This window comes from Miscanthus floridulus, chromosome 1 (genome assembly GCF_019320115.1).
Source record: "Miscanthus floridulus cultivar M001 chromosome 1, ASM1932011v1, whole genome shotgun sequence".
In the NCBI taxonomy this organism is placed as follows: domain Eukaryota; kingdom Viridiplantae; phylum Streptophyta; class Magnoliopsida; order Poales; family Poaceae; genus Miscanthus; species Miscanthus floridulus.
The window spans coordinates 3930767-4002855 of record NC_089580.1 but is presented as its reverse complement, the minus strand read 5'-3'; the positions used below and the strand labels follow the sequence as shown (position 1 = coordinate 4002855).

At 46.1% G+C, this 72089-nt stretch overlaps 1 protein-coding gene and 1 long non-coding RNA gene across 5 annotated transcripts; both read right to left on the bottom strand.

The window, feature by feature from the left end:
- Positions 1–28701: 28701 nt before the first annotated feature.
- Positions 28702–46126, bottom strand: LOC136500268 (exocyst complex component SEC3A-like). 4 transcript variants are annotated; one of them, XM_066495945.1, is made up of 25 exons: positions 45821–46125; positions 44585–44661; positions 44124–44204; positions 43954–44021; positions 43737–43839; positions 42495–42652; positions 41901–42018; positions 41625–41729; positions 40650–40751; positions 40435–40572; positions 39948–40076; positions 39782–39862; positions 39610–39684; positions 33030–33203; positions 32796–32943; positions 32646–32710; positions 32267–32437; positions 32084–32163; positions 31118–31199; positions 30526–30623; positions 30272–30380; positions 30120–30188; positions 29557–29622; positions 29228–29317; positions 28702–29118 (listed from the first exon to the last, which is right to left on the bottom strand). In XM_066495945.1, exons 1-25 carry the CDS (start codon positions 45990–45992, stop codon positions 29008–29010), a joined length of 2670 nt encoding a protein of 889 aa, XP_066352042.1. In that variant the 5' UTR covers positions 45993–46125; the 3' UTR covers positions 28702–29007. The 4 variants fall into 4 exon arrangements, 2 of the variants coding, with proteins under 2 accessions (XP_066352042.1, XP_066353037.1); XR_010770401.1 differs by having other exon boundaries at positions 29060–29118; positions 29228–29378; positions 45821–46126; XR_010770172.1 differs by having other exon boundaries at positions 29081–29118; positions 29463–29622; positions 45821–46126.
- A 12708-nt stretch (positions 46127–58834) lies between these two features.
- On the bottom strand, positions 58835–70540 carry LOC136471339 (uncharacterized). Its single transcript, XR_010761995.1, has 3 exons — positions 70404–70540; positions 60127–60267; positions 58835–59054 (listed from the first exon to the last, which is right to left on the bottom strand). It is a non-coding gene; the product is annotated as an uncharacterized lncRNA (long non-coding RNA).
- Positions 70541–72089: the final 1549 nt, after the last annotated feature.

The following is a 72089-nucleotide window of genomic DNA, read 5'->3' as shown; positions in this document are numbered from 1 at the left end:
TGGTTAGGGCACTCGGGCCACTCCTCCTCGGCGGCTGCTTCGTCGGTTGCCTGAACCTCGGGCTCCTCCTCCTGGCTTGCTTCCTCGAACTCTAGAAGCGTCACTCCCTCCGGCACACCTATTGCATGTATGCGCAAGATAAATATCATGGATGCACATGAACGAGGTTAGGGATGCTCGGGGAATGCACATGCTTACTGCAGTCCGCGTATTCTAACTTAAGCTCTATTCAAATCACTTTAACTTACCAAGTTTATACAACCTAATGTACAATTGCTCATCTTCAGTTAAGGACCTAGCACCTGCACCTAAGCATGTTCTCAAGTTAGGCTAGCACCTAAACAATCACAAGAACATTGCAACAAAGCATACACACAAACATTCGTATTTCAGCAAAATAGGGACTATGTAGCGGTACAGTAAACTAATCATAACTGGAGATCTACAAATCGAAATGACAGGCAACAAGACAATTTGGAAATCTTATGAAATTTCCTACAATTCATTTTCAGACCTCAAGGTATGATTCCAACCTTTACTAGATCGAATTTATAGAACCACATAATCAGGTCCAAACAAGACAGAGAGCAAGCAAAACTGTGATCCAACTTTGAATGACTGTAACTCCTAAACTACAAGGTCAAATGTCACCAAATTTTAACAGGAGCTAGAAACATAAGTTCCCTACAACTTTTGTATTCACCACTTTCCCAGAAAACCAAATTATCATGGTGAACTTTGCAAAGTTCTCAGAACTATTCAGAAAGACATAATGCAAGAAAATAATTATTAACTTATGTTGCAAACATATAAATGGATAAAACCAACTTTACTAACTCATCACAAATATCAGAATAACACCAGAAAGTAAAGTGTTCACCACAAATTCATTTCTTTTAATGTCTTTCTTAATTTATTTAATTATTTATGGGGAATAATAAACTTATATGAAAACTACACCATTTAATCTACAAAAATTACATTAGGTACTACATGCTTCAAGTAGGCTACTGTAAAAATTTCACATCATTTGAACTAGTATAATATCCTACACAAAAATGACAAGGCGTAAAGGCTTAAAATAACATAAATAGGAAACCCTAGTAAAAAGTGTCAAGAAACAGATTTTATATTTTTCTTAGCATCCTTAAGGTACTAGGACAACCTCCAATAAATTTCATGGTCATTGGATTCATAGATTAATTATCAAAATTCCCACAAGGATCATCTAATGATAAAAGGAAAATCTATAACTCAAAAACTATTCATGCACTGACTCTCAAATTTTTAGCAAAGCTTATACTCATCAAGAAAATCTCACCATAAAATTTCATAATTTTTGGAGCACAGGAACTCTAGATATAAATTAAACAAATTTGCATTCATTTAAAAACACATTTCAAGTTTCAATTTAATTCTTCTTGAAACTCTACTACAAGTGTCCATGTTATATTTTTCCTAAATACTACACTTCACCAAAATCCTACCAAAATTGGAACCACCAAATTTGGATCTACTCAACTGGAGATACAAATTTTACAAAATAGCATTCAAATCTGAAATATTTGAACTATCTTTCTAACTCTAAGTCACTGACAACCGGGGCCCATCGGTCAGTCGGGCCTGCGCGTCATAGACACAAAACAGAGGAGCCGACGCGAACCGACGTGGGATTGACGGAGCTCGCCGGCGGTGACCTTTCCGACAATGGCACCGGTGCAACAAGCTTCCTCACGACATTGTGCACCTACATAGCTAACTAATTGGACCTATGGCCAGAGCTAGCGACTATGGCGGTGGCCATGGCAGTGCAGCGGTGTGGGACGATGGTGAGACACGGGCGCTGGCCATGATAGCTCAACCCACTGCTACGATGAGCTACTACATGCTACAGCAGAGCTAACGCACACCCAAGCAAGGCACACGGTGGTCAGAGACAGGGTGGCCACGGTGATAGACCGCGGCGATGAAAACGTCGGTGAGGACTGCGCTCTGCACACAATGGCTTACCATGCGCGCAAGCAAACTAGGCGGGTATGGTGTGATGGTGGGGTCACAAAGGAACTATGGCGGTGGAGGAGGACCGTCATGAGTGCGAAGCGGAGCAAGGCAGCCGACAATGGCATCGGTGGAGCTGCTATGGCTGCTACGGAGATGCTGTGCTAAGGCGAAGGAGAAGGCCGGGCGATGAAATGCAAATGCTGAGAGGTCATAGGCGAGCACGAGCGAGTGAAGGCCTGTAGCGGCCCGACATGGCCTGGCCGGTCAGGCCGGCGGTGATGCGTGGAGCCACGCGGCGTTCCGTTCTGAAACGGGTCGGCCACTGTAGCTTCGATCAAAAACTGCGATGGGAGCCTAACAGCGTACTTTCACAGCATTCAAACTCTAAAACCGTGATGATCTAGCTCATGGTGTAGTTGACAAAATTGTAGTACCAAGTGAGGTCTTCAACTTTTCCAATTGGAGCTCAAGCTGGTTTGGCCTAGTTATAGAGATACAAGGCTCCAAACATGGACACATGAAACTGAAAAGCAGTTCCCACACTTAGAAAAATTCTAAGTCTCCAACTAGCCCCCAAAACAGACTTGTGGGCCCTTTTTGAGCATGTTCTGTACATTTTCATGAGATGGTCATAAAATAACTTTTGTTCCTTATATAATTTGCTACAACTTTGCTTTAGTTTGCTCAGCCATTCAAAGCTTCTAAGTAACACTTTTTAAATGATCAAACAAAAGAGCTCTAGGGGTCAACACTAGTCAAACCATTACTAGGAAATATAATTAGGCAATATGGTCAACATGAACATTGTTTCTAATGACATTCTAAGTGTAGCTAAGTTGTTTAAGAGGATAATTAGCCACACCACACATTGATCACACAAAAATCAAGCATCACATGTACTGAAACAAGGAAAAACAAGTGAATTGCTACTTTTGTTTCAAAGCCATGTTTCATGAGTTTGTTGCATAGTACTAACTAACCATGTTACTAAAGTATGTGACATGTTTCAAGAGTGAGTTGCACATGTCGCACTTGAGTGTTGCACACTATTCATTTCATAAAACAAGCACACATGGAATATAAACATATGTTGCAATGTTTCAAAAGCATGTTTCAACAATCCAAGCTCATGAATGGATGAATGATGCTCATGTTTATGAAATGCCAGTGCAAATGTGGAAGCCAAACACATGGGGTGTTACAAATCACATCTAGTGACAGTCGTGACGTCCTTCCCCTCAGCGAGATCGTCCAAAACTAGGATGCCACGGGAAGAATCGTGAAGTGGGCACTCGAGTTGATGGTTAGGGTATTGCGTATGCCTCCCAGATGGCCATCAAATACTAGGTATTGGCTAATTTCATGGCAGAGTGGACCGAGGTCCAAATGCCTCAAGCGGTCGTCGACCAAGAGTACTGGACGATGTACTTCAACGGATCACTGATGAATAAGGGCACCAGCACGGGGCTAATCTTCATGTCACCCCTCGAGGTACACATGAGGTACATGGTTTGCCTCCACTTTCCCTCCTCCAACAATGTGGCTGAATATGAAGTGCTCATCAATGGTCTGCGCATCACCATCGAGTTGAGCATCCAAAGCCTTGACGTTCGAGGTGACTCCCAGCTGGTCGTCAACCAAGTCATGAAGGAATCAAGTTGCCACAACACCAAGATGGTTGCATACTACCGAGAAGTCCACCAGCTAGAGGACAAGTTCAACGTCCTCGAGCTCAACCACATGCCGAGGCACCTCAACGAGGCGGCCGACACACTAGCAAAGGCGGCATCCGGTTGGGAGCTAGTGCCAATGGGTGTCTTTGCCAGCGACCAACACAAGCCCTTGGTCTGCTAAGAGGGGTCGAAACAAGCCAGTGACGGTCCACCTGTTCTAGGCTCAGGGGCTAACCAACCGTCGGCTCCATCTGGCCCCGAAGTCATAGAGCTTGAAGAGGACCTAGCGTGTAACACCCCAGGTGTTTGGCTTCCACATTTGCACTTGCATTTCATGAACATGAGCATCATTCATCCATTCATGAGCTTATATTGCCTGACACATGTTTTTGAAACATTGCAACATATTGTTATATTTCATGTGTGTTTGTTTTATGAAACAAATAGTGTGCAACACTCAAGTGCAACATGTGCAACTCGCTTTAGGGAAACATGGTTAGTTAGTACTATGCAACAAAATCATGAAACATGTGAAACATGACTTTGAAACAAAGGTAACATTTCACTTATTTTTCCTTGTTTCAATGCATGTGATGCTTGATTTTGGTGTGACCAATGTGTGGTGTAGCTAATAATCCTCTTAAGCAACTTAGTTATACTTAGAATGTCATTAGGAACAATGTTCATGTTGATCATTTTACCTAATTAGGTTTCCAAGTCATGGTTTGACCATTATGGACCCCTAGAGCTCCTGAGTTTGACTATTTAAAAAGTGTAGCTTACAATGTTTGCATGTCTGAGCAACCTAAAGTAAAGTTGTAGCAAATTTTATAAGGAACAAACTTTGTTTAGAAGCCAAGTCATGAAAATGTGCACAACATGCTCAAAAAGGTCCCACAAGTTAGTTTTGGGGTTGTATTCAACACTTAAAATTTTTCTAAGTGTGATGACTGGATTTCAGTTTCATGTACCCGACTTGTTCACATTGTAGCTTCCTAACCAAGCCAAACTAGCTCGAGCTCCAATTGGCAAAGTTGAAGATCTCACTTAGTACTACAACTTTGTCAACTACGCCATGAGCTGAATCATCACGGTTTTGGTGATATGGAGCAATGAACTTGCTCTGTTAGTCGTCACCGTGGGCACTGAATTGGGAATTTCAGACCGGCACAGTGGCCGATCGGCCATAGGCCTTTGCCGCCGCGAGGCCGCCATGCGCTGTGCGCTGGCTAGCATGAAGAGGAGGATGCCTGTTGCCTCTCCGCACGCTCTTAGTCACTTCCTCCCTCTCGCGCGCGTCCGTAGCACAGAGAAGAACAAGCCACCACCGTCGCCATTGCCCTGCCGAGCTCATGCACGCTCGTCGTCACGTCTTACCTTGCTCCAGCTAGCCCAAAGCTCCGCTGCATCCTCCTCTACCTCCTCCACCTCTTAGCTGAGCCTATCGAGTCGAGGTGAGGGCACATTTGCCACTTCCGCCGCCACCGCCATGAGCACGACCTCGCCGGAGTTCGAGGCCGCCATGGTCGAGATAGCTAGGATCCCTCTCATCCTCCTTTTTCTTCTTCGCTAGCTCCGTTGTGATCTCATGAAGTTCGTACCAAGCTCGGAAGAGACAATGGAGGCTCGTCGTCGCTAGCTCGGTCACCGGAGCTCCACCAAGCCATCGTGCGCCATGGCCGCCCTACCTAGAGCCCGCTAGAGCTTAGGATGAGTAGGTCAATCGATGCGGGAGATCGAGGCGGTCACGGAGGTACCCTCGGTGTCACCGAAGAAGCCGCCGTCGGCGAGCTTCACCGCTGCCGCGCCGTCGCAAGCTGCCTCCCTTGTTTCCTTTCGTTGACCGGTGGGGTCATCTGACCCATGGGTCCCACGCGTCAATGACCGTTGAGCAGTAGGATAGTTCAAATATTCTAGTTTTAGTGCTGTTTTGTAAAATGTATATCTCCAAATTGGTAGATCCAAATGGGGTGATTCTAATTTTGCTAGGATCATGGTGAAGTCTAGTATTTAGGGAAAATAGCACATGAACACTTGAAGTGGAAATTTTGGATGAATTAAATAGGAACTTGAAATGTGTTTTTAAATGCATGTTGTTTAAATTATATCTTGAGTTTCTGTGCTCCAAAAATTATGAAATTTTGTGGGTAAGCTAGTATTCCTTAGTAGAAGCTCTGGTAAAATTTTGAGAGTCATTGCACATATAGTTTTTGAGTTATAGATTTTCCTTTTATCATTGAATGATCTTTGTGTGAATTTTTGTAAATTATCTCGGAATCCAATGACCATGAAATTTTGTGGGGAGTATCCTAGTACCTAAAGAATGCTAGGAAAAATATAAAATCTGTTGCTTGACACTTTTCACTAAGGTTTCCTAATTATGTCATTTTAAGCCATTATGTCTTATCATTTTTGTGTAGGCTGTTATACTTGCTCAAATGGTATGAAATTTTTATAGTAGCCTACTTAGAGCATGTAGTACCTACTGTAATATTTGTAGATTAAATGGTGTAGTTGGCATATATATTTATTATTCCTCTTAAATAATTAAATAAATTAAGAAAGGCATTAAAAGAAATGAATTGGTGGTGAACACTTTACTTTCTGGTGTTCTTGTGACATGTGTGATAAGTGACTAGAGTTGGTTTTGTCCAATTATTTGTTTGCAACATAAGTTAATAAATATTTCCAGGCATTATGTCCTTCTGGACAGTTCTGGGGACTTTGCAAAGTTTCCCATGATAATTTGGTTTGCTGGAAATGTAGTGAATACAGAAGTTGTCGATAACTTATGTATCTAGCTCCTGTCAAAATTTGGTGGCATTTGTCCTAGTAGTTTAGGAGTTACAGTCGTTTAAAGTTGGATCACAGTTTTGCTTGTTCTCTGTCTTGTGAAGACAGATTTTTGTTGATTAAATAATTTGACCTGGTAAAGGTTAGAATCATGCCTTGAGGTCTGAAAATGAATTATAAAAAACTTCATAAGCTTTCCAAATTGTCTTGTTTCATGTCATTTAGATTTCTAAATCTCCAGTTATGGCTAGTTTACTATACCGCTATATAGTCTCTATTTCGCTGAAATATGAACGTTTGTGTGCATGCCTTATTGCAATGTTCTTGTTGATTGTTTAGGTGCTAGCCTAACTTGAGAACATACTTAGGTGCAGGTGCTAGGTCCTTAACTGAAGATGAGCAATTATACATTAGGTTGTATAAACTTGGTAAGTTAAAGTGATTTGAATAGAGCCTAAGTCGAAAAATGCGGACTGCGGTAAGCATGTGCATTCCCCGAGCATTTCTAACTTCATTCATGTGCATCCATGATATTTATCTTGCGCATTCATGCAATAGGTGTGCCAGAGGGAGTGACGCTGCTGGAGTTCGAGGGAGCCAACTAGGAGGAGGAGCCCGAGGTGCAGGAAATCGACGAAGCAGCCGCCGAGGAGGAGTTGCCCGAGTGCCCTGACCACCATCCTTCCTCTTTCCTGAAAGGCAAGCCCCGGAGCATATTAAGTCTCCCATGTTTTTACAAATACCTTGAGTACCTTTTATTTGTTGATGATGCATTAAGTATAGGAATTGGTTGGAACCAATTGTTGCATTATATATCCATCCTTGTTCAGATATCGCACTGGATTCCTATTTAAGTTTAGGAATGGGTTAAATGCTTAGCCATGCTTAGTGCGGTAGAAGTCAGGTGATTTCCTGTCACCTGCGAGCTTTAGGATGAGGTGGATCACGGTTGGCTATATTTGCTATCGTGGAAAAGAACCATGTTAATAATGAATTAAGACCGGGTGGAGTCTTGTGTAGGTTGGACATAGTGACTCCATCTGTGTCGTTTAAGGACCGATACGCTGTACGTCCTTATGTCGTGTTGAACATAGCCTAACACTTAGCTGGCCAGATAAGTTGTTCCGATCGCGAAGCCCAGTAGCTCGACTCAAGCCGGGGACACGAGCAGTGGCATGCATTCTGGAGGTAGTAAGGATGTGCGGAGAGCCATTGGCATAAGTCCAAGGCGGGTTAGAGTCTCGAGCAACCTTGGCAGAGTGGTTCTTTGAGAATGTCGATCTGTTCGGACTCACGATTCCTGAATCGTACCAAAGGCGGGTTAGAGTCCTGAGCAAACTTGACTAAGCAGCGGCAACGTAGATTCAATTAATTTAACGATATGGTTAAATGGATGATGATGATAATGTTGCCACGATTTATACCTGATATGGTTATTAATGTTTGCATCTTAATCAAATGATTGCTTAGTATAGGTGCTAATATAGATGACAGGTTAATGGCTAAAAGTCGCTGCTAGTTCAGGTTAAGAGTTGATCATTATTACTTATGCTTTTTCGCAAAAAGAAAGTGTTAGCCAGATCCACTAAATTAAGCTATGCATAATCCTTGGTGTCATTATTTTGGTTTCTGACGGGTAAGTCTAGCTGAGTACATTCTCGTACTCAGGGTTTATTCCCTCTTGTTGCAGATGACCTTCTATATCAGGGATTATGTAAGTATTGTCTCCACCCGGTGGGTGACGAAGACAAGATCATGGGCATGATCTCTGTTTCTCTTATCTAAATGCTTTTGCAGGTTGTGATCAGCAAACCAGTATTTGTATTTGAACTCGGGTGTGTAAGTTAAACTATTTGCTTCTGCATACTTTGCAAGACCTATTTTGTAATAACGATGACTCTGAGGTGTTGTAACCTATTCGCAAACCATCTGTGAAATGTTGTAACGTACGATATGTTATGTTGAATTACTGTGATCTTGGTTGTATGCAAGTTGGTTTGAAATCCTTTGAGATTTCAGTTGACTACCGGGTTTATATGGGCTCAAGTGCGAGAATTTGATCGTTTCAGCGATTGTTTTTATTCTTGTGCTCTTATAAATTGGTCGGTTCTATGACAGCTGGCATCAGAGCTAGATTCAACACTAAACATGTCATACAGGTATTTAAAACAAAAGCTTTTGTTGTGAAAACGGTTTTTCAACTTATAGTTATATATAAGTGTTCAAAAATCAAATTTTTTATGGTGTACTGGTGATCATATCCCTTGTAGCCCACTTAAGGACTTCTAGGTGGCTTATATATAATTACTAACTTAGGGGAAATTGATTGTTTCTATTTCGTCATCCATGCGGCGTGATATTGCATGGGTGCCATTCGCTTGAATGGTAATGTATGGATCAATTGCCTCTACGCTAAGGTAAGTGTGAGTTGTGAGAGCATGACCGTCCAACCATCGGTCTAGGGGAGAGTTAGTTGTGGTTACTGGAGTATTTACATGTTGCATACATGTATATATGAAGGTACTTAATTATGGGTACATCTGTCGGGTAGTTTGGATACCAAAGTATATATATCTGGGGATGTATATATGGAGAGTATCTTAGTTACTACTTTTGTTATTAGCATTATATCTTGTTGGGTTGGGCTGCAATGAAGTTTTCTGCAGGTACGCTAACAATGCATCGTGTAGAACGACTAGTTACCGCTAATTGAGAGAACATATGTATGCCACCGTATATTCTGCTAAAACTTAACTTTTCTTAGGTTCGTGAGAACGTACGGAATGAGCATGCATCATATTCACTCATGTCATTCATATTGCATTACCCCCTCCCTTATAATTGCTTATCCCAAGTATTAAGTTCAATCTCTCAGCAAAATAATCCTCTCACGTGAGTTGCATCCCTTTTTGATATAGATGGCCACGCCCGTGTTTCCTACTGGTAGCAGCACCTTTTTGGACTAGTTCGGTACTCCCACCTTGCTCTAGAGGGTGCTCAGTTCAGTTGGGTACCCAGAGGCACCCCGCTACACATGGAGGCAGGCGGTGCCATTGGGAGATGTACCATGGTATGTCGTGACCTTTATAGTGCCGCAAAACCCCATGAGACCTTTGTGGCATGGGTGGAGCATTGAGACTGATGGGCAAAGCCCATGGGAAGTCGCTCAAGTTGCTGCCCTTGATGTGCTGATGGATATAGCACAGAGCTTCGGGGATGAGCTAGTGGGTGGACCAGCTTCATCCATTCCTTGAGTGGCTCCTACTGAGGCTGAGTGGACTCAAGAGGTTGGCCAGGCCTTGGTTCGAGGCCATGGTGAATGGGTTCAGAGCGATAATGCTGGAATGAGTGCTATGATGGTAGTCTTGAAGCCTTGTCGAGTAAGGCAAGACACCCTTTCTAGTGTGCTAGAAGAAGCTGGCAAGGCAATGGTAGCCCAGCACAAGTTCAGGCTATGGTCCATAAATATCACCTTAGGGCGGATGCATGTGGGCGAGCTCAGTAAGAAGTAGATGAGATTCAAGGTATTGCAAATTATCGCCTGCAGCAGTGGGGTCAAGTAGCACGTGAGAGAGACGAGCTTCATAACCAGCTAATGAACCTCACTATAGAGAGAGATGAGGCAGCACAAGAGTTGGATCGTGTGACCCATCATAGAGATGCACCTTTAGAGTTAGCAGAAGAAAGGTGTCAGGGTTGGATCATGGCTAACCACAATGCTTTTCAAAGGGAGCAAGAACTCCAAGAACAGCTTGAAGAGCTTCAGGTTGAGCACCATCAACTGAACAACCATCTGTTTCCTATTCCTCACCCCATACCAAGGTATCCTAATGTGGGTGAACCTCAAGTGATTGAGGCCGATGAAGAAGAAGAGGACGTGCAGATGGATGAAAATGCAGCTAAACCTACAGATGAAGAAGAAGAGGAAGATCCAGAAGAAGCCCAAGGTGTCTCCGATGTGGACAGTGATCACTTTGATGAATAGTTAGTTAGCAAGTCTCACTAGTTTAAGCTTTTGCAGTCATTGATGTAATGGACTTAAGTACGATGACTGATGTTGGATGTACCTTTTTAATTCGAACTTGGCATGTAATGTACTTTAATTCGCTCCCTTCAGGATGCGTACCTTGATGGTTAAGTTTAAAACTTGTCATGTTGGAATGCACTGCGTATGGCACTAGTAAGCTGATTGATGATGTGGTGATTGGAGAATGAATTATTGCCTCTGTTTATTGTATGAAGTTTTCATTCTCTCTAGTAAATTCAGTTTGGTGTAATTACATTATTTCTCTCTAATGTGCTAACATCACCAATAATTACTGGTTGCGCAAGGTTGCAGATGCCTCACACTCATTCCACTAGTGCGGCTGGTGATGATGATGACCTTCCACCGCCACCACCACCCACACCAACGGAATTAATGGCAATTCTTGCGGAAGGACAGTGCACTATGGCTGAGGCTCTCCACACGACTATAAATCATGATGGTCATGGTGCACGCCAAGGACTAGAACCAAATCAGTATAGCGACTTCAAAGATTTCCTTGACACGAAACCCCCGATCTTCAAGGAGGCTGAAGAGCCCCTCCAAGCTAATGAGTGGTTGAACACTCTCAAGCAGAAATTTCGTCTGCTTCGCCTGACTGAGATGCTGAAGACTGAGTATGCATCTCACCAACTGCATGGGCCAGCTGGTATTTGGTGGAGTCATCATCGGTCCACTATGCCCGCTAATGCCCAAATCACTTGGGATCAGTTCAAGTCTGCTTTGAGGGGAAATTATATTCCTTCTGGTCTCATGGCAATCAAGCATACGGAGTTCATGAAGCTGACCTAGGGGAACAAGAGCTTGAATGAATACCTACAGGCTTTCAATAACCTTGCAAGGTATGCTACTGAGTTTGTTGACACTGATGCCAAAAAGATCACTAGTTTCAAGCGGGGACTTAGCCCCAAATTGATGAAGACCATGGGAATTGCAAGTGTGCTCATCTTAATGAGTTTGTGAGTGATGCTTTATCGCAAGAGAACAACAATGCTGTATATGCTGCTTCAAAAAGTCGTAAGAGGGCCTATGAGGTGGGTGCCTCGCAATCTAAGGCTCTAGTCACCCAAAGGGCTCCATTCCGCCCTCCAGCATCAGCTGCTAAATTCCGCCCACCGTAGAAGAAGAATCTAGGCAGGACTGGATTTCACAAGGCCTTTATAGTTGCTCTTCCCAAGGACACTACCAGCCAAGGTAGTTCCAAGGCTCCTCCAAGCAACATGCCATACTGGAACTGCAACAAGACAGGCCACTGGGCAAGGGAGTGTCCTTACCCCAAGAAGAACAACTACCAAGGTGGCCGTCAGGGATAGGTGAACCACACTAATATTGCTGATATTCCATCAGGAGAGGTGGTAACAGCTGTTAAGTTTCTGGTGGATCAATACCCCGCAGTTGTACTATTTGATTCGGATGCTTCGCATTCTTTTATTAGTCCCGCATTTGCATCCAAGTTTATGCAGAAAACATACACTATTGAGGGTGAGGGTTATTGTATTAAGGCTGCTAGTGGTACTATCCCAACCAAGCTTATAGTTGGGGATGTACAATTTGAGATAGAGGGGTGAAGTTATCAGGTTGATCTGGTAGTTTTACCGGGGCTAGGTATCGATGTGATATTGGGAATGAACTAGATGAGCAGTCATGGAGTGCTTATTGATACATCGACTAGAGTAGTCATGCTCAGAGATCCTGGTAATCAGGAGGGTTTTCTAGTACAGCTACCCAGGGACATCAATATTTCTTGTACGACTAATGCGATGCAAGTAAAGGCTATGGCAGATATCCCTATCGTGTGTGATTTTTCGGATGTTTTTCCTGATGATTTGCCCGGATTGCCTCCGGATCGAGACATGGAGTTCAAGATAGAGTTGCTACCCGGTACAGTGCCCATCTCTAGAAGGCCGTATAGGATGCCTCCCAATAAACTAGCTGAACTTAAGACCAAGTTGAATGAACTTCTAAAGAAAGGCCTTATTCGTCCTAGTTCATCTCTGTGGGGGTGCCTAGCTATCTTTGTAAAGAAGAAGGATCAATCACTACGCATGTGTGTAGATTATAGGCCTTTGAATGTAGTTACAATCAAGAATAAGTACCCTCTGTCACGCATAGATATCTTATTTGATCAGTTGTCGAGTCAAAGCTGTGCACATGAAAGCTAGATTACTTCAGCCACTCTCTATTCTAGGTTGGAAATGGGAGGAGATAAGTATGGATTTTATAGTTGGACTCCCTACTACTCAGAGGAATTTTAACTCCATTTGGGTGATTGTAGACTGTCTGACCAAGTCTGCACACTTCATTCCTGTCCGCATAGATTTCCGTCCAACTGACTATGTGGAGTTGTATTTTAATCAGATAGTCCGACTTCATGGGATACCTCATACTATTGTCTCTGATAGAGGACCATAGTTCACTGCTCACTTTTGAGAGCACTTACATGGATTATTAGGAACTAAGTTAGTAAGAAGTTTTGCCTATCATCCTCAAACCAATGGACAAACTGAACGAGTGAATCAAATCTTAGAAGATATGTTGAGAGCTTGTGTCATCTCAGCCAAGGGTTCATGGGAAAAGTGGTTGCCCCTAGCTAAATTCTCATACAATAATAGTTATCAAGAGAGTATCAAGATGGCACCGTTTGAAGCTTTGTATGGCCGAAAGTGTAGAACCCCGTTAAATTGGGTAGAAGCCGGTGAAAGGAGATATTATGGAATTTATTTTGTTCAAGAAGCCAAAGAACAAGTCCATACTATCCAAACCCATATGGCCGCAGCTCAAGCTAGGTAGAAAAGTTAAGCTGATCGACGTAGAAAACCTATTGAGTTCAAAGTTGGAGACTTTGTTTATCTGAAAGTCTCACCCATGAAGAGTGTCCAACGCTTTGGTGTGAAGCGAAAGCTTGCGCCGAGATATGTTGGTCCATTTGAAATCATTGGACAAAGTGGTAAGGTAGCGTACAAGATCCAATTACCTCCTGAGATGAGTGCTATCTTCAATGTCTTTCATGTATCCCAACTGAAGAAATGTCTTCGCGTCCCTGAAGAGAGAGTTCCACTGGGGGATATCGAGTTAAAATCTGATTGGACCTTTGAAGAAAAGCCGGTCCGAGTAATTGACACTCGTGAGTGAGTGACTTGGAGTCGGGTGGTCAAGTTTTACAAAGTCATGTGGAGTAATCAGGGTAGTGAACGTGATGCAACGTGGGAAAGAGAAGATTATTTGAGGGACGGTTATAAGGAATTCTATCAACAATGGTACGCTTGTCAAATCTTGGGACGAGATTTTTATAAGGGGAGAGGGCTATAACACCCCAGGTGTTTGGCTTCCACATTTGCACTTGCATTTCATGAACATGAGCATCATTCATCCATTCATGAGCTTATATTGCCTGACACATGTTTTCGAAACATTGCAACATATTGTTATATTTCATGTGTGTTTGTTTTATGAAATAAATAGTGTGCAACACTCAAGTGCAACATGTGCAGCTCACTTTAGGGAAACATGGTTAGTTAGTACTATGCAACAAAATCATGAAACATGTGAAACATGACTTTGAAACAAAGGTAATATTTCACTTGTTTTTCCTTGTTTCAATGCATGTGATGCTTGATTTTGGTGTGACCAATGTGTGGTGTGGCTAATAATCCTCTTAAACAACTTAGTTATACTTAGAATGTCATTAGGAACAATGTTCATGTTGATCATTTTGCCTAATTAGGTTTCCAAGTCATGGTTTGACCATTATGGACCCCTAGAGCTCTTGAGTTTGACTATTTAAAAAGTGTAGCTTAGAATATTTGCGTGTCTAAGCAACCTAAAGCAAAGTTGTAGAAAATTTTATAAGGAACAAACTTTGTTTAGAAGCCAAGTCATGAAAATGTGCACAACATGCTCAAAAAGGTCCCACAAGTTAGTTTTGGGGTTGTATTCAACACTTAAAAATTTTCTAAGTGTGATGACTAGATTTCAGTTTCATGTACCCGACTTGTTCATGTTGTAGCTCCCTAACCAAGCTGAACCAGCTCGAGCTCCAATTGGCAAAGTTGAAGATCTCACTTAGTACTACAACTTTGTCAACTACACCATGAGCTGAATCATCACGGTTTAGGTGATATGGAGCGATGAACTTGCTCTGCCAGTCGTCACCGTGGGCACTGAATCGGGAATTTCAGACCGGCACAGTGGCCGACCGGCCACAGGCCGTCGCCGCCGCATGGCCACCATGCGCTCGGCTAGCCCTGACCGTGCTACGTGCTGGCCAGCGTGAAGAGGAGGACGCCTGCTGCCTCTCCACTCGCTCTCAGTCACTTCCTCCCTCTCGCGCGTGTCCGTAGCACAGAGAAGAACAAGTCGCCGCCGTCGCCATTGCCCAACCGAGCTCGTGCACGCTCGCCATCACGTCTTACCTCGCTCCAGCTAGCCCAAAGCTCAGCCGCGTCCTCCTCTACCTCCTCCACCTCTTAGCTGAGCCTATCAAGTCGAGGTGAGGGCACATTTGCCACTTCCGCCGCCACTACCATGAGTGTGACCTCGCCGGAGTTCGAGGCCGCCATGGTCGGGATAGCTAGGATCCCTCTCATCCTCCTTTTTCTTCTTCGCTAGCTCCGTTGTGATCTCATGAAGCTCGTACCAAGCTCGGAAGAGACAATGGAGGCTCACCGTCGCTAGCTCGGTCACCGGAGCTCCACCGAGCCGTCGTGCGCCATGGCTGCCCTACCTAGAGCTCGCTAGAGCTTAGGATGAGTAGGTCAATCGATGCGCGAGATCGAGGCAGTCACGGAGGTACCCTCGGTGTTGCCGAAGAAGCCGCCGTCGGCGAGCTTCACCACTGCCGCGCCGTCGCAAGCTGCCTCCCTTGTTTCCTTTCGTTCACCGGTGGGGTCATCTGACCCGTGGGTCCCACGCATCAATGACCGTTGAGCAGTAGGATAGTTCAAATATTCTAGTTTTAGTGCTGTTTTGTAAAATGTATATCTCCAAATTGGTAGATCCAAATGGGGTGATTCTAATTTTCTTAGGATCATGGTGAAGTCTAGTATTTAGGGAAAATAGCACATGAACACTTGAAGTGGAAATTTTGGATGAATTAAATAGGAACTTGAAATGTGTTTTTAAATGCATGCAAACTTGTTTAAATTATATCTTAAGTTTCTGTGCTCCAAAAATTATGAAATTTTGTGGATAAGCTAGTATTGCTTAGTAGAAGCTCTGGTAAAAATTTGAGAGTCATTGCACATATAGTTTTTGAGTTATAGATTTTCCTTTTATCATTGAATGATCTTTGTGTGAATTTTTGTAAATTATCTCGGAATCCAATGACCATGAAATTTTGTGGGGAGTATCCTAGTACCTAAAGAATGCTAGGAAAAATATAAAATCTGTTGCTTGACACTTTTCACTAAGGTTTCCTAATTATATCATTTTAAGCCATTATATCTTATCATTTTTGTGTAGGCTGTTATACTTGCTCAAATGGTGTGAAATTTTTATAGTAGCCTACTTAGAGCATGTAGTACCTACTGTAATATTTGTAGATTAAATGGTGCAGTTGGCATATATATTTATTATTCCTCTTAAATAATTAAATAAATTAAGAAAGGCATTAAAAGAAATGAATTGGTGGTGAACACTTTACTTTCTGGTGTTCTTGTGACATGTGTGATAAGTGAGTAGAGTTGGTTTTGTCCAATTATTTGTTTGCAACATAAGTTAATAAATATTTCCTGGCATTATGTCCTTCTAGACAGTTCTGGGGACTTCGCAAAGTTTCCCATGATAATTTGGTTTGCTGGGAATGCGGTGAATACAAAAGTTGTCGATAACTTATGTATCTAGCTCCTGTCAAAATTTGGTGGCATTTGACCTAGTAGTTTAGGAGTTACAGTCGTTTAAAGTTGGATCACAGTTTTGCTTGTTCTCTGTCTTGTGAAGACAGATTTTTGTTGATTAAATAATTTGACCTGGTAAAGGTTAGAATCATACCTTGAGGTCTGAAAATGAATTATAGAAAACTTCATAAGCTTTCCAAATTGTCTTGTTGCATGTCATTTGGATTTCAAAATCTCCAATTTTGGCCAGTTTACTATACCGCTATATAGTCTCTGTTTCGCTGAAATATGAACGTTTGTGTGCATGCCTTGTTGCAATGTTCTTGTTGATTGTTTAGGTGCTAGCCTAACTTGAGAACATACTTAGGTGCAGGTGCTAGGTCCTTAACTGAAGATGAGCAATTATACATTAGGTTGTATATACTTGGTAAGTTAAAGTGATTTGAATAGAGCCTAAGTCGAAAAATGCGGACTGCAGTAAGCATGTGCATTCCCCGAACATTTCTAACTTCATTCATGTGCATCCATGATATTTATCTTGCGCATTCATGCAATAGGTGTGCCAGAGGGAGTGACGCTGCTGGAGTTCGAGGGAGCCAACCAGAAGGAGGAGCCCGAGGTGCAGGAAATCAACGAAGCAGCCACCGAGGAGGAGTTGCCCGAGTGCCCTGACCACCATCCTTCCTCTTTCCTGAAAGGCAAGCCCCGGAGCATATTAAGTCTCCCATGTTTTTACAAATACCTTGAGTACCTTTTATTCGTTGATGATGCATTAAGTATAGGAATTGGTTGGAACCAATTGTTGCATTATATATCCATCCTTGTCCAGATATCGCACTGGAATCCTATTTTAGTTTAGGAACGGGTTAAATGCTTAGCCATGCTTAGTGCGGTAGAAGTCAGGTGATTTCCTGTCACCTGCGAGCTTTAGGATGAGGTGGATCACGGTTGGCTATATTTGCTATCGTGGAAAAGAACCATGTTAATAATGAATTAAGACCGGGCAAAGTCTTGTGTAGGTTGGACATAGTGACTCCGTCTGTGTCGTTTAAGGACCGATACGCTGTACGTCCTTATGTCATGTTGAACATAGCCTAACACTTAGCTGGCTGGATAAGTTGTTCTGACCACGAAGCCCAGTAGCTCGACTCAGGCCGGGGATGCGAGCAGTGGTGTGCATTCTAGAGGTAGTAAGGATGTGCGGAGAGCCATTGGCATAAGTCCAAGGCGGGTTAGAGTCCCAAGCAACCTTGGCAGAGTGGTTCTCTAAGAATGTCGATCTGTTCGGACTCACAATTCCTGAATCATACCAAAGGCAGGTTAGAGTCCCGAGCAAACTTGACTAAGCAGTGGCAACATAGATTCAATTGATTTAACGATATGGTTAAATGGATGATGATGATAATGTTGCCACGATTTATACCTGATATGGTTATTAATGTTTGCATCTTAATCAAATGATTGCTTAGTACAGGTGCTAATATAGATGACAGGTTAATGGCTAAAAGTCGCTGCTAGTTCAGGTTAAGAGTTGATCATTATTACTTATGCTTTTTCGCAAAAAGAAAGTATCAGCCAGATCCACTAAATTAAGCTATGCATAATCCTTGGTGTCATTATTTTAGTTTCCGATGGGTAAGTCTAGCTAAGTACATTCTCGTACTCAAGGTTTATTTCCTCTTGTTGCAGATGACCTTCTATATCAGGGATTATGTAAGTATTATCTCCACCTGGCGGGTGACAAAGACTAGATCATGGGCATGATCTCTGTTTCTCTTATCTGAATGCTTTTGCGGGTTGTGATCAGCAAACCGGTATTTGTATTTGAACTCAGGTGTGTAAGTTAAACTATTTGCTTTCGCATACTTTACAAGGTCTGTTTTGTAATAACGATGACTCTGAGGTGTTGTAACCTATTCGCAAACCGTCTGTGAAATGTTGTAACGTACTATATGTTATGTTGAATTACTGTGATATTGGTTGTATGCAAGTTGGTTTGAAATCCTTTGAGATTTCAGTTGACTACCGGGTTTATATGGGCTCAAGTGCGAGAATTTGATCGTTTTGGCGATTGTTTTTGTACTTGTGCTCTTATAAATTGGTCAGTTCTGTGACACAGCGACAGAGCCTGACCCTCTAGTTGACTGGAGGACACCCTACTTCGACTACCTCCTCCGTGATACGCTTCCAACGGACAAGACAGAGGACCGATGGCTCGCACGTCGTGCCAAGTCCTTTGTTCTTGTGGAGAGCGAACTCTACAAGCGAAGTCACACCGAAATCCTACAGTGCTGCATCCCTATCAAATGGGGGAAGCAATTGTTGAGCGATATCCATGGTGGGGTCTGCAGTCACCATGCCACACCCAAAACCTTGGTCAGAAACATGTTCCGACAGAGCTTCTACTAGCCTACCATGGTGGCCGACGCCGAGTAGATCGTATGCACCTGCGAAGGGTGCTAGTACTACGCCCAGCAGACTAACCTGCTAGCCCAAGTGCTCCAGACGATCCCCATCACCTAGCCATTCGCGGTCTAGGGGCTTGATCTGGTTGGACCTCTCAAAAAAGCACCCGGGGGCTACACCCATTTACTTGTCACCATAGACAAGTTTACAAAGTGGACAGAAGCCTGGCCGATCTACGCAATCAAATCCGAGCAGGCCATGATGTTCTTCCTTGACATCGTCCATCACTTCGGAGTCTCAAACTCCATCATCACGGACAACAGCACGCAGTTCACCAGGAAGAAGTTCCTCCGATTTTACGATGAATATCACATCCACATCGATTGGGCCTCTATAGCGCACCCCCAACGAATGGGCAGGTCAAACGCACAAACGACATGGTCCTATAGGGCCTCAAGCCTAGGATCTTCAATTGGTTGAATAAGTTTGGCCCCTGGTGGGTCGCTGAGCTTCACGCAATGCTCTGGAGTCTGAGGATGACCCTAGTTGGGCAACCAGCTACACGCCATTCTTCATGGTCTATGGTTCTGAAACCGTCCTCCCAACCGACCTTGACTACGGAGCACCAAGGGTCAGGGCGTGCGATGAACAAGGAGCCAAGGCATCCCTCGAGGGTGCCATGGACCAGCTGGACAAAGCACGCGACGTTGTCCTCCTCTGCTTAGCCAAGTACCAGCAGGCGCCTACAAGCTGAAGACCATCGATGGCAAGGTCTTCCCCAATGCCTGGAACATCGAGCAGCTACGTCGCTTTTACCTTTAACAAACATACACTTTCTCTTATCAATTTCATTATCGAACGCCCTAATCTTTTAGGACATCCAACCCCAGCAACGGTAAAGGGTCAGGCCTCACTCGGGGGCAGATATGAGCACTTTTATCTAGCAAGCATTCTTTGTGCCTGCCCCATTTTTATGTTAAGACCTAAAAGCTAGGTTTACGAAAACAAGCTCTGAGTATAACTGGTCAGACTATGGGAGACCTACGCCCCAGTGGCTACGGTGTCTTTGCTCACTAGTGTGATCAGAATTGGCTCACCCGCACTCCAAGCTTTTACGACCTTAAACGACAGAAAGGGTCGAAGTGCGCTAACCTTTTTATACAGAAAGGCGAGAAGAGCTCAAAAGTTGTTTGTTATAACAAAATTTGAAAGCATGTACATTTGTTACAAGTTTCTCTGCTTGGCCTATCTACCTAACTAAATTCTTGTGTGGGATGTTCTCATCCTTTATCTCCATAGGAAAATCTTGTCTTAGCAGGTAGCACAAGTCGCCTCGATGGCTTAGCCACCTCCGGGAAATGGGTAAGGAGTGGACAGGATCCTGCTCACATCTGGTGGAGGCTTCTTGGACCCATCACTCTTACCATCGAGGTAAAATCGGGGCCCTGCTCGATCGAATGGCTCAAAGCCACTGCTAAGAGACAAGCACCTTTACTTTATGCATTAATTTCGCTACCGAGCCTCCGACCCTAGCAACGGTGAGGGGTCGAACATCGCTCGGGGGCTAGCAAGAGTGTCTACCCGGTAGACATTCTATGTGACCGACCCCTCCTTACATTAAAAATTGGAGGCAGGGTGTGCGAACACAAACTCTAAGTAAACCTGGTAGGACCGCTACGACCCTTCGCCTGAGCGGCTATGGTGTTTTTGTTCACCAGCGTGATCAGAGTCTTTATCTCCGTACCCCAAGCTCTAGCCTCCACCTTCCCAGGAAGGGTTTGGAGGGGCCTACCTATGGAATCTCCATCGAGAAGAGGCCAACAGGTCACCCATGTCGATCAAACAACTTAGGCTGCTACCGAGAGACAGATAGGGAGTAGTGGGATACACCATGCAGGTTACGTGGCTCCTTCACAAATGTCGAATCCAGACCCCACACGGACATACCTAGTAAGAGCTCTCTGAATTCGTCTCTAGAGCCATCGAGGTAACTTTACTGACCCCCGTCTTTTTCTTTTCTATTATATGATCATCCATTCATCCAGTCTCATTCATTCATTTATCCATTCATCCATTCTCATTCACTCACTCATTCATTCATTCATTCATACATTCATGCCGTACACCCAAGCATTGCATATGCAATTGCTGCATCACAACGCTTTGCATCATGTCACAAAGCGGTAGTCGTCTCATTCGATATGAGCGGCGACCGACCGAGATTTGAAGGCCGCCCCACAAAGGGCTTGATGCCACCTCACGTCAAACAGAGCTAGGGGAGAAAAACCAAGATGAGCCCCAGGGGCCTTACTTGACCTCGCTCAGAAGTGGATAGGGACATCTCAACCTTTCTTGTTTGATTCTAACCTCGAGCCAAGCCCATAGAATCTCCATTGAGGAGAGGCCAACGGGCCACCTGAGCCTATTGAACGGCTCGGGCATCTGCCAGGAGGTGGGTTCAGAAGTAGTGGAATGCCATATGAGAGCTCTACCAACCCCGTCAGTGGATGACGGACCTGGATTCCACTCGAACATGTCTGTTAGCAAGCTCACCAAGCATGATACTCGAGCCATCGAGATAAGTATTGTTAGCTCAGCCCCTCTAGTTGTGAAAACAGAGGATGGGGTGACGCATAAAACTTGGCCGACCCCTACCAAACCCCATGGGGCTCGGGATGCCCGACTCTAAATCAGAAGACTAAGGTTCGAAGGCTAGCCCGCGGAGGGCCCAAGGATGCCTCACGTCAAACAAGAGCTAGGGGAGAAAACATAGATGAGCCCCTGCGGCCACATCTCAATCTTCTTGTTCGATCCTAGCCTCTAGATGAGCCCATAGAATCCCCATTGAGGGGGCATCTGTTGGAAGGCGGGTTAAAGAGTAGCGGGATGCCACACAAGGGCTTTGCCAACCCCATCACGAATGATGTAACTAGATTATGCTCGAACATACCTATTAGCGAGCTCACCGAACACGTCACTAGAGCCATCGAGGCAAGGGACGATTAGCTCAACCTCCCTGGTTGTGGAAACCATGGATGGGGCGACAATCATGAAGACAAGCCGACCCTCGACTAAACCCTTGCTATGCATGGGGGCTCGAGGAAGGTTAGACTCACAGGGAGGGGGTACGCGCAAATACAAAAGATGCTTTCTCCTACTAGCATCGCTATCTTCTCCTCGATTTTCAGTGACATCCGACCCCAGCAATGGCAAGGGGTCGGATCTCACTCGGGGGCTAATAAAGGTATGAATACACCTTTTCTGAAATAGTCGCCGTGTCAGACCTCTTCCTCATGTTAAGCCAAGTGGCAAGGTTTGTAGAAACAAACAACTGAGCATCCCTGGTCGGACTGCAAAAAGCCTATGCCTCGGTGGCTACGCTGTCTTTTCTCACCAGCATGATCAAAGTTCTGCTCTTACACCTCTGGCCCTATGATCTTAACGAACGGAAGGGTCAAAATACGTGAGCCCCTTTTTCGCATACAAAAAGGGAGGAAAACAAGTTCAATCAAGCAAAACAAAATGACAAAATTGTTTTTACGATACAAAAGGGTCGGCACTTGTCCTTTGATTATAATAAATGATCATCCGACCTATTCAACTAACTACCCCCTCTAGAGGAGAACTATGTCTTCAATTCTATTCGCCAGGTCCTGTGAGAGAGGAGCCACCACCGTCTCTATCTCATCCAGCTCATGGGCTTCGTAGCTAGGAGCGAAGCTGAGGCTCATCGTCTCCAAGTCAATGATGTCCACATAATGAGAGCAGGCAATTGCAAAGGCTTAGTTGATCCCGGTGTGAAGGGCGTTCATTTCAAGTTGGTGCACTCGCGTCGTCATCTCGACAACACAGGCCATGAGCAAACTGGTCCCCTCCAACTGCACCACCTCTAGGTCATCGCAGACCACTCTAAGGGCGGCGCTTAGGATACCAAGCTCGTCGCTCTCCGCTAGAAGGTTCCTCCTTGCCTCGGTGCGCTCCATGGCTAGGCCGGTAGAGATGTCCCCGGCCTCCAGCCTCTGGGTTGTAGCGGTTCTAAGCTTAGACTGGAAGGAGCCAATCCTCTGTTGCGCCTCGTCGCACTCTTTGATGTCCTGGTTGTGCTCCTCATGGGTCACGCCATGCTCCGAGCGGAGCCTCCCTATGTTTTGGAGTAGCTCTTCTCGCTCCTTGCGCAGTCAGGCGACCGCCTCGGCATCCAGACTTGCCCTTCGCTACAGGGTTGCGAGCTTCTCCTCGGCTACTAGCTTCAGCTCCCACTCATTCTCAGCATCGGCTAGAAGGTCAAGGATCCACTAGCAGGTCTCAGCATCCCTCTAAAGCAGCTCATCCTGCTCCCTCCTGACTCTAGCGACCTCCTCCTCATCTTGCCACACCCTCACTAATAGGGCCTCAAACGCCCTCTCGTTCTCCTCCTCATGCCGACGGGCCTCAGCCTCCCACAGTCAAAGACTGTCCGCCTCCTCAGCAAGGGGAGTCAACTCAGCCACCCTCTATTCGGTGGCAACAAGCTAGGCAGTCACATCCCCATGCAACCATGCCTCTTTAACAAGATGGTCCCAGTTCTCCTTCTGCTCATGAAGGAACCAGGATTTCCAACGGATGCGGGTGATAAGGGACTAAAAAAAGATAAATGTTAGAGCACAAAAATACGTGAAGAAAGAAGAAGGTGATAGGCAAGGCCAAGTGAATACCCAGCCAGTGGGAATGATGACTTCATGTAGGATGCCCCTGGCATGGTCCAAGGCTTTTAGCACATTCATGATCCCCTCGTCGAGACTCTCCTGCTCCATGCTCTCAGTGGCATCGTCGAGGGTGAAGAGTGTCGACGTCGGGTCTTGCGGATTCATCCACCGGAACAGGGGCTCATCCCACGTGGGCGAGTGGCTGCCCCCCGAGGTTAGGGCCAGGGACCATTCCCCGTCAGTCCTCTCCACCACTGCCACAACGTCTAGGGAAACCTCAGCCGCGTCCCCCTCCATCTGGCCCACATCGGGCGCCGTCACTTCGGCCACCGGTGGCACAGATCATGCCGCTTCCTTGGGCACCACCACGGTTGCATCCGACTGTGTCTCACCTGTCACAATCACTACCACCTCTACTTGCATCGGTGGGGCCTCGACCGGCGGCGTCACGCTCGATGTGGTCGGTACCAAAAGCGCGATCGGCAGCTTCGTCCGCCCCATCGGTGGCAGCGGAATCACCTCCGTCGCCGGCTGCTCAATGACCTTCAAGGGCGTTCCTTTAGCCCCGACGCCCACTTGTACCACCGAGGGCACGGGTGCCACCATGAGTGGCACCTCATCGGCTAGCGACGCAGTCGCATCAGCGCCGTTCCCACCTAAAATAGGTGCGACATCAGCTGATGGTTGCCGCCTCACTTGAAGGGCGACACTTTTTTTGGCACCAGCGCCAAAAGATTGTGTCGCCTCAAGATGCTGTGAGAAAGAAAGGCGTGAGTCACGGTGAAAACAGAGAAAAATAGAGAAAACAGGGGAATTGGTGACTTACATCAGCGTTGTTGGGCGATGGATACGTTTGGGGGTGAACCCCCAGACCCCTGTTTTGCCTCATCAGGGCACGACCATTTTGAGCCCTTCCCCTGCTCCTGGGCAAGGGGCTCGCTTCCCTTGCATCTGGGGGCGCGGCGGCAGAGCTAGCCTCCTCCAAATCCTCTTCTTGTCCTTCTTGTCCTTCTCTGGTACACCCCACTTCCTCCACAAGTTCAGGACCTCTTCGACTAGGCGTCCAGTGAACTCTAGTAGGGGGCGGCTACATCGTTCTTGAGATAGAACCAATGCGAATGCCACCCCTTGTTGGAGGTTGGCAAACACATTGGTGGGTATTCACCAACCCGTTTGTTCTGGAGTTGGATGCTGGCGCATCCCATCGATGTGTCTAGCTCTAACTTCTCCTGCTTCTTCTAAAGGGTGATGGTGAAGAAGTACCACCACAGATCAAAGTGGGGACTGATCCTAGGAATTGATCACATAGGGCGATGAATGCCGCCATGTGCTGGATTCCATTGGGATTGAGGTGCTGCAACTCGATTTGGTAGTAGTGCAGCAACCCCTAGAGAAATTTGTGAGCAGGGGTAGCAAACCCCCTCTCATGGAAGTGCACGAATGAGACGACATAGCCATCGAGCGGCAACGGCACATCCTCCTTGTCAAGTAGCCGCCACTTCTAAACAGCGGTCCGCGCGTAGAGAAGACTACGGCAGACAACGCCCTCCATGCGTTGGAGGGGGATATCAGAGCGGCACCATGGCTCCATTGAAAGATGCTGGTGGGTGGATGCGAACTCAATGGCGGCTAAGACGCGGATGCGGGGAGCTTAGGCGATTGGCGGCAGAGGTTGTAGATGTGAAGGCAAGGAGGCAAAGTATGAAACCCTAGGGGTGAACCCTTTGGTTTTATAGAAGCGACAGATGCAAGGAAACCAACCGTCCACCTAGATCTTCGTGCCTGCCATAATCCACCACAACATCACGCTGTGCGATATGCGCACGCAATCCCTATCCTTTCCTTTAGGAAACTCGCTGGACGTTTTGCTTTCTCGGGTGGACCAGGACTCGCTATGAGTAAGAGGAATACGGATCAAAAAATGCATCTACAACCTGTCTAGACCTAGGAGTTCGACGGTTGGCCCATCAATGGGTCCAACAGCCACTTCAAGCGCCCCTACAATTAGGGATGAAAAGGGATGGGCCCCGCAATCGGCCAGCGCCCAGGCGCATGAAGCGCCACGGGCACCCCAGCCCATAATTGAGTCTCAGCCAGGCTGACCTTGGCCAGATCCCCACGAACAGGATGCCGGGACCCCAACCGAACTATCCAGCTAACGAACCACCAAATCTTACGACCATACCCGCGAAGGGTCCGACCTCGGCAAAAAGGAATCACCGTCTCCAGGACACGCCGTGGGTGACAATACAAGGCCAGGGCCTTCAGAGTCCCCTATTTTGGAAAAACCTTCGAAGGAGTACTCTACTCCTCCGCAGGCTCAGGGGCTACACCCACTAGGTGCGCTCACGCGCAACCGCTGGCAAGTCAAAAAATCCCCCAGGCGATTCCACTCGAATCGTCCGGGGGCTCGGGGGCTACTATCGGGGACCAATACTAAGGTACCCAAATAGGAGGAGCTAATGACCATCAACATTGATTCGTCCACGCGATCAAGAGTGTGACTACACCGCTTGCCAGGTCCCGCCTCGTCCGGCCATCGAGGCGGTGGGCCCTGCCTCGTCTGACCCCCAAGGGTTGGCTCTGCCTCAATGGGCGCTGCAGCTATGGGCCCTGTCTCGCCTGACCCCCAAGGGTTGGCTCTGCCTCGGTGGACTCCCGAGGGATGGCGCCACCTCGCCCGACCCTCGAGGGCTGGCTCCGCCTCGCCCGATGTCTGAGGGTTGGCTTCGTCTCGCCCGACCCTCGAGGGATGGCTCTGCCTCGCCCAACGTCTAAGGGCTAGCTCCGCCTCGCCAGATGTATGAGGACTAGCTCCGCCTCGCCTGACATCTGAGGGTTGGCTCTACCTCGCCCGACGTCTGAGGGCTGGGTCCGCCTCGCTCGACGTCTGCACGTGACTCCTTCATAACGACGCACGCAGATAAGGCAGGGCACTCAAGTCAACCATAATACCGAGGACCATACCCTGCATGTCTGTAGGAAAGTATCGTTAGGCCATGCCAGAAGGGTGCTTTGCGATCTTCCAGGCATGTTAGAGCCCAAACAGTGTTGTAGGCACCGATATTTGCCTTACAGTGTTGTGGGCGCCGTCATTTGCCCTCGGGCATAGATCCTTACGAAAGCTCACGACAACCACTACGGTCCAGTAGGAAACTCACATCATCCACAGTAACGGACGTGCGGTCACTGTGTTGCCTACTTCCTGTATGGCCGTTGATCAACACCCTGGTCCGCCGCGCTGCCCGCTAGGACGAGATGGGACATGACAACTCGCTGACAATGCCAGGACATGGCATCGTCAGCAGATAGATGCCCAGCGTAGCCCTGTCGGGGTCAGCGAACATGCGCCCGATGTGGAGCTATCCCTGTCACCGCCTGCCATGTCAGCGGGGCCCGCACAGAGGAAAAGGAAGACCCGACGTCCTTGAAGAACTTCCTTTGCCTCTGGTTTTCCTCTTTTCTCCCATCTGTAATCTCAGCTCCCTCTTGGTCTATAAAAGAGAAAGCAGGGCACCCCACTAAGGGGATCGATTCACCGCATCACATATCACACCACATCACAGCAGAACCATTAGCATCAAACCTCGAACACATAGCTGAGCAGCGACCTAGCTCTTGGCATCTATTCGATCTTTCCATCAGAGACTTGGGACATGTTCCTCTCTCGGCCTTTTATAACCCCTACTATAAACTTTTCAGTGCTAATAACACGAGCAGCAGCCACGAACTGGACGTAGGGACATTCTGCCCGAACCAGTATAAATCTTGTAACTTTTTAGCATACCATCCGGGCCAGACGCGCAAGAACACAAATTTACTCGTTGGTGTTTACTCGAAACACCGACAAGCGTCTCCAATAGTCTAGCTTAGAGCTAGTTGAATCAATAATCCCTAATTAGTGTAAAAAGCAAGAGACTATCATAGACTCAAGAGATAGTCTTGCACATTTCATGATGCATCCCTCTGTCACGGCATGATGTTCAGAGATACATGTGGTCTCTTTCCTTGTCAACTTAGATTTATCAGCTATGTTAGCTCATACCGTTAGAGACGTTTTTAGAGGCAGACATGTTATACTCCCTCCGTCCATAAAAGGATACAATTTTTCACTTTTTGAGGAGTCATGCAATTTAAAATTTGACCAAAGTTATATTAAAAAGTACTAACATTTATAAAATTAAGAAAATATATTTTCGTAGTAAATTTAGTTATAGATATAAATGTTAACAATATATTCCTATAAACTTGGTTTAAATTAAACTACTTTGACCGGCACAAATCTGTTAGGTATGTTAGGTATATATGAAAAAAAGAAAAGAAAAATTGGCCAAAGTCCATGCCGCGACTCGCGAATTGGTACAGTAGTACTGATAAGCCCGGATGGATCTCCATTCTCAATTTTTCTCATCGATCTGAAAACCGAGGACACGCGCACCACATGGGTGGGCAGAAATGTAAATTCCAGGGATGCTCCTAACCCTAGGTTCGAGCTATAAATCAACAACAGAGCTTTCCAGGAAGGCATGGCAGTCCAGTCAGCATTCGCGTCCGCCGCCAGCACTCTTCTCTGCAACAGCTGAACAGCTTGAGCCCCCTCTCCAATTTTTCCGTCTGGTTTGTTCGTCTCTGCTTGCGCCTTCCTCTTTCCGTTGCGAACTTGATCCTCTCGATTCGATCTGAGAGACACCAATCAATGACGAGTATTTGTCTGAGACGAGAGGAATCTGTCTCGGATCTTGAATCTCTCTCCCCTTATTTGTATGAATTCTTTTGTGATTTGAAGGGGTGCGTGTATTCTTCGATGATCTGTTTCATTGAGCTTGCTCAATCTGAAATAGGAGTATTTTCTGATATTTCTATTTGCTTGTTGATTTTATCTTCTTTAATACTTGCGAGGAGGTAGAGCGGCCCTGATGCAGCAGTGATAGTAAAAGAATGACTCTTACGATCATGAGGTTCTTGCTTCAGCAGAGCACGGACCCTGATTACTTTCAAGCACTGTTGAGCTGCATCTCGCTCTTCTTTCCTCGCCTGATGCAATTTTTCCCTAAAAAAACACCCTTTTATTTCTGTGTTCTTGTTTCGATACCAGAGATGCTCAATTTCTAAGCTAGAAACCCACAACATATGAGACCACATTACGAACTCGAGACCAACATGTGATAGCTTACTTCAGCTGAACACCGAAAGTAGCAATGAACCCTCAAAACACAGGAAACAGAACAAACTTGAACAAGACACAGCCTGTTTAACCGTGAATGGAATGGCAATTGGACAATGGCAGTGTAAAAATGAACACGTTCTTTCAGGTACGTTGGGTTGCATTGGACAATCTACAGGCAGTACCTGTTCAAGTACAATCTGAGGCTTGATGCGACACCGGAACACGTATAATTAGGGAAAGCATGCCACGTTCACTTCTATACAGAGGAATACAGAGGGCATACACATACACACATACACACATAACCCAAAAAGGCCTAACACAAGTGAGTGCAAAATTCAATGAAATGAATGGAATACATAGCTATTTCTCGGTGAAATAATACATGGTCCTGTACTTGTATCTAAAAACTAGCAAGGACTTCTTTCATTTCGTTGACCGACATGATCGGCTCATTCCCATATATCCGTGTTACCATCTGAACAAAGCTCTCGTATTTGTCCAAAAATTCCTTCTGCAAGTGTTGAGCAGATTACACAATCAGCTTAAATGTTCGTCTGAAGCAAAATGGGGACAGTACTGAACTAAACATCCATAATAATAGGCCGGTCAAAGTGGCTAACCTTGCACTTGTCCCACAGGGAAGGAAACAACTCATCAGAGGTCAGCGTCTTCTGCAACCTCCTGTACATGGCGCCAATCGACTTATCAATCTGCACGGTTTTACATTGTGTGAATTCACAAGGTCACCATGGGATGATGACACACCAGCCTCTTGATCAAACAAAATAATAGGGCATTAAAATGCTGTAATTTAGAAGACAATAATTCTGTAGCCCCACAAGGAAATATGCTCACAGCTTATGGCAAGAAGTGACAACTGCCACCCTACTTTGTAAAAAGCTCTGGAGTACAACTGATTCATGAAGCATATATGGGCCACCCTACTTACCCCAGATAAGCTGGATTTCAGTACCCTCCTTAGGTCAGTTTTTGACAACCCCAGCTGAAACGGGATCTGAGAATTTTGACAAAAAAAAAATGTTAGACGGATTAATAGAAAAATGAATATTCAAAGTTCATTTATTGCCACTTCCCAATCATGAAGAATACATGCAAACCACTAGAACGTGTAATGGAGGACTGACATCATGCCCCCGACACAGTATCAATCCATTTTGGGATTGCCGTCAAGGCATCAACTCAAAGTACACAATCGGATAATGTGGTAGACCGGAAATACACTACAATATACTCCCTCCATCCCAAAATATCTGTCGTTTTCGTTTCCCGAGAAACAACTTTGACAAAATATATATTAAAAAATATTAATATTTATGGTACATAATTGGTATCATTGGAAAGATCTTAGAATCTAGTTTTTTAATAAATTTATTTGGAGATACAAATGTTGCATGCATTTTTTACAAATCGAGTCAAACTTTCGGCACGGAAACCAAAAGCAACAGATAATTTGGGACAGAGGGAGTATATCATATAATAAAGTTGGCTCACCTCCTCAGCAGCAATGGTGTATGTCAATTCTTCAACTTTCCGATTGAATTGAAATAACCTCTCAAATTGCTGCCAAAGGTCCAAAAGAAATCTTAGATCTGTCAGAGAGAGATACAATATACCCACAAGCAAGTTTGAATATGTTTACATACAAGATAAATGAGTGAGCTGATATGGCGAGTGCAAGCTACTTCATATGATTCACTGGCTTGATGGTAGAACTTTGCAAGCGTTGGCACAACGTTAGCCAAGTCATAAAGACTGCATCAAACATAATATATTGTTAGTTTTGTACACCTACCTATGTATTGAAGAATGAAAAGGCAAGGATGTATATAAGTGAAAGATCATATGCTCAACCATAGGACAAGCCCAAGTTAAGGAAAGATGAAAGAAGAAACATAACCTGTTCTGGAAAGCAGCATAATTCTCAATCAGCACAATATCAGCAGTTTTAGGATCACTCTGTGCAATTTTCTCCAAAGTTGCGAACATTGTGCTAACCTATTCCATAATATGGAAAGCGGTTTAGCCATATGGTGAAAAATAGAAGTACTCAGCTTACAAAATAATCTATAAAATACAGCAACCAAGTAAAATAGAAATCTTGCAACAATGCAAAATCTTAGGACAAGATCTTCCTTGACTCTAAACTGACTAATGGCAACGCTATGCCATGTATCTCTAAAATCTAAATTACATTCCCATTGGATATAGAAAGTAGAACTTAGGATAGTGCAATGGAAGAAATTTGTAAATACTTGTGTATATTTTCAGAGGGTAATCTGTTCACTGAAGACACCTTTCAATGGCACCTATAAAGCCATGGAGTCTACTAGTGTTGATAGGCGAGCAAACATCAATGAAACAACCCAAAGTATACCACATGCCATATGCTCATATACAGTACTACTAACATAAATTTATGAACTAAATCTGCAACATATGTAATACCAAGAATGCAAACGAGTGCAAGATTGCAAGGGAATGAAACTCACTAGCTTTGTGTATGCTTTATCAATTAAATCCCTGGACTGCCCTTGAATATACTGTTCCATCCGTGATGCAAGGACAGCAAATCTATATGAAACACAGAACAGTCAGATCTTGGTCTCTGTTTGCTACTTCTGAAAAGACTCTCGAGATATTAAAAAAAAAAGTCACAGTACACCCTGCAATAAGCACAATTTTCTCCATAGTGCTCTTGTTATCTTGAAGCAGTACTTTATCATATAATCACCACTGCCAAGAATAAGAGCACCGGAGTCTTGCTGCTTATTGCCAGTTTTTACGTTTTTGGGTAAGAGCTGAGCATAGGCAAAACATATGTGAGAACCTGCTGAGTCATGCCAATTTTATCCTATGTTGTTTTCACAGGGAATATAATGCTATAGACAATGTGTTACCACATTTAAACAAGGTTTTGCAAAGTACCAATGAGAATTGAGAACATTTTAACATGTATGTTCCTATGAATATTATGAGCTATTATGTATCTTAATGAAATCCAAAATAATTCTAGGAATTTGGTCTAAGTGTAACTAAATTAAAATTTAATAAATAATAATGCCAGACTAGGATTTAATAAGACAATAAACAAAAGGTGAGCCAACATGCATGGAATGTTTAATAAGCATTTCTGTATCAGAAAGTACTCCCTCCTTTTGTTTATACAAGGCATATTAGGATTTGAAATTGTCAAACTTCATAAATTTTCATTACCAACTAGTCAATGATATGCATGCTTAGTTTATGAAGTTTATACCAATAGACTACGACACTGATTTTGTAGTAATTAATGAGGCATTATATGAGAAATTGATGGTCAAAGTACACTTCGAAAAACTTCTTCAAATCCCAATATGCCTTATAAAAAGAACAGGGAGTAGTATTAAATTATAATACTAGGCGACTAGGCTGGAGTTACAAATAAGTCACAGTGCTAATGCATCCAGTACAAATACCTTGGAATGTAGGCTAGAATTCCAGTTTGCCGCACATTTCTTTCGTTACGCTCGATTTGATGGCACGCTTCGTCAATAAACTGAAACAAGAGAAGAAATAAAGATCTAAACAAGCAGTGGACACAAAGCCAGCCTGTAATGAATAGTTACACTGAGCAGCTTAGGCTCAGCAAGGGAACTAACCCGGCTGAACTGTACTGATATTCTTGATTCCAAGTCATCAAGTAGTTTGCGAACAAATCCTGCAGCATCAGCTTTCTGTCCAGAAAGGTAGCGCTCTGTAATCCCATGCATTGAGATGCAACGCAAGGGGTCAATTTTATACGCCCAATCTACGACCGCATAGAAGTCTTCCTGGAATAGAAGTGGAAAAACATTTCAGTCATTGAAGGAAGCTGCAGTACTGCACTATAATGTAGATATGAAGAAACAGAAGATTGCACATTTGACTTTAAATCAGAAGTACTTCATGTTTGTCCTATCAAAAAATATTCTTTTTTTACTCTTCTTTCCGTCAGTATGGAAGACCGAGGGTTGCAGTGTTCTATATCATGAAATATACCTGGATTCCATCAAGTAATTCTTGAAGAGCTTCATTCAATGTACCCAGTTCAGCAGAGGTACTATCTGGAAACAGGATAACAACACATAAGAAATAGAGCATTAACATTACATCCACGAAACACATATTAGTGGGTACAAGAAAAGATACCAGGTTTCAGATCGTTGCCATCTGGATCCATAAGACCCAGATCATCATCTGCATCATTTCCTCCAGATTTGCTCTTATTAGCATTAGGAGAACCAGCTGGAACAAGTGCAGGTACTTCAAAGCACATAAAATGTGCAAAAAAGGAACTCTGCAAAGGTAATAGTTATTAGTTTGTCTATCGAGTAAAAACAAAGATAGTCACGTAGCTACATTTAATGAAAGAAAAGGAGCAACCTCATCCACAAGAAGTGGGATAAATATTGTAAGCATCTTTGAGTATGCATCCGAGACTGTTGAAGTATCAGCACTGCTTCCATTATGACCAGAGCCGCCAGAACCTTCAAGCCAAACAGCAGGATTCTTGGGTGCTTTTGTACTTGCACGTAGTTCATTGGCAAATTCACGTGCCTGAACCAAATTAAACAGTAAATTCCAAATTGTGAATCCTTTAAAATCAAATAAAGAAGGCAAATGGATTGTAAACTAGTTATCCATTAAGCAGAGGACTCAAAACAAAAACAAAAAAAGAACTGTTAAATGTGAGATGAAACTGTTGCTAAACAAACTAGAACACAAGTGGAATTGGGCTGCCAGAGGGCAGCTTGGCCAACAGGCCGCTTGGATTGTATTGAATTGCAATGCCAACTTGGATACAAGAAGATGCTAACCACTGCATATATAGGCAAGTGGTGTACCTACTCCTTAGCATATTCTAACTGCATAAACCAGATGCTATGATTCCTACTTGGTTGCCAAGGCACCATGATCAACTTGGTTGCCAAGGAACCTGAAAATTACATGACAGTAAATAGTAAATAGCTATAGTAGGTAACTGGATACATTGAGGTTCAGCACTAGGCTATCACCCTCATTTCTCCCCCTTAGCCTTGTGCCCTGCCTTGGTGATGATCTGCTTCAAGCCAATTCTCCCCCTCATCTCTTCAAATTTGGCCCTGCCCAAAGATTTGGTGAGAATGTCTGCAAGCTGATCAGTAGTTGAGATGTGATCGGCCTTGATGCTTCCATCTTCCAGGCAGCTGCGGATGAAGTGGTATTTGATTCTTATGTGCTAGCTCCTCTCATAGAAGACTGGATTCTTGGCCAGAGCAAGCGCTGATTTGCTGTCCACCTTCAGCTCCACCACCTCGACATGTCTGCCGAGGAGCTCTGCTAGCAGCCTGGAGAGCCACAGAGCCTGGGTTGCAGCAATAGCTGGAGAGCGCCACCACCTTCTGCTTGATTGATTGCCAGCTGACCAAGCAATTGCCGAGGAAGAAGAGTGTTCCACTCGTGCTCTTGCTTGTGTCGATGTCGCCGGCGAGGTCGCTGTCGCAGTAGCCGACAAAGTGAGCGGAGACGGGCGCCTTGGTGAAGACTGTAGTCGAGCGTGCCAGCGACATAGCGGAGAATGCGCTTGACAGCTTGCTGGTGCTCCACCGTAGGCCGCTCCATGAACCGGCTAACGAAGCCGACGGCGAACGCTAGATCGGGGCGAGTGTGCACCAGGTAGCGCAGACTGCCGATGAGGCGCCGGTAGTGTGTGGGATCGACCTCCACCGCCGTGTTGTGCCTGCTAAGCCTCAGCCGATCCTCCATTGGAGTATGGGCAGGGTTGCAGCCAGCCATTCCGCCGAGCTCTAGAATCCTCTTAGCGTAATGTGTCTGTCGGAGGGTGATGCTGGTGGCATCTTGATGCACCACGACGCCGAGGTAGAAGCTGAGGAGGCCGAGGTCACTCATGTCGAAGGTCTTCTTCATCTGAGCCTTGAAGCCTCCACCTCTTGATCCTCTGCGCCAGTGATGATCAGGTCGTCGACGTAGACGCCGACGAGCAGGGCAGAGCGTCCACTGCCCCGCCGGTACATCGCCGCCTCGTGAGCACTTTGCTGGAAGCCCATCTCCTTGAGTGTGGCATCCAACTTGGCGTTCCAGGCGCGCGGAGCTTGCCGCAGGCCGTAGAGAGCCTTGCGGAGGCGGTAGACCTTCTCTTCTTCTCCGACGACGGCGAAGCCCGGTGGCTGCTGCACGTACGCATCCTCCTTGAGGTCGCCGTTGAGGACGGCCGATTTGACATCCATGTGATGGACGCGCCAGCCCTCTTGAGCCGCCAGCGCGAGGACCCTGACGGATTCCATGCGCGCCACCAGAGCGAACACGTCATCGTAGTCCACCCCCCCCCTTGCTGAACGAAGCCGCGCGCCACCAGTCTTGCCTTGTGCTTGATCACCGCGCCCAGCTCGTCCTTCTAGAGCTTGAACACCCATTTCAGGGTGATGGGCCGATGACCAGCAGGGAGCGGCACCAGCTCCCAAGTCCGGTTCTGCTCCACCGCCTTGAGCTCTTGCTCCATTGCCGCCCGCCATGCCGGATCATCCTTGGCCTCGGTGTAGTTGGCAGGCTCGCCGGCGTGTGTGAGGTGAAGCTCGGCGAAGAGGCATTGAGGCGGCGGAGGCGGAGGATGGTCGCCGATGATGTTCGTCATCGTGCGGTACCGCAGCGGCTCGTCGTAGTAGTAGGCCTCGAGTCTGTCTTCATCATCCTCCAAGGGAGTGGCAAACTCCACTTGGTCTCCAGCCACAGCTGCCGCCGTTGGTGATGCCGGTGAAGCGGTAGGAGCAGCAGGGGACGCTAGCAGTGGCGTTGGCGAAGCCGGCTGGGGTGTTGGAGGAGCGATTGCTGCTGATGTCCCTCCGTGCTCCCCTGGATTTGGTGACGGCGAGCGTGGTGCAGAGTGTGATGGCGCCGGCGATGTAGCTCCGTCCGCCACCGGAGAAGCACCTTGTGCTCCTCCGGCTCCTCTAGTCTTCCAGTACTCGACGATGAAGTCGCTCGCTGCTGCGGCTGCGCTGCAGGCGTCCGGGGTGGACCAATCCTAGCCGCGCCCCTCGTCGAAGATGACGTCGCGGCTGATCCTGACATGCAGCGTCGCAGGGTCTACGATGCGGTACGCCTTGGCTCCCTCCGCGTACCCGATGAAGACACCGGGCTTGCCGCGCTCATCCAACTTGCGGAGCTGCCCGAGATCCTTGGTGTAGGCGATGCAACCGAATGTCTTCAGGTGGCCGACCGCCGGCGTGCGCCCGTGCCAGGCCTCGTAGGGGGTCTTGCCCTGCAAGCTCCGCGTCGGTGAGCGATTGAGCGATGGACTACCGTCATCACCGCCTCCACCCAAAACTTGGCCAGCATCCTCCTCTGCTTCAGCAACGCCCGAGCCGTGGCCACCACGGTTTGGTTCCGGCGTTCCACCACGCCGTTCTGTTGCGGCAAGTGAGGCACTGAGAAGTGGCGTTGGATGCCCTCACCAGCACAGTAGTCGGTGTCTGCAGCAGCATCCTTGGACGGCAGCAGGACGGCCCACATGAAGCGGGACGCGTCGTCCACCATCAGGAGGAAGTAGCGCCGCCCTCCTGGAGTCGCCGGCGTCACGGGCCCGCAAAGGTCGCCGTGGATGAGCTCCAACTGCTTGTGCGCGCGGTACTGAGCCTGCTGAGGGAAGGGGCGTCGGCGCTGCTTCGTCATGACGCAAGTGTCGCAGACTTGCTCAGCGTGCTTGATCACCGGCATGCCGTGCACCATGGCCTGCTTGCCGAGCTGGTGCAGCGCCTCGAAGTGGAGGTGGCCTAACCGCTCGTGCCAGCGCCAAGCGTCGTCGTCCTTCCTCGCGGCGAGGCAGAGCGGCTTCGTGGCCTCAAGATGGAGAACGTAGAGGAGGTTGGGTCCGCGGTTCACCTTGACGAAGAGGCACCCGCGGCGATCCCAGATTCGAAGAACGCCCTTGTCGATCTCCACCTTGGACCCGCCTTCATCGAGCTGGCCGAGGCTCATGATGGAATTGCGCAGCGCCAAGATGAAGTAGACGCCATGCAGGACTCGGTGCTCGCCGGTCTTGGCTTGGAACACGATCTTGAGCCGACGCCTTGAATTTCCACCCTTGACGCGTCGCCGAACCGCATCGAGCCGCGAACAGAGGTGTCGAGGTCGGAGAAGAGCTCGCGACGACCGGTCATGTGGTGGGTAGCGCCCTTGTCGAGGTACCAGCCATCTATCTTGTCCTCGCCAGAGCCGGTGTTGAGGAACGCACGAGCCCGGGGTTCGTCGATGTCGAGGCTGGCATCGGCCTTGGAGCAGAGGATATCCTCCTCTGTTTCCAGTTCCAGGAAGCCGTGGGCGAGGAACAGAGTCGCCTCGTCATCATCCGCCTCTGCAAGATGCGTCGCACCGCCGTGCTCGTGTCAGGGCTGAGGATAGTCCTTCGCTCAGTGGCCGGCGCGGTGGCAGTTGAGGCAGGTGTCGTCGTGGTTCGTCTTGCGTTCGCCGTCGGCGCCACCAGCCTTCTCTCCTTGCCCGCCACCGCCACGGTCGCCACGCTCTCCCTTAGGCCTCTGCTTTCTGCCGCCGCGAGGTCGCCGACGGTGGTCGTTGGACGAGCTGGACGAACCGGAGCCGTCTCCTCCCTTCTTCTTCTTCTCCTTCTGCCGAGCGAGCCATTGCTCCTCGGTGTACATCAGCTTCCCGTTGACAGAGATGGGCTCGAACGGTGGTTCTTCCTCGAGATCGTCCACCGTTTTCAGCCTTCCGGCGACCTCCTCGATGGTGAGGTCCCGGAAGTCGAGGGTCTCGATCGCGATCTTCAGCTGGGCGTACTTCTTCGACGCCTGTCGTGTATCGATATCAGGGATACCCAAAGCAAGGAAGTTAGCTCCCACGCTGACTTCCCCGGATGGCTCGAGAGGTATTAAAAGGTCTCGCTCGACCCTAAGACTGCGGGTTCCGTCTCGCCCAAGGCCGCAGGCTTCGTCTCGCCCGACCTCGAGGCCGCGGGCTCCGTCTCGCCCGACCTCGAGGACGCGGTTTCTATCTCGTCCGACGGGGACCCATACCGCCGCCAACCACTACAGGTCCAAGCGTATGGGCCTGGGTCAAAACTCTGACGCCAGGGAAGAGGCTGGCACGCCTCAATGCAACCTGTGACCATGACGGGCCATACCTAGGGATTCACATCAAGAACAGTGTCGGGCGTGCCGGTGTTGTTCTGCCTAATCCTCGTACGTTCGCTGACAGGCGCGTCAGTTCACCACGACATCCGCCGGGACGGAGTGGAACGCCATGACCGGCAGATGACGCCTGCACATGGCACCAGTGACAAACAGGGCCACGACACAGAGCCGCCGCTGTTGACATATACAGGATCAGCGGGACCCGCATGAAGGAAAAGAACCCAGCAACCCTGGAAGCCTTCTTCTCTCCCGTTCTTCTCCTTTTCCTCCTCTGTAACCCGCACTTTCCCTTCGCCTATAAAAGGGGAAGCAGGGCGCCCCATGAAAAAGGGGGGATCTGGACACAAGAGCACGACACGAGCACACGGCTGAGCGGCAAGCGAGCTCTCAGCACCCGTTCACTCCTTCCACCAGAGACTTGGGATCCTCTCCCTCTCTCGCCTGTTTGTAACCCCTACTGCAAACCAAGTGCTGATAACACGAGCAGTAGCGAACTGGACGTAGGGACGTTCCGCCCGAACCAATATAAACCCTTGTGTCCTCCGAGCACACCATCCGAGCCAGACGCGCAAATACAAATTTACTCGTCGGTGGTCCGAAACCACTGACAACACCGGACGAAGAAGCTTCTCCACCGCAAGCTCCTCGTCGAGGTCCTTGTCGCCGTGGCGGGCTATCTGTTGCTTCAGCGCGGAGAGGCGGAGGGCGAAGTCCTCGACCTGCTCACCGGGATGAAAGGCGAGGTTCTCCCACTCCTTGCGCAGCCGTTGCAGCGTAGCGCGGCGGACGCGGTCGACAACGATGTGCGCTGCGGCGATGGGGTCCCACGCCTCCTTGGCCGTCGCCTTGTCCACGAGCGGAGCGCCCATCTCCGGTGGTACCCCAGCGATGATGGCCTCGAGCGCACGCCAGTCGTCGTGGTACGGAAGGTCGCCGTACTCGATGGCGTCCCAGAGCTGGCGCACCTGCATCTTCACCTTCATGAGCAGGCTCCACTCGTGGTAGTTGGTCTTGGTCAGCATCGGCCATGGTGTCCCCGTGCCGGAGTCCTTGTACACCGTCTGGACGGCCGCAGGTGACCCACGACGGCCTCCGCGTCCGCGACGGCGCTCTAGCGACGGTGACGAGATCCGGCGGCGCACTGGGCTCCGCGACGGCTCCCTGGGCTGCCTCTCCAACTTCGCGCGCAACGCGGCGGCCGTGTTGGTCGCTGCCTGCCTGGCCGCCTCGATCGCCTGCGCGGCTGCGGTCTCTACCGCGGCCAAGCGCTAAGCCCGATCGGCGCCAGGATTGACCACCGCTCCTCCGCCTGCATTGGCAACGGTGGCGGCTGCTGCTCTCAGGGCGCGCTCGCTGCAGGTGGACATGGCCTCTGCTCTCTCCTAACCTGGCTCTAGATACCAATTGTTGCTAAACAAACTAGAACACAAGTGGAATTGGGCTGCCAGAGGGCAGCTTGGCCAACAAGCCGCTTGGATTGTATTGAATTGCAATGCCAACTTGGATACAAGAAGATGCTAACCACTGCACATACAAACATGTGGTGTACCTACTACTTAGCATATTCTAACTGCATAAAGCAGATGCTATGATTCCTACTTGGTTGCCAAGGCACCATGATCAACTTGGTTGCCAAGGAACCTGAAAATTACATGACAGTTAATAGTAAAAAGCTATAGTAGGTAACTGGATACATTGAGGTTCAGCCCTAGGCTAACACCCTCAGAAACAAAACGTACGTATTTGAAATAGATAAACAGCAAGAAGTGAAATGTATGATATCATATTAAGAAAACATTCCATTATCCATATCTGACCTCTCGTCGTAGTAGTAAATTAAGGGAATGGCAGTATGCCTTCCTTAAGGGACCTAAGCAGCTCTTGTCCAGACTCTGCAGTAAATTAGCAGCAAGAAATGATACATGTGGCAATGGAGTAAAATATGTAATATCTAGGCAGATCCCTTGGCAAGATTAAGTCAATTATTACCTTTAAGTGCTGCAGAAGTCGGGCATATGTCCTGCATTTATACCTAAGGTCTGCATGATCAGGCCGCTTCAATTGTCCTCGCTGCTTTCAGTTAAAAGTGAACTCTGTAGGTCATCTCAAATGGTAAAGGGAATATTTACTTTCAAAAATGGAGCTATGAACAAACCTGTGAAAAGTAGCTTTTGTCACTAATCATGAAGTCTACCAAGCTGGAGAAGTAGTTCCGCAAAAACTCTGATGCTCGTCGAACAAAAGTTGTTTTCAGTTTCTCCAGTTCTGCCTTTTTCTCTCTAACCTGACAATATGTTATAAGTATTTTATCAGAGATGCACAGTTCTCAACTTTAAGCTACCACAGAGGAAAACTTAAATAGGGTTTATTAAGGAAACGGTGACACCCAAAGCATATTAAGCATAGTGGCTCTATGAAATACAACACTATTGATAGAAGCTCTTAAAATTTGTTCCTTATTCCTTAACCAGTACAGGTGGATGCCTTTACAAACAAGTTTTAACAATTTTATAATGTTATTCAATGTTCACAATGTCACAACTCTATAATGTTAACTATTATGTAATGTTAGCATGAATGCATGATCAATTCCATGCACTAGTAAATTGTAGCAGAAAACGAGAAAGATAAAGATAGCTCACAGCGCGCATGTTGACATAGCATGGGTCCAAATTAGGAACTTCAAGACTACGAATGGCCCCTGTCAACCATTCGCATGCCTCAACATTTTTCAGCATCCGTGACTCTTCAAATGAGCCTCCAGTTAATGATGCTGCAAACTGAATTGGGTATAAACAAATATAAATAAATATAAGACATTAATATAAGGAGATGAACATGTTTCTCTCCATCATACCTCCTGTGGAATCCGCAGACGCTCAAGCAATTTATCTAGCTCTTCCATAAGTCCTTTGTTATTTACAGACTGCATCTCCAAGCCGTTGTTACGTGATTCAATCTGCAAAATCAGTTAGCATTGGACCAGTTAAGTGAAGTTCTTTCTTATCAGCATCTAGAAGAATATGTCTTCTGCTAAAAATTGACTGCAGGATCACAAAAACAGGCACAAGATTTAATTTTTCAAAAAGCAAGTCCAAGAGGCCAGGACGACGCCAAAGGAAGAATCCTACCAAAATTCTGAAACTGATGATAACTAGCAAGCAAGGATTCAGGACCTTCAGCTTCCAAGTGAGTATTGAGTTGATTCAAAAGACCTTGTACCTCAGGTGCTAGTTACAACTACAGAACTAGTACAAGTTGCTAGTGTTGCTCAGCTTGGCAACTCGTCTTTTTCTTAAGCTTTTCTGAAACCAATAAAGCCAGCCAGATATGTTCTCAGAAGGGTCAGACAATTAGGCCAGAGGAGCTAGAATTCTGAATGCATGTGTAGTCATCACAGTAGCATAATATGATATGTGAAGCATAGCACGGGTGGTTAGATCCTTTGGGTTTTGACTGGTAAATAATGGGGTTTGATCTACAGAGGCGCAGAGGAATATTTTCAATTCCAAATTGTAAGTTGTTCTGGCTTTTCGAGATACATAACTGCTGCTATGCACCTAGATATAGGTTATGTCTAGATACACAGTAAAAGCTATATATCTAGAAAAGCCAGAACGACTTACAATTTGGACGGAGGGAGTATATCCCACTGCTTTTCCCTTATCAGTAAACTTCCCATACCTGATCAGGCCCACACTAATCCCGGTTTTTAGTCTGTCTGGTTTTCAACTTTTCATAGCTATGCTTCTAACAAGTAAATCAAATAAACTAGAGAAGTATATGTCCACTTCAAATCAGGCAGCTAACAAATAGAACTCCTAAAACATACCGATGCAATATCTTCTCTCATATGCCTCAGCTTCAGGTTGAAAATCCGTAACCACTCATCCATATCATCTACAGTTGCACTAGCAGCATCCAGACCATGCAAGACCTGAAAATCCAAGCAACTAGATCAGTCAATGGATAAGCTTCCATACCAAAAAGAAAAAATATTCACTCCAGAATAAAAGTGAGATGTGTAATGGCAGTCAGATGCTGTACTATATCATTATCAGTGCACAAAAGGTTAATACTACACCGCAAAGGAACATAGAAGCAATACCTCTTCTATTAAAGGCTCGCTTTCCAGTAATTGATATACATTTGCAGCCTCCAAAGCCACAAGCTCCTGCTTCAATCTCTCAGAGAACGCATCTGCTTCACCTATGCCCATAACATACCTGCATTACTTACACTGGTAAGTTTGTAGTGCTACCAAAAGCATTTCAGCAATAGTAAGCTCAGATGCGAGTGATATGCAAACTAATTACACGTGGGAACATTGGGGGGATCTTTGGGCAGTGAGATTTTGTATGAGTCTAGTCTGGTCCTTCTAGAGTTCTAGTGCACGTAATGTTGCCCCATGAGATTGATGAGGCACATGACCGAGTCCCCTGATGTTTCAACAGGTATTAACATGGAAAACACAGACCAGGACTAGGTTTAATCTCAACAGAATTAGGGATGAACTCCTTGTATATTAAAAAAAATGGCAGATAAAAATTTTAAAAACTACAAAATGAACTACTAGAATGATATAGGTGTACTGCTAAAAGAACTAATAGACTAAGAAATAGTTGTTGTATGCAGTTTTGGTAGTATTTTTGCAATAATTAGGGAGCAAATCTACGTACAATAAGATATAGCTTGTGCTTACGTGTCAAGAAGTGCCTCCATGTCTTCTTCCTCCTCCTTTGCTTGGGACACGAGATCATTTTCAACAGTTACTGTTACTTTCCTTTCGGTCTGAGTAGCAACTGATGTTTCTTGACCATCTTGGGTACTCACTTGATTATCTATGGTCAGTGTGTTTTCCTGAAAAGGATTCAGGTTCATTAGAAAAAAAAAATCCAGACAGCAATACATCAAGGGGGCATATCAAGCAAAACCATCATTTTGATGAAAATGAGAAGATCAAATTAGTGAGCACCAAATCGATGTGAAATATTGCCCCAAAAAAGAAATATCTGTAGAGCATATCAGGCCTTAATGTTTAAAGCTTAAACTAAAAATGAACTAGGCATTGCAGAAACGAGAAAGTTTCTATAAATAGTACTTCCTCCTTTTCTTAATGTAGGATTTGCGAAGTGCAAACTTTAACTCTGTATCTTCTCTATTTTCTTTAACTTGTATTCCTCGAATAAAAAAGAGTTCTGTTGGACAGTGACCCGGTCTTCAAAACATAACTTTGATCAGCAGTATCTATTACAATCTATTTACACAAAATAGAAAAAATATGGTATTGGGAGACTAGCTTTCAAGACAAATCTACTCATATCATTTTTCTGACATACAATCTTGATCTTCCAGAAGATGTCCACATACAAATTCAAAAAGTTTGACTCCATGCAACCAACATGCCACTTTAGTGATTAGAGAGACCAGATCCTCAAAGATGTCTCCTTTCTTTCTTCAAACAGAAATCAGTTTAAAACTCAAATTTTAAATGTTCGTAGCACAAATGTAACTACGTTAGGCTTGTAGTTGTAGGAGAAGGCTTTGTCTCTCCATTGTACATATTTTCTAAATGAAATGACACACAGCTCTCTTGTGTCCTTCGAGAAAAAAAAATGGTGTGTGATATTGTGGACTTCATTTGGAAATCTTGCAGAACTTTGCATGTTGCTTTAGTGGTGCTTAAACTAAATTGATAGAAAATTCTCAACAATATTATGGTTTTCACCAGATTTGTAATCAATAAAAATAATTAAAGTGTACATACTATAATCATCACTTGTAGGAACTAAGTTTATTCTCAATTTTAAAGTATTGTAGTTGAAGATAGACAGTTTGTGTCAAATTAGTTCCAAGAAATCACTGTGTAACATAGGTATTCTATTTATTAGAAGCAATGAAGGCAGAGAGAGAAGTCATGGATAGAAAAGGTTTTAATATGCACCTTTGCCCAAAGAGCTAGCTCCACAATATCAATTCCAACAACTTTCGGAAGATAACTGAGTATCTCCTTGCACATGTTCAGAATACAAAAAAGTAGACGGTTTCTGCAAAATATATAGCAAAGAATGAGATGTAAAGCAGAGGAGACAAAAGAAGATGGATAAAAGTAGCAGTCTAGCAGAGTCTAATACCACACAGCAAATTTTCTAGGCAACAACCTGTCATCAATGTTACGCATCGTCCATTGTGGTGGGGCAACACTCTGACTCCTAAGGTTATCAAATCCCTGCAGTCCGGACATAAAACATAAAGAGTTAGTAATGGATATAATCGATGTTTTCTTCAAATACTCCAAAAGAAGCATTACGAAAGATATCAAAGTACATACCAGAACAAATGTACAACCACTCGGATCATTGGAAATAACCTCAACCTTTGTTAGATGTTTCAGCTTGTAAAGTTTGGCTGGCTGAAATAGAAGGAAAAAAAAAAGGAGAAGACTAAGTTTCTCGCAGCCAAGTAAGCAGTAACCTTCACCAAGAGCCAGAGGGGAAAAAGAACTAGTGCAGTATTTTATTGATGCAGGGGTTATTACAATATGCAATGCTAGCTTGAGGTAGTGTTCATGATCATGATCATGCAATCAATCGTGAGGGATAGAAAACACAAGAAAGACAATAGTATATGTAATCATGTATGCAATGAAAATACATAGTGACCAAACAGTATTCCATCTTTCAACAACATCTATACCCTCATGAAAGTTTAAGGCACCAAACAAGATAACCCCATTCCTGTGATGTACTGGACAACTATTAGATAGCAAGATTGTCAGTACAGAAAACAAACCTCAAGCACTGCCCCAGATGAATACTTTAATACTCGGAGAAAAGCTTTGTTTGCCTCGCCTCTTGACGATTGTTTAACTGCATGAAGCTAAAATTGTTCAGTAGTTGTTGCAAGCATATGTCTTCTACACTAACACAGTTACTACCCTAGAGTGACATATTTATTAATAGATGCTTATCATATGGCACCCAAGCTATAGCTACTGAATAGAAATATTAGCAAACTGCCACTGGCCACAGTAATAAATCCAAAGTAAACCAAATCATGTATTGGGCAGATAAAATGACTGAAGCATGATCAAGGATCATCTTCAAGAGCCAACTCATTCCAATTAGACTCTGGCACTACATCATTAAGCTCAATTTCTCTTCAAACAATCAAGCGAATGACAACTGCATATAGATCACTGTTTCTTTCACCCAAAAAAAATCTTGGCTCAGCAAGCTAGGGATCTACTCATACGAATATGCAAATACAGCAAACAATGCCTCAGTAGTCAGTCAGTACAGAGAACAGCTGTCATCTGAACAAAGAGATCACTGTTGTTGCAACACTCGAAACCACCAGTTTCAGCTCATATGCTGAGCTCTCTCATAACAACGCCATTCTCAGCATGTAAGCTGGAACTGTACATCATCCCCTCTGGCCAACTGTGGTAGCTCCAGCTAACCTAAGAAGGACGTATCAAGCAGGTCCAGCACATCGACTTTGGCAGTTGGCAATTGCTCATCTTCTCTGTTCCTTAGTTGTTATAGTCAACCAATGTGTAAAGTTTAGGTTCCCTCATTTGCACTTTCTTGATCTAGAACTTTGCGAGGTAACAGCTATTAGGCAAGTTGTGTGCTCCTAAGCTATGCAAAGTGGATCCAGGTGTGGTGAATGTAGGCTACTCTTCGTGGTTTAGAGCTAGCGCCTAGTAGCTTGAGATAAGCAACACGGATCTCCTCGAGCCAACGACAAGTGTAAATAACAGCATGACGAATTGACGAGCAAGACTTGGATCCTTGTGGGGATCCAAGCGGCCCAGATCACGACCGTCCGGGCAAGAGTCGTGCTAGTGGCGATGAAGCAGCACGCCACCAATGAACTCCGTACAATCCTCTGAGGCAGGCACAGAATCCGCCCCAAGCTACCCAACTTGGTGCTCTCAGCAAGCCCACCCCTCGCTCGCAGCGCAGCACAGCAAACCGAAGCGGGGACAGAGGTGAGGCGAGGAGGGAGAGGGAGGGCACAGACCGGTGAGCGCGAGGACGCGGGGCTTGGCGAGCCTGCCAAGCTTCTCGAAGATGCCGCGGCCCTTGGCGACGCGGATGGAGAAGGCCACGTCCTCCCCGCGCGCGCCCGACGCCGCCACGGCCGCGGCGCACGCGCGCCGCAGCTCGGCGTCGTCCGCGCTCGACTTCGCCATGACGCCTCGAGCCCTCCGCCGCGTGTCCAGGCACCCCCGGGCTCGCCGCCGATCTGAGGAGGAGGGGGCGCGTGACGCGGTGAGGGGGATAGGTTGGTGGTGGGCGTGACGGTGGCGTCGTCTCACGGGAGGGGGAAGGGAAGGGATTAATCAGTCAAATCATTTTTCTTCGTACAGTAGTACCACCGGTAGTTGCGTGCGTGCTGCGGTTTACTTTTTACTGGGGTTTCCATTTTTACGGTTTTACCGGCGGCACTGGCGCGGGGGGCGAGGGAGACGAGCGGGGCGGGGTTGGGAGACTTGCGGTGGAACCGGAACCGGCTGCGAGGCGATCGGTCGGCGGTCGCTGGTAGAGACGTCGAGTCCGTGCGCGCTTCAGAACTGAAAGTAGGGCTGTCCGCTGTCCTGAAGGTGAAGGTTTTCTTTGCCGGTGGATAGAAAAGGGAAAAAAACGGAGGAGGTCACCAGCAGACGGGATTATATTATTTAGACTTAATTATTGTATGACTTATTATCAGAAAATTTTCTTCCATTAAAATAAAAATAATGAATGACTCAATTTCTCGAAAATATTGCACAATCCGTCTCCCAAACCATTCAATTCATATATATATTTAAATTTATACATATTTCTTCTTATCTATTAAGGAGTGAAACGTTTCTTCCGTCCTACTTTTTTTTTCTCACAAACTGCCGGAGCAAAATACAACAAAACCTTTAAAAAAACAAAACAAAAACAACCACCCTCAAAGAGGCAGCAACACAACAAACACCACAGAATCACTGCCGGCGAAGCAAACCCGGGGCTACCGTTGTCACGTTGTCACAACAACGACCGCAGGAAGACACCTTCAGCTGGCTATCACTGCCGAAGCAATCCTGGTCACTGGCAAGTGTGAGCAGTTGCCTCCATGGCAGTCTTCGCAGACCGCTTCCAGCCAAGCCATCGCCGGCCCGTGCGGGTTGCTACCAACCACCACTACGGTAGGGACGAATAGCGCGGGCACAACGGAGGATCTCCTTTGCGCTGCCTCCAAGGAGGGAAAGACGCCCACGGATGTCTCCAGCGCAATAGCTTTTCAACCAGAGAAAAAACTCAGAGAGATAAGGGGCCTCAAAACAATGCCTCCAAGGAGGGACATGGTGCTAACGCGTCATCATTGTTGGCATCGGCACAAAAAGGCGAGTAAGGCTTTCGCCCGAGAACCCCTCCACCCAATAAGGTTGCTGCGCCTGAGCATGGACCGTCGTCGTCACTGTGTCTAGTCGCAGAATACCCACAAGGTAGCATACCGAGTTGGACGTCGCAAGTCGACACCAATCGCCATGACACGTCCACAGGAGCCGCCTTTATCTGGACGTCGCTGCCGCAGCAAACAGGCCACACGACATGCGTGGCAAGTCGCTGTGGCGCCGATCCTCACGAACCGCTGCCAGACCAAATGCCGCCAACCCCTGCAGAACGCCCCCGAAGACCTCCGCAACCACACAACGCACCATGCTGCCCGCTCGGACAGCGTTGCACTTGTGCTGCCAACCACCACCTGACCACCACGCCAAGCATCCTATCTCCACGATGGTGCCCACCGCCAGCCATGCCACCATGGTGCCGCGGGCATAAAGATGGCAACGGGCCCCGATACCCGATACCCGACGGGTATTTGATCCATTAGGGGACGGGAATGGGATCATATCTTTAACCGCGGGCATCTAAATGGGAAAGAATCCATACCCGACGGGTATAGTGGGTACGGGAACGTTCCCTGTTTACCCGTCCCCGTTACCCGTTGGGGAACCCGACTATTTGAGCTGTCATGCGAGTATTAGGCCCAAAGAAACTCAACATAGGTATTTTGGTCCAAATCTGAATAGTCATATATATAGTTTGTGTGTTCTAGGAACTCTCGTTCAATTTTTCCTCACCATCTCCACCAGCAGCACAAGCACGTCTGTCTCACGAGCGCTCGTGCCTCTCGCTTCCTCAGTTCGGTCTCTCTACCACCTTTGCTCGTCCTCCTCGCAACCTCGCTCCTTCTCCTCGGCATCTCCGAGACTCCGGCACTTATACCCGGGTGAAGAAGAAACGTCTCCGATTGCAAAGCTGCGACCCCAAGTGTCCTTGTTTATCGGGTATGCAGTACCCGTCGGGTATCTGTTACCCGACCGATACCCGACGGGTATGGGGATGTGCAAGAATCTATACCCGAGACAGTTAATGGGGATGAGGAGGGGATGAATTCTCCGTAGCGGGGAAGAGAACGTTTCAGCGATACCCGACGGGTATATCCCCGTTGCCATCCTTACGCGGGCATGCCAACGCCATGGCGCACCACCATGGTGCCGCTGGTGCGCACCCAACCAAGCCTCCGCCGGCCACACCACCATGGCGTCGCCAGCAAACTGCCGCACCACCGCCCACGTGGCTCTGACGGCGCCACCCACGAAGCTGCTGGTCCTCCTCGCCCTAGCGGACACGCTGGCCCTGCAACCGCAGGTGAGGGCGCAAATATCGGCCGTGCCCTTAGACGCCCCGGTGCCGTCGTTTGGACTGCACGGACACGCTGCTGAACCTGACGTCGTGCCTACCGCATTGACGCGGCGCCGCCCTCCTGATCCGAGCATGAGGATGCTGGATCCGGCCAAGGGAGTGCCACACCTAGCCTGGAGGCCAGATCTGGACGTCGCCGTCGTAGCTTCCCGCGGAAGGAGCCACCGCTGCTGCCAGCCGGCCCCGCGTCCGTCCTCCTGGAGGTGCTCCTCCACACCGGAACGAGCCACAGGGGACTGATCCACACCCCTAGGCACCGCGTCCCGCCATGGCAGCACTAGATCTGTGGCTAGCCAGTGCCAACGGGAGGACCAATGGCTGTGCGCTAGAGGTTTGGGGAGGAGGAAAAGAAGTGGCGAGGAAGGAGATGCCCCGCCGCCGCCTTCCTCGTGGACACCGGAATTCTGGCAGGCCACTCCGGCGACGGCGAGGGGAGGAGCTGTGGGCGACCTGGCCTGAGCGGTGGCTGTGGCGTCACCGCCCGTGTCGTCCAGGGAGGACGATGCGGGGGCGAGCCATCCATTTCTTGTATGTGATTTAAACTTCATGGTTGGTGCCCGTACACGTTAGAACAACTCGCGTACAACAATGATATGGAGTCCAATTCCAAGGCGTATTGGTTATAATTCTGTTGTAATGCATGGTTGTGTACTCCATGTCTCGTATGTCATCCCGACTTACACATGTTCATATGAGTTAGAATGACCCACGCCAACAATGATATAGAATTATATTCCAATATACATAAAATTTTGTTGACACATAACCATATTGATGATACGAGAAAATAGCATGGGTGAACTAGTAAAATTGGAGTTTTGATGGAAAATTTTTTACTGCATGTCTGCAATAAGAGGATTATCTGATTTATTTATCAAAGTTCTATCATCGACAAATTCTTCCCCCTATGTCAAGAAGAACGGTGTTTTCAAATACCTCATGTAGCGCTACCTATACCGACTAAAAAATAATTTTCTTTCAATGCATGACGTGGTAAAAAAAATAGTTCATGACTTTATACTTTTTTATTATTACTATTTCCTGTCACCAAATATATTGCAAATTTATCACGTGTTTGGTTCTGAGAATGGATCAGTCCCCTATTTCGAGGGAGTTTGGATGGGAGACACGAGATGTTTCATTCCTGTAGGCCCTGTTGGATAACAGTTAGATTATAACGTGGATTATGAATTATAATAATCAGAGTGTTTGGATTCCTAAATTACTGTACTGTACTAGATTATTCTTGGTTCAAGTGACAAATGCTCATAATCACCAAAAGCATATTTGAAGTGGATTATAGGATTAACTGTAATCTGGTATTTTGATTATAATAATTCACCTTATAAACTAGTATGTTTGGATCACAATTACATTATTTTAACTCATTAGCATAATCGCATTATTTTAACTCATTAGCATAATTGTTGTGGATCCAAAGGGGTCCTAGACTGCTCGTAGCGTGATCGGTGGTAAAAACATTAATTCATGTGTCCCCTCAACACCGATGTCTAAACTTTTTGCACACAAAGTTAGGCATCGATGCTCGTGTGAATACGTCAGAACCCCCACTCTCTGTCCGAATTTTTTACATTTTAGCCCTTTTTTGAAAGTTTCTCATAAATAGACTCCTGGCGGAAAGAATTCAGAAAATGGATCATTAGTTCGGCGCCATTGGTGTCGGCGCCGAGCTAACACGTCTCGGCGCCAACGTCTATGGCGCCGAGCTCCTAGGCACGGTAGATGACATGGCAGTGAGCTCAGCGCCAAACACTCAGGCGTCGAGCTCGGCGTTGTAGATCTTGGCACCGAGCTCGCCGCCAGAGTGACCGGCGCCGAGCTCCCTGCCATTTAACCCCGGCCAACCTTCCTGCTCGAGCGTTCTTCCTCTTCTTTCTCCTCCCTCTCGGGTTTTTTCTCTCCCCACTTCACCCTACCTCACGAATCGGCATATTGGACCTTAGAAACTTTGATTTGATCCATAGATCTTCGAGAGCAAGGTATCCTCGCTCCTCTTCTAGTTTTTTTCGCATCGATTCGGTATGTATTAGTCGGATGTTTGAACGTAATAATCGTCATCACTTAGGATTTTATTGTACCCATCAATATATGTATTATACAACCGTAGGATGATGCCAAGACGTGGAAAAGCTAGCAAACCTAGGCGCGTGTAGTTATGTTATGGGTTCATTGTTGTGCATCAAATGGAAAACCCTAGGTATATGGTTTAATGTTAACTGCTTTGGGTTCTTAGAACGAAATTGGTTGTATTATAGTTATGGTTCTCATTGACATTTATTTGTGATGTTTTGATTTATGTTTGTTAAATTACATCCGTTTTGTTAGATGCAAGGAATGTTTCGGGAGGAGTTTTGGCGAAACGGGGTCGTCCTCGCGAATTATACCACGACGCGTCTAGTAAAGATGCCCCCATCCCTCCTGACCTCCCTGTCCCTAACTGTGATTGTGGTTTCTCGGCCCATGTTTTTCAATCAAAACATCCAGACACAGCGGCGCGTTGCTTCTATACATGCAGTCGTTTTAATGTAAGAAATTGTTTTCACTATTCTTTTTCTTTATTTATGTAAGTATGCTACTAATATTTTGTTGGTATCTCATTGTGTAGGACCATAAGAGGTGCTTTTTCTTTCAGTGGATCGACGGTGCAGACAAGTTTGATCCTAGGTACCTCATTTTCAACGATTGGTTTAGAGGGAGACATCCATGTGAGCACTTCAAGCGGTGGGTTCCACCCCTCCTAACCCTTCGCCAATGACGGCTAAGGAGAAGCACCTAGCCATAGTTAGACGACTCGAGGAACCTCCTCTGTGCGATTGTGGAGATCGAGCTGTGATAAACTCTGAGAATACGTTGGAGTTTGTGTGTCTAAACAAGCATGAAGTAAGTGCTAAGTGTATGTGTTGAAATGTTGAGCTATATGTGTTCATGTACTAATGTCTACTTATTTAGGTGTTTTCAATGGTGAAGTGTCATTTCAAGGAGTGGTTCTATGGTCCTAAGAACCAATGGCCGGAAAAACCATGAAAGGTTAAGGAAAAGAAGAAAGAAAGGGTAATTTACAAAGCACCTCCTGTCATATGCAAATGTGGTGTTAAATCCAACTATGGCCTAGTCCCTTCGAAGCTTGGAATAGACCATTATTGCGGCCATATGGTTGAGTATGATGAGGTTGGTTATTTTTGTGGTAAACATGAAATCATATTTTGTTTCTTTTGCTAAGACATATATGATAGAATTTACCATTTGAACAGAGAACTAGGAAATGCAGGTGGGAATGTTATGATGGCCAAGCTAAGTTCTTGAATGAACTGAAGAAGAGGCAAGTAATTGCACAGAAGAGGGGATATGCACCTGACTATGTCAACTTATTCGTTAAACATTACAAAGAAAAGATGCGTGAGTTTGCTAGACAGCGCGGTATATATAACCCGATCGATGTTGGGCTTAACAAATGGGGATTAGAGAGGCGGATGACGTTAGAGGAGGAGAGGGCAAGGAATGAGGCAAGGGAGGAGACAAGAGTACAGATACAGGTCTTGAACGAGCATGTTGTTGCATTATGTGGCAGTGAGTGCTTGAAAACATTTTTTCGTTGCATGATTTTAAATGAAATATAATCACGCTGCTAACTGATTGCATTTTATACATAAAGGGATTGGTTGCAGCGAGGAACATGCCGTAGAGCTGGCTTGTGCAAGGTATGAGGAGAAGAAGTTAGATGAGTATAGATCTCGAGTTGGTCGCACCGTTCAATCACCGATTGTGTTGTCTGATGAGGGGGATGAGGATGAGGACAACACTAGCAGACTGAGTGAGCTTATTGCTCTAGCAGAGGCGGGCTTGTAGGCGTAGGAGGTTGAGGACGATACTGGCAGACTGAGCGAGCTCATTGCTCTAGTAAAGGTGGGGTTACAGGCGGAGCAGGCAGAGGAAGACACTAGCAGACTGAGCGAGCTCATCAGTCTAGCAGAGATGGGCTTACAGGTGGAGAAGGATGACGACGTGTTCTTCACTCAGGCCACAGTGCCGCAGATGAAGCGGAGGCTGCTTACTACAGGCGACATGTGGGGGTATTAACCTCTATACCCTTACGGCTAGGCCAGGGCTGGCCCAGACCAGAGGGCCTGGCCTGTTAGAAGACGACGCGTGGCCCAACCAATCTGTTCGGAGTCCCGCGCAAGGAATCAAGGCAGATTTGGAGGTCAAACGAGATCTTGGTCGGTTAGAATAGGAATCCTTGTCCGGCCACCTATGGCAATTATAACTGGTTAGGATTAGTTTCCAGATCTGTAACCCTACCCCCTGGACTATATAAGGCAAGTAGGGGACCCCTCTAAAAAACATCTCTCATTGACATACAGCAATACAATCAGACGCAGGACGTAGGTATTATGCCTTTAACGGTGGCCGAACCTGGATAAAATCTTGTGTTTGTCTTGCGTCACCATCTTGTTCGTCGCTTGCGTATCTGTCTGCTGATAATCTACTACCTTGGGCATACCCCTAGGTAGACTGCCGACTATATTTCATCGATAGTGGCGCGCCAGGTAGGGGGTATGCATACTGCTCTCCTAGCGAACAAGATGGTCATCATCCCCGGTTCCATGGCTACGCCGAACGGCCTCACGTTCACCATCGGCTAGATCACCTGGACCACTGGCTCCGATGACTTCATCACCATGACCTCGGAGGAGGTGCGGGTTCAATCTGCGCCGACCACTGCTTCACCTGCATCAGCTACGGCTCTGACCACGGTGGATCCGGCTCTGACCACGGTGGATCTAGCTCTGACCATGCCAGCATCGTCTTCAGCCACGCCGACAACCCGTCGTCCGCTTCCTCGCTACAAAAGGAGGCAGATCGACAACACCGACTTGCTCGACTCCATCGATCGGGTCGGCACCAAACTTGTTGAAACCCTGGCTCTGGTAAGTTCGATTCAAAGTCAACCTAATGAGCAGGTAACTATGACCCACAACAGATCTACCCGACCAGCTCGGGCTAGTCATCCTGCATGACTCGGTATGGATCTCGTGGTCACATCTACTCCTAAAGGGCGCTCCGTTCATTGCTGGCCAGCCCCTACGACGGGTCTTTGGCTCTCCAAGTATGAAGCCTCGATGGAGAACCACTAGGTCCAGCCCTATGGCCTGTGCAACTTCGTCAACATGGTCTGAATTGACGATTATCAAGAAGGATCGGTCCACACAGTTCAAGAGGGTGGCTCAAGCTCCTCGTCCAGCATCGCATCTAATGCCTCCATTCACACCGAGCTCCAGCATCATGACGATGAAGGCATTGAATACGATCTGGATATCCTAGACCATGCCCCGGGATTCCCGTGATTCCCATCCTTCCCACCAAGGCGAGGAGACTTGATCAATGTTGTTAGTAATGACGAACCACCGACAGTCGACGAAATAGAATAAGAAAGGCTAGCACGTGAAGCACGCAATATTGACTGGTTTAATCGCCGACAAATTGAAGCCAAGGTAGAAGAGGAGGCCCGACGCATAAGGGTCCAGCCACGCGACCTTAACAATGCCTTTGATAGGGTGGGGGACAAGCAGGTCTTTAGGACTCCAAGCGCCAATGTAGCTGTTGCTATGGCGATAATGCAATGACTACCCAACACCACAGAAACACAGGCAGTTCGTGATGATATACAAGCTTACCTGACGGCTGCTATGGCCCAGACCGCAGAGATTGTATATCAAGCCCGAGCTCCATCCGTCTCAGTTGAATCAAGCCACAGCCGCCAGTACTCAAGTAGCTCACAGCCACCTAACCAACGTGGCTCGCGCAACAATGACCCATCAGACAACCGTCAAGGCGGAAACGGTGGCCATGATGGTGGTCGGGACAACAACCGCCATTGGGATGACAACCGCCGCGACTTCTGGGACGACAATCGTCGGGACAACCGTGATAATCGCCGCGATAACCACGGTCACAGGGTTAATCAGGGTGGCAACCGAGATCATCGTGATGGCAATAACGATCTCCGCCATTACCTCGGAGAACGCGATCTGCGCGATCGCATCAACCAAAAAGCCAATGATCGTGCATCCCATGAAAGCTATCATCATATGGAATATGATACTACCCACGACCCTCCAGGGTTGAAGCAGTTTACTCCGCACCTTTGCCAAGTCATATGGCCCAAGAACTTCAAGCTCGAGAAACTTCAGAAGTACGACGGCAAGGAGAACCCCAAATTATGGGTCATGCTCTACGAAACTGCGTGCAGATCAGCCATGGCTGACGAGCACATCATGTCTAACTACTTCCTAGTCGTTGTCGGCCATGCAGGTCACCAATGGCTGGTCAGCTTGCCGGTGAACTACTTTGATTCTTGGCAAGAGCTCAAGCAAGCTTTCATCGACAACTTCATTGCTACTTGCAAGCAACCCGGTAACAAATATGATCTACAGTGGATTCGAGACCGGAAAGATGAGCCACTACGCGAGTACGTCCAGCATTTCTCGGAGATGTGCATCAAGGTCCCATCAATCTCCGACAATGAGGCAATCGTGGCTTTCATTACTAGTCTTTGTTTCTATGATGCCCTACGGGACAAGCTCCTTCGCAAGAGACCTGAATCAATCACAGCGCTCCTGGCCACTGCCAAGAAATATGCGGATGCCGACGATGCTAAAAAGATAATCATCAAAGAAGTAGCAAGGGTTCCACGCTCTGACCACCCCCCACATCGCAACGACTACTACGGCAACCGTGGTTGGAACAATAATTTTGATCGCCGCAACTAGCGCAACGACCCCCGCGACCACCGCGACCAGCGTAATCAGTGGCGTAATCGCCGTGAAGATTACAGGGGCAAGCGTGCTCGGGAAGACGACGGCGAAGTCAATACCATTAAGAAAGGTGGCGGATGTCGCAACTACGAAGAAGACTATGCCAAAGCATTGAAAGGACCCTGCTAGCTCCACCCCAAGTCAAACCATACCATGGAAAATTGCCGCGTTCTCAAGTCTATCTACACACGTTAATAGGCTCTGGATATGTCTGACAAGCCTAATGACGCAGGGGAACAACGCAACGAAGACAATGATGATGAAGACGCAGATCCCCGTCATAAGTACGTCAAGCCAACCAATCGCGTCCACACCATCATTAGAGGCAAAGTGTCCATTGAGACCAAACGAGAACACAAGCTGCTCGCCCACGCCTACTTGAACATGGCCAACACCAACAACCTCATCGCCGATCCGCGGCTCCCTCCTTGGTTTCACCACAAGATCTCCTTCAGCAGAAAGGACCAATGAGCTGCAATACCTAAGCTAGGATATTTTCCCCTAGTCCTCGATCCTTGTATCAACAAGGTTCAGTTCGACAGAGTGCTAATTGACGGCAGCAGTTCCATCGATATATTGTTCAAGAACAGTCTGCCAGACCTAAAGATAACCCAGGCAGATCTCAAACCATGTGAGGCACAGTTCTGGGGTGTCCTTCCTGGACAGAGCTGTACACCTCTCGGGTAGATCACGCTACCTGTGCAGTTTGGTACCCCGGACCACTTCCGCACCGACTACGTCAACTTCATGGTCGCTGACTTCGACGGCACCTACCATGCTATCCTTGGTCGACCATCGCTCACCAAATTCATGGCCATACCTCACTACAGGTATTTGGTGCTCAAGATGCCTACCGAGAAAGGGGTTCTAACTCTTAGGGGCAACGTATACGCAACTTATACCTGTGAGGACGACAGCTTCAAAATAGTAGAGGCTCATGACCTCTCTATTCGCATGGCTGAGACCATGCTCGATGCTAAGAAGACCTCAGCCAACCACCTGGAGATCCTAGAGCTCGAGGCTCCATGCAAGAACATCAAGTCCAAGGAGCACAAGGCGATCCAGCTGGTCAACGGTGATCCCAGCAAAACGGCCCTTATCGGGGCCAACCTGGATCCTAAATAGTAAGACGCGCTCGTCAGGTTCTTGAGGAGCAACGTGAGTGTATTCGCATGGAAACCTGTCGACATGCCCGGTGTACCTCGGAACTTGATCGAGCACTCCTTGAATGTCAACGGCAAGGCCAAACCCATCAAGCAGAAGCTACGATGGTTCGCTCGCGACAAGAAGGAGGCGATTAGGGTAGAAGTTACATGGCTTTTGGTAGCCGGATTTATCAAAGAAGTGTATCATCCGGAGTGGTTAGCCAACCCGGTTCTTGTACGCAAAAAGAATAATGAATGGAAAATGTGCGTTGATTACACTGATCTCAACAAACACTGCCCTAAAGACACCTTTGGCTTACCTCGCATAGATGAGGTCGTAGATTCAACCGCCGGTTGTGAGCAGCTTTTCTTTCTCGATTGCTACTCTGGTTATCACCAGATCGCTCTAAAAAAGGATGACCAGATCAAGACATCCTTCATCACGCCTTTTGGCGCTTACTACTACACAACCATGTCGTTCGAACTTAAGAACGCCGAGGCTACCTACCAACGCGCCATATAGGCCTGCCTCAAATACGAGATAAAAGATGACCTTGTCGAGGCTTATGTTGATGACGTAGTTGTCAAAACCAAGGAAGCATGTACCCTTGTTGACAACCTCGAACGCACCTTTGTAGCCCTTAATATATTCCAATGGAAATTAAACCTAAAGAAGTGCATCTTTGGTGTTCCTTCTGGTATACTACTTGGCAACATCGTTAGTCACGATAGCATATGCCCTAACCCGGAGAAAGTCAAAGCTGTCTTAGATATGAAGCCGCCCAAAAAGGTGAAGGATGTTCAGAAGCTTACATGATGCATGGCTACCCTCAGTCATTTCATATCAAGATTAGGCGAAAAAGGATTACCGTTTTTTAAGCTGCTCAAAGCATCCGAGAAGTTTGAGTGGTCGGAGGAAGCAGACACTGCCTTCACACAGCTGAAACAATACCTTGCATCACCTTCGGTCCTCACTGCTCCCAGAGAAGATGAAACTCTCCTACTTTATATTATGGCAACTAATCGAGTGGTCTCCACTGCCATGGTGGTCGAGCACGACGAGCCCAGCCACGTCTACAAGGTACAGCGACCAATTTATTTCATCAGTGAGGTACTCAATGAATCCAAGACCAGATACCCATAGGTCTAGAAACTGATCTACGCCATATTGATAACATCCCGAAAGTTGAAATATTACTTCGACGGATATCGTGTGGTGGTCATCACCGAGTACCCTCTGGGAGACATCATTCGCAACAAGGATGCGAATGGGCACATCGTCAAATGGGCAATGGAGCTATGCCCTTTCTCCTTGGAATTTATAAGCCGCACTATAATCAAGTCTCAGGCACTTGTCGATTTTATCGTTAAGTGGACAGACTTAAGCACACCTGCCTCTCAGGGGCCCGATGAGTATTGGAAGATGTACTTCGATAGCTCTCTCAACATTGACGGCATAGGAGCAGGAGTCCTTTTCGTGTCACCATCCAAGGAGCAGCTCCGATATGTCCTCAGGATTTATTTCCCGACGTCTAATAACGCCGCCGAGTACGAAGCATGCCTGCATGGTCTACGCATTGCGGTTGAGCTTGGCATCAAATGTCTCTATGTCTATGGAGACTCGGCCCTAGTCATCAACCAACTCAACAAGGACTGGGATACGACTAGCGAAAAGATGGATGCATACTGCAAATCGATCAGAAAGCTGGAAAGCAAGTTCTATGGCATCAAGTACACACATGTGGTCTGGGACAAAAATCAAGTAGCAGATGCGCTGTCAAAGTTAGGATCATCCCGAGCTATAGTCCCACATGGCGTATTCGTTCAAGACCTGCTCACGCCTTCCATCGAAGAGGAAGATCCCACGGTTGACAAGCCTCTAGACTAGCTTTTGGTGGCTATGGTTCCGGCGTCAAACACCATCGAACCACCTCCGACCACTAAGGAGCCTGACTAGAGAGTACCTTTCATCAAGTACCTGACAGATGGTAGCGGTTACACTGATCGGACAGAAAACGAACATCTGATGCGTCGCAGTAAGCAGTATCTGCTCGTTGATGGCAAATTGTGGCGCAAGAACGCAAAGGAGGAAATCTTGATGAAGTGTATTGTCACGGAACCGACCAATTTATAAGAGCACAAGTATAAAAACAATCGCCGGAACGATCAAATTCTCGAACTTGAGCCCATATAAACCCGGTAGTCAACCGAAATCTCGAAGGATTTCAAACCAACTTGCATACAACCAAGATCACAGTAATCCAACATAACATATCGTACGTTACAACATTTCACAGATGTTCACAAATAGAGTACATCATCACAGAGTCATTGTTATTACAAAACGAGTCTTGTAAAACATGCGGAAGCAAATAGTTTAACTCACACACCGAGTTCAAATACACATACTGGTTGGTTGATCACAGACCGCAAAAGCATTCAGATAAGAGAAAGGAGATCATGCCCATGATCTAGTCCTCATCACCCGCCGGGTGGAGACAGTACTTGCAGAATCCCTGATATAGAAGGTCATCTGCAACAAGAGGGAATAAACCCTGAGTACGGGAATGTACTCAGCTAGACTTACCCGTCGAAAACCAAACAAATGACACCAAGGATTATGCATAGCTTAATGTAGTGGAGCTGGCTGACCCTTTCTTTTTGCAGAAAAGCATAGTAATAATGATCAACTCTTAACCTGAACTAGCAGTGACTTTTTAGTCATTAACCTGTCATCTATATTAGCACCTGTACTAAGCAATCATTTTATTAGGGTGCAAACATTAATAACCATATCAGGTATTCATTGTGGCAACCTTATCATCATCCATTTAACCATATCGTTAAATTAATTGAATCTACGTTGCCGCTGCTCAGTCAAGTTCTCACTATCCGGGAGAGACGGCGATTCGAATCGATTCCTATCCAGCTGGAGGGGTATTCCTAAACACAAACCCTGCTTCCCCCGTCAGGGTCGCAAACAAGTCACCTTTGGTACGATTCAGGAGTCGCGAGTCCGAACAGATCGACATTCTCAGAGAACCACTCTGCCAAGGTTGTTCGGGACTCTAACCCGCCTTGGACTTATGCCAATGGCTCTCCGCACATCCTTACTACCTCCAGAATGTCGCCACCGCTCGCGTCCTCGGCCTGAGTCGAGCTACTAGGCTTCGCGGTCGGAACGACTTATCCGGCCAGCTAAGTGTTAGGCTGCGTTCAACATGACATGAGGACGTACAGCGTATCGGTCCTTAAACGACTCAGACGGAGTCACTATGTTCAAACCTACACAAGACCCCGCCCGGTCTTAATTCATTATTCACATGGTTCTTTTCCACGATAGCAAATATAGCCAACCGTGATCCACCTCATCCTAAAGCTCGCAGGTGACAGGAAATCACCTGACTTCTACCGCACTAAGCATGGCTAAGCATTTAACCCGTTCCTGAACTTAATTAGGATTCCAATGCGATATCTGGACAAGGAAGGATATATAATGCAGCAATTGGTTCCAACCAATTCCTATACTTAATGCATCATCAACAATAAAAGATACTCAAAGTATTTGTGAAAACATAGGAGGCTTAATATGCTCCGGGGCTTGCCTTTCAGGAATGAGGAAGGCTGGTGGTCAGGGCACTCGGGCAATTCCTCCGCGGCGACTGCTTCGTCGACTTCCTGCACCTCGGGTTCCTCCTCCTGGTTGGCTCCCTCGAACTCCAGCAACGTCACTCCCTCCGGCACACCTATTGCATGAATGCGCAAGATAAATATCATGGATGCACATGAACGACTGTCAGGGATGCTCGGAGAATGCACATGTTCGCTGTAGTTTGCATATTCCAACTTAAGCCCTATTCAAATCACTTTACTTACCAAGTCTATACAACCTAATGTATAATTGCTCATCTTCAGTTAACGACCTAGCACCTGCACCTAAGCATATTCTCAAGTTAGGCTAACCCCTAAACAATCAACGAGAACATTGCAACCACATACACTCAAGCAATTGTATTTCAGCAAAATGAATACTATGTAGCGGTGCAGTAAACTAGCTATAACTGGAGATTTATAAATCCAATTGATATGCAACAAGACAATCTGGAAAGCTTATAAAATTGTCTGCAAAACATTTTTAGACCTCAAAGCATGATTCACACCTTTACTAGTTCAATTTCATAAATCAACAGAAGTCTATCCTCACAAGGCAGAGAATAAGAAAATTCTGCAACCTAACTTTAAACAGCTGTAGTTTCTAAACTACTGGGCCAATTGCCCTCAAACTTTGACAGGAGCTAGATACATAAATTATCTACAACTCTTGTATTCATCACATTCACAGAAAACCAAAATATCATGGGGAACTTTCTAAAGTCCCCAGATCTGTCCAGAGGGACATAATGCAAACAATTAATTATTAACTTATGCTATAAACACTTAATTGGACAAAACCAACTTTACTGACATATCACACATATCACATGAACACCAGAAAGTAGGGTGTTCATCACCAAAACAATTCTTTTAATACCTTTCTTAATTTATTTAATTAATTAAAGGAAATGGTAAACTTGTATGAATACTACACCATTAAATCTACAAAAATTACAGTAGCTACTACATGCTCTAAGTAGACTACCATAAAAATTTCACACCATTTGAGCAAGTATAAAAGCCTACACAAAAATGACAAGGCATAATGGCTTAAAATGGCATAATTAGGAAACCCTAATGAAAAGTGTCAAGCAACAGATTTCATATTTTTCTAAGCATCCTTAAGGTACTAGGATACTACCTACCAAGTTTCATGGCCATTGGATTCATAGATTAATTACTAAAATTTACACAAGAATCATCCAATGATAAAAGGAAAATCTATAACTCAAAAACTACACATGCAATGACTCTCAAATTTTAACCAGAGCTTCTACTATACAAGACTAGCTTACCCACAAAATTTCATAATTTTTGGATCACAGAAACTCAAGATATGATTTAAACAAGTTTGCATGCATTCAAAAACACTTTTTAAGTTCCTATTTAATTCATCCAAAATCTCTACAAAATGTGCTCAAGATATATTTTTCTTAAATACTAGACCTAACTGTGAGTCTAACAAAATTGGAACCACCTAATTTGGACCTACCAATTTGGAGTTACAAAATTTACAAAACAGCACAGAAACTGGAAATAATTGAACTAGCCCTAAGACTGCTCAGTCACTGACAACTGGGGCCCGGCTGTCAGCTGACCCCACCGGTCAGTGACCGCGAAACAGAGGAGGCGGCTCCGACGGCGCGGAAGATGGCGCAGCTCGCCGACGGTGACCGCACCGGTGACGAAAATGGCACCAACGTGACCGCCTAGACCTACTGCGTCGATTGGTACCCTAACCGCAAACCCTACCGACCTCAAGGTACCCCGGCCACGGAGCTCGGCGGCTCGGCCATGGCGCACGGTGGCGCGTGGCCGTGTTCTAGCCTGGCTGGACCGGCGGAGGTGGTGACGTCTTCACCCGAGCATCAGCGCATGACGGGGAAGACGAGACGCGGGCTAAGGATGGAGGAGTGGTGCGGTGGTGCGCTGGCCGCGGTGAGCGCCATCTCCGGCGAGGGTGCGACGGCGCGGGAATGCCGACAACGGCCTCACCTGAGGTCGAATGACCGCGCGGAGATGACGACGAGCAAGAGGGAAACACGGCGGAGCTTTGGTGAAGGTGTAGTGCGCGTTTTCCCGGTGGTGAGGGCGCAGGAGCTTGCCGAAGCTCGCGGCGGCAATGGCGGAGTGGCTGTTTGCTTGGCGCAGCGCGCGATGGAGGCAAAGAAAGGCGAACAGGAGTGGGTGAGTGCATCGGGCAGGCGCGGGGTGGCTTCAAGACGCGGCCGGCCGTGCCAGGGCGCCCACGGCGCGTGGCCAGCGTGCTCAGGCGAGCGGCGACGCGCGGCACCCACGCGTCGGGCGATTTCTGAATCGGTCGGGTCACTGTAGGTGTCTGAACTTTCGTTTCAGTTTCGACAGTACCGACTGACAGGCGAACTTCAACGATGATTATCTCCTGAACCGTGTTGATTTAGCTCGTGGTATAATTAACAAAGTTGTTCATCTATATGCGAACTACAATCTTTACAATTGGAGCTCGAGCTGGTTCGGCTTGGTTTGTGAGATACAATGCTCCAAACATCGACACATGAAACTGAAAACCGGTTTCAGACTTAGAAAATTTTCAGAGTTTCAACATAGATCTCAAAACTGACTTGTGGGACCTTTTTGGGCATGTTGTGCACATTTTCATGAGATGGCCATAAAATAACTTTTGTTCCTTACATAATTCTCTACATCATTGCTTTAGGTTGCTCAGACATGCAAACATCCTAAGCTACACTTTTAAAACAGTCAAACACAGGAGCTCTAGGGGTCCAAATTGGTCAACCATGACTTGGAAACCTAATTAGGCAAGATGATCAATATGAACATTGGTCCTAATGACATTCTAGGTGTAACTAAGTTACTTAGGATGATTATTAGCCACACCACACATTGGTCACACAAGAATCAAGCAAGGTATGTACTGAAACAATGAAAAACACATGAAATGTTGCAACTGTTTCATAGTCATGTTTCACTTGTTTCATGATTGTGTTGCATAGCACTAACTAACCTTGTTTCACTAAGTGAGTGGCACATGTTGCACTTAAGTGTTGCACACTTTACATTTCATAAAAGAAACAATACACATGAAATACACAATATGTTGCAATGTTTCGAAATCATGTTTCATGTGATATAAGTTCAAGAATGGATGCATGATGCTCATGTTCATGAAATGCAGTGCAAATGTGGAAGCCAAACACCTGGGGTGTTACAGCCCTCCCCCCTTATAAAAATCTCGTCCCGAGATTTGAAAAGCGTACCATTGTTGATAGAACTCCTTATAACCATCCCTCAAATAGTCTTCCCTTTCCCACGTTGCATCGCGTTCACTACCCTGATTGCTCCACATGACTTTAAAGAACTTAACTACCCGACTTCGAGTCACTCGCTCACGAGTGTCAATCACTCGAACCGGCTTTTCTTCAAAGGTCAAATCTGATTTTAACTCGATATCCCCCAAAGGAACTCTCTCTTCAGGGACGCGAAGACATTTCTTCAATTGGGATACATGAAAGACATTGAAGATAGCACTCATCTCAGGAGGTAATTGAATCTTGTACGCCACTTTACCACTTTGTCCAATGATTTCAAATGGACCAACATATCTCGGCGCAAGCTTTCGCTTCACACCAAAGCGTTGGACACTCTTCATAGGTGAGACTTTCAGATAAACGAAGTCTCCAACTTCGAATTCAATAGGTTTTCTACGTCGATCAGCATAACTTTTCTGCCTAGCTTGAGCTGCGGCCATATGGGATTGGATAGTGCGAACTTGTTCTTCGGCTTCTTGAACAAAATCAATACCATAATATCGCCTTTCACCGGCCTCTACCCAGTTCAACGGAGTTCTACACTTTCGGCCGTACAAAGCTTCGAACGGTGCCATCTTTATACTCTCTTGATAACTATTATTGTACGAGAATTCAGCTAGGGGCAACCATTTTTCCCATGAGCCCTTAGCCGAGATGACACAAGCTCTCAACATATCTTCTAAGATTTGATTCACCCGTTCAGTTTGCCCATTGGTTTGCGGATGATAGGCAGAACTTCTTACGAGCTTAGTCCCTAATAATCCATGTAAGTGCTCCCAAAAGCGAGCAGTGAACTGTGGTCCTCTATCTGAGACAATAGTACGAGGGATCCCATGAAGTCGGACTATCTGGTTGAAGTACAACTCCGCATAGTCGGTTGGACGAAAGTCTATGCGGACCGGAATGAAGTGTGCCGACTTGGTCAGTCGGTCCACAATTACCCAAATTGAGTTAAAATTCCTCTGAGTGGTAGGGAGTCCAACTATAAAATCCATACTTATCTCTTCCCATTTCCAACCAGGAATAGAGAGTGGCTGAAGTAATCCAGCTTTCATGTGTACCGCCTTGACCCGACAACAAGTGTCACACCTAGCCACATAAGCGGCTATCTCTTTCTTCATTTTGGTCCACCAAAATCGAGGCTTTAAATCATGATACATTTTACTACTACCAGGATGAATAGATAGCTTAGAGGAATGAGCTTCGGATATGATTTGGTTTCTGAGCTCTCTATCCTTCGGAACTACCAACCTATCCTTGAACCATAACACGCCTTCCTCATCGACTCGAAAATGTTTGGTTTCTTGCTCTTTCATCTTGCGCTTGATGTGAAACACCCCTGCATCTGTCTTCTGTAGCTCGATAATTCGACTCTGTAGAGTACAACTGATAGTGATGTTGTGCAGGACTGCAGGATGAAGGAGCTTTGACAAATGGACATCACTCTCAATCAACGAGTGGCAATGAGACTTTCTACTTAAGGCATCCGCGACGACGTTTGCCTTGCCAGGGTGATAGTGCACTTGAAGGTTATAATCCTTGATCAACTCGAGCCATCTTCTCTGACGCATATTTAACTCTGGTTGAGTGAAGATGTACTTGAGGCTTTTGTGATCAGTGTAGATGTTGCATACATTGCCAAGCAGATAATGTCTCCAGGCCTTCAAAGCATGAACAACTGCAGCGAGTTCCAAGTCATGCGTTGGATAATTCACTTCATGCTTCCGAAGTTGGCGAGAGGTATAAGCGATGACTCTACCCTCTTGCATAAGAACACCTCCTAACCCAATACCTGATGCATCACAGAACACATCAAAAGGTTTCTCGATATCCGGTTGCGCCAAAACCGGAGCTGATGTTAGAAGAGTTCGCAGGGTATGGAAAGCCGCATCACACTCAGGAGTCCAGACAAACTTCATGTCTTTTTGCAGCAATCGAGTCATAGGCTTGGCTATTTTAGAGAAATCCGGGATGAAGCGACGATAATAGCCAGCTAACCCCAGAAAACTCCGAACCTCGTGCACCGAGATGGGAGCCTTCCAGTTCAATACTTCTTGCACCTTGGTGGGATCAACCATAATTCCACCATCGGACAACACGTGTCCAAGAAAAGGTACCTCACGAAGCCAAAATTCACATTTGCTGAACTTTGCACACAGCTGGTGTTCTCGCAATCTAGTAAGAACCACCCGCAAATGTTCAACATGATCTTCTTCATTTTCAGAATAGACTAGGATATCATCTATGAATACCACCACAAATTTGTCCAACTCGGGCATAAACACTGAATTCATCAGATACATAAAATGAGCGGGGGCATTGGTCAATCCAAAAGACATAACCAGGTACTCATATAGACCATATCTTGTAGAGAATGCTGTTTTTGGGACATCCTCAGGCCGAATTTTTATTTGATGATATCCAGATCTCAAATCAATCTTGGAAAAGACTTTTGCTTTAGACAACTGATCAAACAAGATATCTATACGTGGCAGAGGATACTTATTCTTGATGGTAACTGCATTCAAGGGTCTATAATCTACACACATGCGTAGAGATTGATCCTTCTTCTTCACAAAGATGGCTGGGCACCCCCACGGAGATGAACTAGGGCGGATAAGGCCTTTCTTTAGCAGTTCATTCAACTGGGTCTTAAGTTCAGCTAGTTCATTGGGAGGCATTCTATATGGCCTTCTAGAGATGGGAGCTGTACCAGGAAGCAACTCTATCTTGAATTCTACTTCTCGATCCGGGGGCAATCCAGGCAAATCATCGGGGAAAACATCCGGAAAGTCACACACGATAGGGATATCTGCCAGAGACTTTGCGTGCACCGCATTGGTCATGCAAGAAAGATTAATGTCCTTGGGTAACTGTACTAGAAAACCCTCCTGATTGCTAGGATCTCTGAGCATAACTACCCTAGTCGATGTATCGATAAGCACTCCATGATGGCTCATCCAGTTCATTCCCAATATCACATCGATACCTAGCCCCGGTAAAATTACCAGATCAACCTGATAACTTCGCCCTTCTATCACAAATTGTACATCCCCAACTACCAGCTTGGTTGGAATAATACCACTAGCAGCTCTTATACAATAACCCTCACCCTCAACAGTATATGTTTTCTGCATAAACTTGGATGCAAATGATGGACTAATGAAGGAATGCGAAGCACCTGAATCAAATAGTACAACTGCGGGGTGTTGATCAATTAGAAACTTACCGGCAGTCACTACCTCTCCTGAAGGAATCTCAGTAATATTAGTGTGGTTCACTTGTCCCTGGCGGCCACCCTGGTAATTATTCTTCTTAGGGTAAGGGCATTCCCTCGCCCAGTGGCCTGTCTTGTTGCAGTTCCAGCACGGCATGTTGCTTGGTGGAGCTCTAGAACTGCCCTGACTGGTAGTGCCCTTGGGAAGAGCAACTGTAAATGCCCTGCGAAACCCAGTCTTGACGGGATTCTTCTTCTGCGGTGGGCGAAACTTGGCGGCTGACGCTGGAGGACGGAATGGAGTCCTTTGTGCGACGGGAGCCTTAGATTGTGAGGCACCCGCCTCATAGGCCCTCTTACGACTTTTTGAAGCCGCATATATAGCATTGTTGTTCTCTTGCGATAAAGCATCACTCACAAACTCATTAAAATGAGCGCACTTGCAATTTCCCATGGTCTTCATCAGTTTGGGGCTAAGTCCCCGCTTGAAGCTTGCAATCTTCTTGGCATCTGTGTCCACAAACTCGGTAGCATACCTTGCAAGGTTGTTGAAAGCTTGCAGGTATTCGTTCAGGCTCTTGTTTCCCTGAGTCAGCTTCATGAACTCTGTATGTTTGATCGCCATAAGACCAGGAGGAATGTAATTTCCCCTGAAAGCAGACTTGAACTGATCCCATGTGATTTGGGCATTAGCAGGCATAGTGGACCGATGATGACTCCACCAAATGCCAGCAGGCCCATGAAGTTGGTGCGATGCATATTCAGTTTTGAGCACCTCAGTCAAGCGGAGCAGACGGAACTTCTGCTCGAGAGTATTCAACCACTCATCAGCTTGTAGAGGCTCCTCAGCCTCCTTGAAGATTGGGGGTTTCGTGTCAAGGAAATCCTTGAAATCACTGTACTGATTTGGATCCGGTCCTTGGCGTGGACCACGGCCATCACGATTCGCAATCGTACGAAGGGCCTCGGCCATAGTGCGCTGTCCTTCCGCAAGCATTGCTATAAGTTCCGTTGGTGTGGGTGGTGGTGGCGGAAGATCATCATCATCACTCGCACCGGCGGAACGAGTACGAGGCATCTGCACAATGCGCAACCAGTAATTATTGATGATGTCAGCACATTGGAGAGGAACAATACAATCGTGCCAAACTGTATTTACTGACGAGAATGAAAACTTCATACAATAAACAGAGGCAATAATTCATTCTCCAATCACCACATCATCAAGTAGATTACTAGCGCCATACGCAGTGCATTCCAACAGGACAAGTTTTTAAACTTCACCAACGTTACGCATCCTGAAGGGAGCGAATTAAAGTACATTACCAGTATGACTGCAAAAGCTTAACTCGTGAGACTTGCTAACGAACTACTCGTCGAAGTGATTACTGTCCACATTGGAGACACCTTGGACTTCTTCTGGGTATTCCTCTCCTTCAAACTTCTTGCCGAGAGATTTCACTTTATACTTAGGATAAGCAATTATAAGGGAGGGAGTAATGCAATATGAATGTCATGAGTGAATATGATGCATGCTCGTTCCGTACGTCTTCACAAACCTAAGAAATTTTAAGCTTTAGCGGACTATACGGTGGCATACATACGTTCTCTCAATTAGCGGTAACTAGTCGATCTACACGGTGCGTTGTTAGCGTACCTGCAGAAAAACTTCATTGCAGCCCAACCCAACAAGATATAATACTAATTACACAAGCATTACTAAGATACTCTCCATATATACATCCCCCGATATATATACTTTGGTATCCAAACTACCCGAGAAATGTACCCCCAATTAAGTACCTTCATATATACATGTATGCAACATGTAAATACTCCAGTAACCACAACTAACTCTCCCCTAGACCGACGGTTGGACGGTCATGCTCTCGCAACTCACACTTACCTTAGCGTAGAGGCAATTGATCCATACATTACCATTCAAACGAATGGCATCCATGCAATATCACGCCGCATGGACGACGAAATAGAAACAATCAATTCCCCCAGTTAGTAATTATATATAAGCCACCTAGAAGTCCTTAAGTGGGCTATAAGGGATGTGATCACCAGTATACCATAAAAATTTTTGATTTTTGAACACTTATATATAACTATAAGTTTGAAAACCATTTTTTACAACAAAAGCTTTTTGTTTTAAATAGCCGTAAGATATGTTTAATGTTGAATCTAGCTCTGATGCCAGCTGTCACGGAACCGACCAATTTATAAGAGCACAAGTACAAAAACAATCGCCGGAACGATCAAATTCTCGAACTTGAGCCCATATAAACCCGGTAGTCAACCGAAATCTCGAAGGATTTCAAACCAACTTGCATACAACCAAGATCACAGTAATCCAACATAACATATCGTACGTTACAACATTTCACAGATGTTCACAAATAGAGTACATCATCACAGAGTCATTGTTATTACAAAACGAGTCTTGTAAAACATGCGGAAGCAAATAGTTTAACTCACACACCGAGTTCAAATACACATACTGGTTGGTTGATCACAGACCGCAAAAGCATTCAGATAAGAGAAAGGAGATCATGCCCATGATCTAGTCCTCATCACCCGCCGGGTGGAGACAGTACTTGCAGAATCCCTGATATAGAAGGTCATCTGCAACAAGAGGGAATAAACCCTGAGTACGGGAATGTACTCAGCTAGACTTACCCGTCGAAAACCAAACAAATGACACCAAGGATTATGCATAGCTTAATGTAGTGGAGCTGGCTGACCCTTTCTTTTTGTAGAAAAGCATAGTAATAATGATCAACTCTTAACCTGAACTAGCAGTGACTTTTTAGTCATTAACCTGTCATCTATATTAGCACCTGTACTAAGCAATCATTTTATTAGGGTGCAAACATTAATAACCATATCAGGTATTCATTGTGGCAACCTTATCATCATCCATTTAACCATATCGTTAAATTAATTGAATCTACGTTGCCGCTGCTCAGTCAAGTTCTCACTATCCGGGAGAGACGGCGATTCGAATCGATTCCTATCCAGCTGGAGGGGTATTCCTAAACACAAACCCTGCTTCCCCCGTTAGGGTCGCAAACAAGTCACCTTTGGTACGATTCAGGAGTCGCGAGTCCGAATAGATCGACATTCTCAGAGAACCACTCTGCCAAGGTTGTTCGGGACTCTAACCCGCCTTGGACTTATGCCAATGGCTCTCCGCACATCCTTACTACCTCCAGAATGTCGCCACCGCTCGCGTCCTCGGCCTGAGTCGAGCTACTAGGCTTCGCGGTCGGAACGACTTATCCGGCCAGCTAAGTGTTAGGCTGCGTTCAACATGACATGAGGACGTACAGCGTATCGGTCCTTAAACGACTCAGACGGAGTCACTATGTTCAAACCTACACAAGACCCCGCCCGGTCTTAATTCATTATTCACATGGTTCTTTTCCACGATAGCAAATATAGCCAACCGTGATCCACCTCATCCTAAAGCTCGCAGGTGACAGGAAATCACCTGACTTCTACCGCACTAAGCATGGCTAAGCATTTAACCCGTTCCTGAACTTAATTAGGATTCCAATGCGATATCTGGACAAGGAAGGATATATAATGCAGCAATTGGTTCCAACCAATTCCTATACTTAATGCATCATCAACAATAAAAGATACTCAAAGTATTTGTGAAAACATAGGAGGCTTAATATGCTCCGGGGCTTGCCTTTCAGGAATGAGGAAGGCTGGTGGTCAGGGCACTCGGGCAATTCCTCCGCGGCGACTGCTTCGTCGACTTCCTGCACCTCGGGTTCCTCCTCCTGGTTGGCTCCCTCGAACTCCAGCAACGTCACTCCCTCCGGCACACCTATTGCATGAATGCGCAAGATAAATATCATGGATGCACATGAACGACTGTCAGGGATGCTCGGAGAATGCACATGTTCGCTGTAGTTTGCATATTCCAACTTAAGCCCTATTCAAATCACTTTACTTACCAAGTCTATACAACCTAATGTATAATTGCTCATCTTCAGTTAACGACCTAGCACCTGCACCTAAGCATATTCTCAAGTTAGGCTAACCCCTAAACAATCAACGAGAACATTGCAACCACATACACTCAAGCAATTGTATTTCAGCAAAATGAATACTATGTAGCGGTGCAGTAAACTAGCTATAACTGGAGATTTATAAATCCAATTGATATGCAACAAGACAATCTGGAAAGCTTATAAAATTGTCTGCAAAACATTTTTAGACCTCAAAGCATGATTCACACCTTTACCAGTTCAATTTCATAAATCAACAGAAGTCTATCCTCACAAGGCAGAGAATAAGAAAATTCTGCAACCTAACTTTAAACAGCTGTAGTTTCTAAACTACTGGGCCAATTGCCCTCAAACTTTGACAGGAGCTAGATACATAAATTATCTACAACTCTTGTATTCATCACATTCACAGAAAACCAAAATATCATGGGGAACTTTCTAAAGTCCCCAGATCTGTCCAGAGGGACATAATGCAAACAATTAATTATTAACTTATGCTATAAACACTTAATTGGACAAAACCAACTTTACTGACATATCACACATATCACATGAACACCAGAAAGTAGGGTGTTCATCACCAAAACAATTCTTTTAATACCTTTCTTAATTTATTTAATTAATTAAAGGAAATGGTAAACTTGTATGAATACTACACCATTAAATCTACAAAAATTACAGTAGCTACTACATGCTCTAAGTAGACTACCATAAAAATTTCACACCATTTGAGCAAGTATAAAAGCCTACACAAAAATGACAAGGCATAATGGCTTAAAATGGCATAATTAGGAAACCCTAATGAAAAGTGTCAAGCAACAGATTTCATATTTTTCTAAGCATCCTTAAGGTACTAGGATACTACCTACCAAGTTTCATGGCCATTGGATTCATAGATTAATTACTAAAATTTACACAAGAATCATCCAATGATAAAAGGAAAATCTATAACTCAAAAACTACACATGCAATGACTCTCAAATTTTAACCAGAGCTTCTACTATACAAGACTAGCTTACCCACAAAATTTCATAATTTTTGGATCACAGAAACTCAAGATATGATTTAAACAAGTTTGCATGCATTCAAAAACACTTTTTAAGTTCCTATTTAATTCATCCAAAATCTCTACAAAATGTGCTCAAGATATATTTTTCTTAAATACTAGACCTAACTGTGAGTCTAACAAAATTGGAACCACCTAATTTGGACCTACCAATTTGGAGTTACAAAATTTACAAAACAGCACAGAAACTGGAAATAATTGAACTAGCCCTAAGACTGCTCAGTCACTGACAACTGGGGCCCGGCTGTCAGCTGACCCCACCGGTCAGTGACCGCGAAACAGAGGAGGCGGCTCC

Excerpts from the sequence above, each read along its gene's own strand:
- LOC136500268 (XM_066495945.1), bottom strand. The coding sequence starts at position 45,992 with ATGGCGAAGTCGAGCGCGGACGACGCCGAGCTGCGGCGCGCGTGCGCC. Across the intron at positions 32,711-32,795 it reads TGGCAACGATCTGAAACCTG|ATAGTACCTCTGCTGAACTG; the intron begins GTATCTTTTCTT and ends TCCTGTTTCCAG. Across the intron at positions 32,164-32,266 it reads TATCAGTACAGTTCAGCCGG|TTTATTGACGAAGCGTGCCA; the intron begins GTTAGTTCCCTT and ends CTCTTGTTTCAG.